Source organism: Nicotiana tabacum, chromosome 19 (assembly GCF_000715075.1).
Source record: "Nicotiana tabacum cultivar K326 chromosome 19, ASM71507v2, whole genome shotgun sequence".
NCBI classification, from domain to species: Eukaryota; Viridiplantae; Streptophyta; class Magnoliopsida; order Solanales; family Solanaceae; genus Nicotiana; species Nicotiana tabacum.
Genome location: NC_134098.1, coordinates 5,831,466 through 5,903,554, shown reverse-complemented (window position 1 = coordinate 5,903,554; position 72,089 = coordinate 5,831,466). Strand labels below are relative to the sequence as shown.

The 72,089-nt window shown below is 38.4% G+C and overlaps 1 protein-coding gene across 1 annotated transcript; it reads right to left on the bottom strand.

Annotated features, from left to right (window-relative positions):
- Nucleotides 1–28,288: 28,288 nt before the first annotated feature.
- Nucleotides 28,289–28,897, bottom strand: LOC142173357 (uncharacterized). Its single transcript, XM_075238938.1, has 2 exons — nt 28,697–28,897; nt 28,289–28,531 (listed from the first exon to the last, which is right to left on the bottom strand). The coding sequence occupies exons 1-2, from the start codon at nt 28,895–28,897 to the stop codon at nt 28,289–28,291; spliced, it is 444 nt and encodes a 147-aa protein (XP_075095039.1).
- Between the last annotated feature and the right edge of the window lie 43,192 nt (nt 28,898–72,089).

The window sequence follows — 72,089 nt, the reverse complement described above, 5'->3', positions numbered from 1 at the left end:
CCATTTTTAGACTAGCCCAAGTATACACAATGCGATTCAACCAACTCAAACAATCTTTTCACAACCACCCTACCTCAAGAGATGACTCGTTAACACTAAGCATCCTCAACTCACACACTCACCCAACAAAAGAAGTGTACAACATCACCAATCCATCATGAGACCAAGTGCCCTCACCACAAGCAAAAGAGTGAATATAGAAGTAGCCCATACATTCAAATATGACATTGAACATAAATTAAGGACATCACACTATTGAACAAAAATCGCTCTCTCACAAAGAATTCATGTGCATACCGTGGTCATACCATAAGCTTGCCCGTAGTGTACATCTCTACTAATCTAAGCTAGCCAAATCTAGAATCAATTAGGACTTTAAGGTTGTAATATAGGCTAAGGGATATGTAGGATATATTTAGTAATAGTGACTAACCCTCCTAAACACTTTAATACACTACACTCACAAATCGAGCACATATTATTCTCAACTAATTCACTCGCCATAAACCTTATCTAACATAGCCCTCTTTTCAATTAAGCATTTATATATCTCCACTAGCATGAATGAGAAGGATTAGGAGGTGTGTATTTTTCTACATTATTTGAACTATATTTTTTTTTCTTTCTTGATTTTTTTTTTCTTTTTCTCTCTTTTTTCTACACACACTCCATACATTAAGGTTCATCGGCCAGTGAACTTTTCTCACAACTTTAGTGCACCTTAAGGGCCCTTCCATGGTTCTACTCAAAAGCTACTCCCCAATCTCTTACCTTACTTCTTTTAACGACTAAGTGCCTTAGGAAGTAAAGGTTCAACAAGCTCATATTAAGAACAAAATAGGGGTACGACTTGTAGTATGGGTGCCAAAGAAAAGGTCTATAGGCTCAAAGGGGCTAGCAATGGAATTTTTTTTATTTGTGAGTGACAAGCACTTCTATGGTCAAGCAAGAAACGCCTACGCCATCTCCTAGATTAGCACAACTTATAATTTCGCTTCAATTAACACACGGGGCAAGTTCTAGACTACACACGATAGCACAAAAAATCACAAATACACACACGTTACACATGACTCAATCAAGACGGTTTTGTTCAACTCTCAAGTCAAGCAAGCACACATAATTGAAGAATATTTAAGCAATAATGCACTAGGTGGCATGCAAGTCAACCAACTGAGAAAAAGGCGTCACAGAATAGGCAATTTAATTTACTTGGGCATTACAATTCAAATCAAATACTCAGGAAGACAGAACGCATGCCATAGTTTAATGTGCCAACACCAAATATGTCAACAGGTACCTCAGAGCACCTCTGTTTTATCCCTATCCTACTCCTAAAAAATATTAAAAAAACTAAAACACCCGGTTCGAGCTGCACCCTTAGAAAAGAACTGGCGTCCAAAGAAAAATCAAGTGATACTACCTAACTATCCTAACAAGAGCAAAAGAAAATATTTTTGGTATTTTTAATCGGACTTTAATCCCTCAAGAAAATTGTTCAACATATCCATCGTCGAGAAAAGTCCGAGCTTTTTCTGATTTTGTTTACTAGCAAATTGGACTATGTGAGTTCTAAACTAAGCTAAAAAAAAATAACAATAATTAAAAAATTTATACAATTACAAGTCAGGAAATATTTTCCCCACCCCACACTTAAACAATGCATAACAAATTCAAAATAAAGTACGGTGAAAAGAAAGAAATCCCTGCTAGTAGGAGTCCGCCTCCTCAGAATGCGCACCAGGCGCAGCTCTGGGCTAATCATCATCATCTGCCCCTAGGGGCACTAAAGCCATGGGCCCCGTGACTTCATCACCTATCTCATCCTCATCGTCGGATCCTTTGTGAGTGTTCTCATCCTTAGACGGGTAAATGGGACTTCCCGATGCAATTTCCAACATCTCCTTGGAAGAACTGGAGAGATCATTGCGCAGATGCATACGCTCATCATCAGACACCCCTAGCCTGCTCATTATCACATTGAGGGAACTATAAAGATACCTGTTGAAGTTTTTGTCCCTCCCATTCCCTACATCCTGGCTTAGATTTGATATGGACTCCATCAAGAATGTAATATCTAGTAATGCCTTTGGTGCCTCCACTACCTCATCATAGCCAGGGTACTCCGGTACCCCACGGGATAGCATGTACTGCGTTAGGAGGTTTCCAAAGAAGAACCTTTTGATCTTTTCCCAAAGCGGGTGCAGGCCATCTTTCCGAGCATGATCTCACCCATATTTATAGGTCTTCCAGTAATCAAAAAGAATCACACATACTCGATCTCTAGTACATTCGTTATTGTGTTCAACTGGCATGAGTCGGGCCTGCACGGAAGTTTACCACACTTTGGAGGTTTTGTTGAAATCAGAGAGAACCATCTCAAGATGGATATCGCCTTTAGTTCTGGTTGACTTGTCATTCGAATCGACGCCACAAAGAGTGTGATGTATCACCGTGTAGCCTGGGATTTTCACAAATTTTTGTAGCCTCCGCGGGTCAGAGTTCTCAACCCCCAAAAATTCACATAAGGCTCGCCTATTCAGTGGCACGTCCTTTCCACGGACATGTGACCTGAACAAGTCCACATTCCAATTAGCATACAGTTATCGCACCGTGATCAAATTTGCATGGCCGGGGTTGGGGTATTCTAGGAATTTTTCCATGTTCAGTGCTCGCAATCGGCCAAGCACGTCCAGGAAGTTCTTTTCTAAAGCTTTCACATTAATGTCCATCTCGAAGACATACCGCCCATATGGAACGAAGTCCATATGCCATGCGATAGAAGCATCACTGACTAGTTTCAAACAATGTCTCGGTTGCAATGGTGCCTGCTGTGATCCATCGGCAACTTGTTTCCCTTTAGCTTGCCTAGATGATCATTTCCCTTGCTTTCTCTTTTTAGGCGCGGGAGCAGTGGTTGAGGACTTCCCTACTCCCTTGCCTTTGGCGGCACTGTCACGAGCCATAGCAACCTACACATGACAAACACAAAGGTTATAATGAATCAAGAAATTCGCCCAAGGTCATCATGAGAGGCAAAGATGATCCCATACTTAAAACGGGAGGTTATGTATAATCTACTCACAAGAGTGATTCAAAGTGCACCAAGACTTCCCCATGCCACACAATTCAAGTAGTCGAACATGGCCATAATTTAGCCGTAGTGCAAGCAAGCAATGCTAGAATTCAAATAACTACAACTAGTCTAGTACACTAAGTACCCCCAAACACCCCACACTTCGCCCAACATCATATACAACTACACGTGGCTACTCAGAATTCACCGTTGATCAATTCACTCTTTTAGGCATTTTAGCAAACACCTTGTGGGCATCAATTTTGCCTCTATTTTTTCAACAATGGTGTAACAAGGTGGCCCTCGCAAATTTAAATAAAGTAGAGGAAATTATAGTTTACTACTTCAAATACAACTTCATAACCAATATTTGCAACCAAATCCGTGCACATTAGGACCACCATAGCAACATGACATGTCAAAGAGACCTAGGGGATTTAGGGGTCGTTTGAGAAGGAGGACTAGAAATACACTAAGAAATTATAAATTACAAGAACAAAGATAACAATAAGGACATACCTTTGAGTTTTGAGATGAAAGTGAGCAGAAAAAATGGGAGAACTTGATAGAGAAGGAGAGATAGAAGCGGGGAGAAAGAGAGTCGAGGGGTGTGCTTGAGAGTTACGGGAAGAGGGAGAGAGTGGGGTTTTGGGTTAGAGGTATTTTAATTTAGATGGGGGAATGGGTTCAGTTATTGGGGGTATGGGTTAATATGTGTATGTATATGGGTAGTTGGGTAGGGTTATATGAGTTAGGGGGTTTTTTTAACTAAAGAATAATAAAAAAAACAAACAAAAAATATATATAATTTACCTGACCCCCAGCCCAGCGCGCCCCGCTAGGCCTGGAGCCGGGGGCTGTGAGCATACTGGAAACTGCGCCCCAGGCCGCGTCGAGCGCTGGCCTGGGCGCTGGTTCGCCGAGATTTGTTTTTGGTTTTTTGATAAATTCATTCATACCCAAGCACTTAATACATACGTTATACATACCTCACACCATTTCCGCCTATGATTTCTATAACTATGAAGAAAGCAAAAAAGCTAGTCTACGCTAACTATAAAAAAACAAGAAGCTAAGCTACGAAAGCATTAAAAATTCGGTTGCCTCCCAACAAGCGCCTGATTTAACGTTGCGGCACGACTCAACACGTTTTTCAAGCATCGTCCAAGTCCACCGAGGTCTTGTGACGTGCAATGTCACCATGCCAATAATATTTTACTCTCTGTCATTCTCGTATCACGTAATTCCACCCCTTAATGAGGCCTCACACTTACCACCACGAAAGGACCTGGCTCAAACTTGCAATGTTGGATGTGCTTATCATGCAACCTCTTGGTGTTTTCTTTATACAATTTGACATTTTCGTATGCGTGCACTCGAAACTCATCAAGCTCGTTGATTTGTAACAGCCCCTTTCTCGCCGGCTAAGTCCATATCAATATTTAGCTTTTTAATCGCCCAATAGGCTTTGTGTTCAAGCTCGACGGGAAAGTGGCATGCCTTCCCATAAACTAACTTATACGGAGACATATCTATGGGGGTCTTGTATGCAGTTCGATATTCCCATAATGCGTCGTCAAGCTTTTCGACCCAGTCCATCCTATTTCCACTTATCGTTTTCTCCAGAATTTGCTTCACCTCTCTGTTTGACACTTCCACTTGACCACTCATTTGGGGATGATAGGAGGTGGCAACCTTGCGCTTAACTCCATAGAACGGTATTCAATAGTAGGAAGAGCAATGGTCTCTACCCACTTAGACATATAGTCGACTGCCAGCAAGACGTATCTGTGCCCATTAGAGTATGGGAACGGTCCCATGAAATCAAACCCCCAAACATCAAAGATCTCCACTGCTAGAATATTTTGCAAAGGCATCTCGTACTTCTTCGTGATTGTTCCAGTTCTTTCGCACCTGTCACATTTTTTAACAAAGGCGTGTGCATCCTTAAATAATTTTGGCCAGTAGAAACCTGATTGCTGCACTTTTTGGGCGGTTCTATCCCCACCGTGATGACCTCCATATGGAGATGCGTGACATTTATGCAAGATTGCATTCATCTCATCCACATGAACACATTTTTGTACTAACTGATCGGCGCACTGCTTATACAGGAATGGCTCATCCCACAAGTAAAGCCTCACATCATGTATAATTCTTCTTCTATTATCAGGTGTCAATTTTGGTGGCATCACCTCACTTGCGATAAAATTCACGTAGTCTGCATACCACGGGGCTTCACTCCAGGTGATTGCCAATAACTGCTCATCCAGAAATGTTTCCTTAATCGAACCTCTCTCAATCAAATGGTTCCGATTTTCTAATCTGAACAAGTGATCAACCACTTGATTCTCTATTCCTTTTCGATCTCGGATCTCCAAGTCAAATTCTTGCAAGATGAGGACCCATCGAATTAGCCTCGGCTTGGCATCTCTCTTTTCAAACAAGTACCTTATAACTGAGTGATTTGTGTAGACAATGACTTTGGTTCCCACTAGATAGGATCTGAACTTGTCAAACGCCTATACCACTGCAAGAAACATTTTTTTAGTAACCGTGTAGTTCATCTGGGATGGATTCAGAGTTTTGCTCGCGTAATAAATGGAGTGAAAATTTTTATCCCTCTTTTGTCCCAAAACAGCTTCGATTGCTATGTTACTTGCATCGCACATCAACTCAAAGGGCTGTGCCCAATCCGGGGCAATGATAATTGGCGCAGTCACCAATCTTCCCTTCAGCTCCTCAAATGCTTTCAGGCAAGTATAATCAAACTTGAAAGGGATATATTTCTCAAGAAGCATGCATAGAGGAGAAGAAATGTTTGAGAAATCTTTAATGAAATGACAATAAAAACATGCATGGCCCAAGAAACTGCGAATTTCCTTGACGGATGTCGGTGCGGGCAATTTTTCAATCGCCTCCGCCATTGCTTTGTCCACCTATAAACCATTTTTGGACATCGTGTGCCCCAAGACTATACCTTCTCATACCATGAAATAACACTTCTCCCAGTTAAACACTAATTTTGTCTCTTCACACCTGGCAAGCACTATATCAAGGTTCATTAAACAATTATCAAAAGAATACCAAACACAGAAAAGTCATCCATGAACACTTCTACAAATCTTTCAACCATGTCAGTAAAAATAGCCATCATACACCTTTGAAATATCGCAGGTGCATTACAGAGACCAAAGGGTATTCTCTTAAACGCATACGTGTCATAGGGACACGTAAATGTAGTCTTCTCTTGGTCTTATGGTGCTATATCAATCTGATTATACACCGAATAGCCATATAGGAAATAATAGTATTCATGTCCAGCTAATCTATCAATCATTTGGTCAATAAAGGGGAGGGGAAAGTGGTACTCGCGGGTGGCATTGTTTAATTTTCTATAATCTATGCAAATTCTCCATCCAGTCACAGTTCTTGTGGGAATCAAGTCATTATTTTTATTAACCACTACAGTCATCCCCTCTTCTTAGGCACACATTGGACGGGGCTTACCCATTTGCTATTAGAGATTGGAAATACAATACCTGCATCAATCCACTTAATCACTTCTTTTCTTACCACCTCTTTCATGATTAGATTTAAGCGGTGTTGGTGCTCTACACTTGGCTTATGCCCTTCCTCCATGAGGATTTTATACATGAAGAAGGCCGGACTAATGCCTCTAATGCCAGACATCGTCCACCCAATTGCTCGCTTGTGCTCATGCAACACTCTTAATAGCTTATTTAGGGGGCAAGGGTTTGAGTTCAAATTTTGGAGCTTCTTCAATTGACGGCTTTGGAGGAGGAGCACTTGGCCTATTTATGGGCTCAAAGTGATTTAATCCCTACATGTAGGTACATGATGCATCTAGTATATGCATCAACTCCTAAACCTCGTCATCAATCTCTAAGATATCGAACAATATGAGTGCTTTCTCTAGAGAATCGTCTAGACATACACTCGTGTCGATAAGTTGCTCATCCACCAAAATAACAGATATCATAGATAGCTCCTCATAATGGCGGGGAAGTTGGATCGCCTTGTAGACATTAAAAATTGCTTCCTCGTTGTCCACACTCATAATCATTTTTCCCTCTCTCACTTTAATAATTGCATCACCTGTAGCCAAGAGAGGTCATCCCAATACGATTGGAACTTGTTCATTAGCCTCATAATCTAGGATAATGAAGTCCGTTGGGAAGATATGTCACGACCCAAAATCCCACTACAGGCGTCGTGATGGCACCTAGTCTCTAAGACTAGGTAAGCCGATTTCAATTACATTTTGAAGCCATTTTTTATTGAATTAAATAAATAATTAAAACTGACAGCGGAACAAATATGAATATCCAACTTCCCAAGACTGGTAGTACTGAGTCACGAACTCTAACTGAATACATGGAATGATCGCGAGGACCGAATATACAATACTGTTTGATTACAAATTAACAGTATAATGAAATGAAAAGACTCCAAGGGACTGCGACGACCAAGCAGCTCTACCTTGAATCCTTACGATCCCGCTTTAACTCTGCTCAAGTCCGATATCTCCAATACCTGGCTCTGCACAAAAATATGCAGAAGTGTAGTATGAGTACACCACAGTCGGTACCCAGTAAGTATCAAGACTAACCTCAATGGAGTAGAGACGGGGTACAGTCAAGACACTCACTAGTCTAATAACTTATGCAATATAATATACAAAATACTAGGAAACAGATAGTAATAAGAGTAGGATAAAACAACCAGTGGTATGCACAGCAAGACAACAAGAATACCATAAATATCACTCAACAATTAATAAATACATGTGCGCCCAATTAATTCAAGTTTTTCAAATAAATATCCTACACATATAATTCTTCCAAATAACTCTCTTTCAAATGTAGTTTTCTCACATAATTATTTTTCAAATATAATTCTTTCATATAATTCTTTTTGAATAAAAATCCCCCCAAATAAATATTTTGAATATAATTTTTCCAATTAAAAAGTCACTATGTGACACCTCATTTCATAATCATAAAAATACGGGTCTCAACCCATTTTTATATTTTTCGTAAACACGGGTCTCAGCCCACTTTTATATTTCCACGGCACCTCGTGCCCATAATTAAATTATCATATTTCTCCGGCACCTCGTGCCCTCATTTCATATCACAATTGCATAGAAAATTCACGTGTCAAATATCCTCATTATTTACTCACGACATCTCGTGCCCATATTTTATTTTTTATAATCCGCCTGGCAATGGCCACATGCTCTCAATTTCAACATAAATCAGATTGTTATCAATTTACCAACAACAAGACAAACTGCACAAGGTATAAAAATAAAAACAAGAAAATCACAACATCACATGAAAATTATCAACCCTACAACCCCACATTATCACATATCGTCCCTGACAATAGCCACCTTATCGCTCATATTGCCACCTTTATCACTCCTATAGCCACCCTTATCGCTCCGCCCAGACAATATCAATAGCCACCATTATCGCTCATATTGCCACCCTTATCGCTCCTATAGCCACCTTTATCGCTCTGCCCAGACAATATTCTAACAAACACAACGACAGTAAAATACCACCCTTATACCCACATAATATCAACAGTGAAATGCCACCATTATATCCTCGAAATAACAACGGTGAAATGCCACCCTTATATCCTCAAAATAACAACTCACACAACACAACAATTTATATGAGAATTTATCACGACAACATAACAAAATTAATTCATATCACAATTTGCCCAATTGCCACAACCAAATTTCAAAGATACAACCAAATCAATAAATTTCACAACAAATAGCCGAAGGCTCCACACAACGTGTATAACACCACAAAAAAAATCAACATAGATTGAAATTATTCAGCATAAATCAAAGTCTTCATTAATCTAAATTTAGATAATTATATTAACGTTTCTTCTTAAATTTGCTTAATTAATTATTTGCATAGGAAAAATTCAAAATTAAATTAAATTCCCAGAATTATCAAACCAACAAACTCACGGAATTACATAAATATTCAAATAACAATCACATCAAATTGTTATATAAAAACAAGTTCAACCAACAAGGATTTAGGCATGGCAAATAGATGATTAAATAAATGCCAATAATTATCCAATTTACTACACAATATGCCTAAGACTTAAACCCAATATATTTTACACATACAAGCCCGAGTACGTACTCGTCACCTCGCGTACACGGCTTTTTACATTTGACAAACAGCACATAACACTCGATGCCTAAGGGGTAATTCCCCCATTCGAGGTTAGGCAAGACACTTACCTTTTTGAAGTTAGGCCAAAAAATAGCCTTCGTGCTTGAATAGACCTCCGGACAGCTCAAATCTATCCAAATTAATTGTACAACTTTATTAAAATTCATCGAAAATAATTCCGGATAATAATACGTCGACTTAAAATTTTATTCCAAAAAGTCAACAAAAGTCAACGCAGGGTCCGCCTCTCGGAATCCGACATAATTTTCATGAAATTCGAGCATCCATTCTGATACGAGTTCAACCATACCAATTTTATCGAATTCCAATAACAAATCAACCTCCAAATCTTAAATTTAAACCAAGAGGGTTTTCTAAATTTTTCAACCCAATTCACTAATTTAGTGATAAAAACAACAATAGATTCATGTAATTTAACCAAAATCAAGTTAGGAATTCTTTCCTCAATGTTTCCCTTGAAAACCTCTCGAACAATCGCCTCACCTGAGCTTCCTTGGTCCAAAAATGAAAGAATGACATGAATTTGGACTTTATTCTGCTTCACAGGGGTTTGTTCTTCGCGTTCGCGACACCCCCCTCGCGTTCGCGATGAACAAATTCTTCAAAAGTCATTTTCAAACTCTTCTCACACAGCCTCTAGTATAATGGTCATAACCTTTTTTTACAAAATTCAAAATGATAAATGGTTTGACTTTATGAAAACTAGACTCCAAGGACTATAACTTTTATTTGTTTCTCATCTCCCAATTCCTTATAGATTACGATATATAAGCTTCCAAAGTCAGCCCTGTGCAACAGAGATTTCCAAACTCTTTCCGGACAGCTTATAGTGTATCCACCATAACATTTCGTACACAACTCCAAATGACAAATGGTTTACCTTTCTAAAAACTAGACACAAAGGGCTACAACTTTTATTTTTGGATCATCTTCAAATTCCCTATATATTGCGAGATATGAGCCTCTAAATTCAGACGACGAACAGCAAAATTTCCTTTTTCGCGAACGCGAGAACCTCTTCGCGAACGCGAAGAATAAAGTCCCAACAGCAAAATCCTTCTTTGCGAATGCGAGAGGCTCCTCGCAAACGCAAAGAACAACACCAAAACCATCAACCAGCAACATCAAAACACCCAAACTTGGTCCAGAACCACCTCGAATCAAACCCGAGGCCCCCGGGACCCCGTCCAATCGTACTAACCAGTCCCAATACATAACACGAACCTGTTCGAGGCCTCAAATCACATCAAACAACATCAAAGCCACGAATCATATCCCAATTCAAGCCTAATGAACTTTGAAATTTTAAATTTTATATCTTGTGCCTAAACACATCAAATCAATCTGGAATGACTTCAAATTTTGCACACAAGTCATAATTGACATAACGAAGCTATTCCAATTTCTAGAATTGGATTCGGGCTCCGATATCAAAAAGTCAACCCCCCGGTCAAACTTCCTAAAAATTCATCTTTCGCCATTTCAAGCCAAATTCCTCTACAGACCTCCAAATAATTTTTCGGGCATGCTCCTAACTCCATAATCACCATACGGAGCTATTGACATCATCAAAATTCCATTCTGGAGTCATCTTCACACAGTTCCGACTACGGTAAAAATCCTAAGACTTAAGCTTCCGTTTTGGGGACCAAGTGTCCCAAATCACTCTAAATCATCCGGTAACTAAATTCAACCACGCACGCAAGTCAATACACATAATAAGAAGCTGCTCAAGGTCTTATGCCTCCAGACAGGGCTTAAATTCTTAAAATGATAAGTCGGGTCGTTACAAGATAAATTTCCCAATTTGCAGCAACACATCTTTAATCACTCATTCAGGGTAGGCTATGGATCTATCAGCTAGTTGCAACATCACAGTGGTTAGTCTTAGAGCTCCCAGACCCAATTGCTTGAAAAAAGACAAGGGCATCAGATTTATGCTAGCCCCCAAATCACAAAGAGCATAGCCTACATCAATATTACCAATCCGCATAGGGATGGTGAAGTTGCCAGGGTCCTTAATCTTTTAAGGATTCTTATTTTGGACCCTCGAAGTGCACTCCTCAGTAAGTGCAACTGCCTCAAATTCAGTCAATCTCCTCTTGTGAGCCACTATATCTTTTATGTGCTTAGCCTATTTTGGAATTTCACGAAGTACATCCACCAATGGAAGATTTACCAATGGAAGATTTAACTGAAACTGGCTCAACATAGAAAGAAATTTATTGAACATATGATCATCATTCTTCTTATGTAATCTTTGGGGGAAAGGTGGTGGTGGCCTTGCAGCATTCACTGGCTCTGAACTTGTATCATCTTTCTTTGACTCGTGTGTTTCCTTAGGAATCAACTCCCCCTCAAGTATAGGCTTATCCCTTCTCTTATTTGGAACTTCTTCTAATTCCCTCCCATTTCTGAGTGTGACTGCATTAACTTGAGGGTTCTTCTCTGTATCACTAGAAAGAGCGCCTGCAGGCCTAGTATTTTGATTTGACGCTACCTGTCCAATTTGTCTCTCATGATTTCTGAAATCATTCCTAAGTTGTTGATTGTCAAGCAACAACTTCTTCAACAAGTCATCCGTACTCTTTTCTACTTGTTGGGGTGGCTTCTGAGGTTGATTAAAATTTCCTTGGGGCCTATAATGATTCTGAGTCATCTGATTTCCACCCCAGGATAAGTTAGGATAATTCTTCTAATTTGGGTTGTAAATGTTCCCATATTGTGCATGCTGATTTATTGGACCTCTGCTCTGTTGCCCCAGATAGTAAATAGATTCAAGATTCGTGGGGCACATATCACTCGTGTGACTGTCACCACATAATTCGCAGCAAGTAGACATTTGTTGTATATGTTACATCTGTTGTGTTTGGTGCATTGTCATTCTATTCATCGAATTTGCCAATTTTGCTATATCTGCTCTCATGGCTGAGAAGTCATCAAGCTCAATTACACCGGATGCTTTCTATTTAAGTGCTCTTCGTGATTCCCCATCTCCTTGCCAATTATTATCATTAGCAGTGAAATTATTTAGCAAGAGTTGGATTTCACTATACGACCTTGCCATGCAACCCCCCTCCCCCCCCCACAAGCTGAGTCAAGATTCTTCTTTGATGTCTCGTCTAACCTATCAACGAAAGTGTGACCCAATACCGCATTAGTCTGACAGTGATGTGGGCAGTCTCTGAGTTGATTCTTGTATCTTTCCCAAGCTTGACGAAGAGTCGTGCCATCCTGTTGTTGAAACCCAAAAATGTGGCTCCTAAACAACTTTGTCTTCTTAGTGGGAAAAAACTTGATTAAGAAATTTTTTGCTAGATCATCCCAAGTGTGGATCGAGTTTGTGGGATCCTTTTGCAACCATTCTTTATCTTCCCCCAATAGTGAAAAGGAAACAGTGTGAGCCTGATGTAGTCCTTGGAAACGTTTGGATAATTGTAAGTGTCCCTAATTTCTAGGAAGTTCTTAATGTGCTGCTCCGGGTCTCCATGAGATAGACCCACATATTTCCCTATGGACTGAATCAGTTGTACCATATACTGTTTGAATTTAAAGTGACCTGTGATATCAGGTTTCACAATAGCCTGAGTCATATTAGCAAGATTGGGCCTTGCGGCTTCTATCACTAGACGCTTTTCATTACCTGCCATCTCTAGTGGTTATGATTGAACTACGATGTCCAACTCTTTTTCTATTCTAGTTCTAGCTTCGACTTCCCTCTGCACCTTGTGAAGTGTTCATTCAATTTCAGGAACAAGAGGAAGGAGGTTGTTTGTATTTCTACTCCTCCGCATTCAAGATAAGACTTTGTGTTAACACAAACAAGGCAAAGTAAAAATTAAAACTTGAACAAATAACTAATAAAAGCTTAACTTAGATAAGCAGCTAACTTCTAAGTCCCCGGAAATGGCGCCAAAAACTTGTTGTGACCAAACACACTCACGCAAGTATACATGGTCGTCAAGTAATTTGAGTAGTGAGTAGAGTATCGTTCCCATGGAGACTTATGATTAACTTTTGACTGATTCAAACTTAAACAACTTATCGATTCAAGAGATTTCTCATAAAATGTGTAAGAAATTAATTTCCTACCTAAGAACCTATCAAGCAATGAAAGAACTAGAGATCAACCACAACACTTAAGTAATTTCGAATAAAAATCAGTAGAAGCGGATATTCCAGGGTCATACGCTAGCTAACGATCTTGTTGCGTTCTTGGCTTAAAATGACTATTTGATTTATCTGGATTGTTGATTGACAGGGTTGATATTACTCATAAGAATCTATCGAGTTCTTACTCGCCTATTCAAGCTAACTTAATTCCTATATGTCTATAGAATTAAGACTAACAAGAATGCATTTACACTTCCTGTATTTCAACCAAGCAAGACAATTAGGTATATTTCTATCCTAATTGTGAATCTGTTCCCAGATGCCCGGGTTCAAGAACTTGCTCTATTTAATCCTATATGCAATCTAGAATTCCCACTTTCGAGTTCAACTCTAGATTCGTAGATAGTATTTCACTGTTAGCTACTCAGCAAAATAATTAAGAACATAATTAAATAAACAACCCAATATGATAAAATCAAACTCATCAATTTAAACTTCAAATGTAAACATTCATGTAGCACCCATGACCCCAGAATAATAGGGTTCTTAGCCACTCATGTTCATACAAATATAAAAAATAATATTTTCAAACATAAAATCAATGAACACTAGAAGAAGAATGGAAGAATTGATCAAATCCATGCTCCCGAGTGTTTCGTACTTTTGTTCCTCTCTCAAAGTAGCATCCTCCTCCCCAAAATAGGTTTAGGTTGGCTTTTATATGAGTTGGGGCGTCTTGGGGTCGAAATAATCGAGTCCCGGTCATAATAGGATACTTTCACGTCACTAGCGCCCAGGGTAGCGTGGGGCGCTAGACCTGGTGCTGGGTTTGTTGGGCATTGTGTTTTGTGCGCCACAGGTAGCACCCCACGCTGCCTGTGGCGCTCAAATGTGCACTTTTGCCTTTGCTTTCCATTTTCGCTCCAATTCGCATACTTTCGTCTCCAAATTGCATTCGAATGATTCCTACACATAGAAATACCATAAATTAGCACAAATCATTATATTATATACCGAAATTTACGAGACATGAGCATAATACGAGGCAATGTACATAAAAATATGCATACTTTAAGCCGAATATCAAGGACTGTGCTGGGAATTTTGAGTTCGCAGAGGACTGGAAGTAATGAAAAATTGACTGGTAAGCAAAGAAATATGTCTTGGATAATAAAATCATGAGCTTCCCGTCATATGACTGGCATAAGTGCGTGTCTGAGAGATCTATCTGACATTTTACCATGCCTAGTTGAATTGCCAAATGGTGAAAAGGTTGTCTCCCTAAAAGAAGGAATGGTCCATCTTGGAGGAGGATTGAAGTTGCACCATGTCCTTTTTGTGCCTAAATTAAAATACAATTTAGCTTCTGTACTGCAACTTCTTAGGGACTCAAATCTGATATTGCTGATCACTAATAACATTTGTACTATACGGGACCTAAATTCGAGGAGGTTGGTTGAAGCGGATGAATAATGACTGGGGCTGTATTTTCTCAAGGGTGTGGCTTCGGCAAACGCTTGTAAGGTTTCCTTTCAACTCGTCTCAAGGATTATGTGACAAATAACGTGAGAATCAGCCCCTCGAAGTGTTCATCTCTACAATCGACTTCCTCATGTATTGTTTATCACATGGACAACTTTGTCAATTATGAATAGTTTTTTTCACAACATTGATCCTTTTTGGCAAGCATAACTGCAGTGTTTTGTACCCGCTTCTTATAGTAAATTTGTTCGAGACAAAAGATGGTGAGAGGCTATGAGAAAAGAAATTCAACCCTTGGAAGAAAATGGGACTTGGAGAGTAGAACACTTGCCGCTTGAGAAGAAGGCGATTGGAAGCAAGTAGGTGTACAAAATGAAGTGAATGATACAAGGCTTGGTTGGTAATTCTTGGCAACAATCAAGTAGAGGAAATATTTGCTCCTACGGCAAAAATGGTTATTGTTCAAACTTTTCTTGCGACGGCTGCTGTAAAAAAGTGGTAATTACATCAAATGAATGTGCAAAATGTCTTCTTACATGGAGATTTGAAGGAGAAAGTTTACATGAGAATGCATGAGAGGTTTTGTGTCTCAAAGTCCTGGGAAAGTTTTTAGACTTTGCAAGTCTTTATATAGCTTGCGCTAAGCACCACGTTGTTGGTTTGCTAAGTTGGTAACTGCATTAACAGAATACGGCTTTCAACAATCTTGCTCAGACTATTCATTATTTGCTCTCCACAGAGTGAATGTCACTGTTCCTTGAGCCGAGTGTCTATCAGAAATAACGTCTCTACTTTCACAAGGTAGGGGTAAAGTCTGTGTACACACTACCCTCACAGGCCTCACTTATGGGGTTATACTAAGTTTGTTGTTGCTGTTATTGCTTTCCACAGAGGAAATGTACAGACAGATATTCTTATTTATGTGGATAACCTCATTATTTCGGGAAATAATGTTGTAGCTGTGCAAAAATTCAAGGAATATTTGAGCAAATGTTTTCATATGATGGATTTAGGAAGCTTGAAATACTTTTTGGGGATAGAGTTAGCGAGAAACACCGAGGAAATATTTTTATGTCATCGAAAGTATGCTTTGAATTTTATCTCTGAAGCCAGTCTGCTAGGAGCTAAGCCACCAAAAACTCCACTTGAGCAGAACCATAAGCTTGCTCTTGTAGAAGGGGAAGAGGCCAATGATCCAATTCAATGTCGTCGGTTGGCGGGAAGACTTATCTATCTAACCATTACTCATCTTGCATTGAGTTACTATGTGCATATACTTGCTCAGTTTATGAAACATCCAAAGAAGGCACATTGGGAAGCCGCGTTGCGAGTAGTGCGATATTTGAAGGGAAATCCTAGTCAAGGCATCCTTTTGCGAGCAAATTCAGATCTCCGTCTATATGCTTATTGTGACTCGGATTGGGCAAGTTTTACCTTGACGCGACGCTCCTTGACAGGTTATTTTATTTGTTTGGTTAATTCTCCTATCTCCTGGAAAACCAAAAAACAACACACAGATTTCTTGTTCCTATACTGAAGCCGAATATCGATCCATGACTACCGCAGCCTGTGAGCTTAAATGGTTGAAGGGTTTGCTATTGTTTCTTGGAATAAAACATTTTGATTCGATGCATTTGTACTGTGATAGTCAATCCACTTTTCACATAGAAGCAAATCCGGTATATCATGAGCATACTAAGCATATTGAGTTGATTGTCATTTTATTCGTGAGAAAATACAAAATGGGACCGTTGAAACAGATCATGTAAAGTCTTCTCTACAATTTGCTAATATATTCACCAAAGCCTTGGGCAATGACCAATTTCAGTTTCTTCTAGGCATGCTGGGCATTCTTAATCCTAATGCTCCACCTTGAGAGGGGGTATTGGACGACATTAGGCTGCATAGATTGTGCGGCAATTTACGGAACTTATTTTGGAATTTTTAGTTGTCAATAGATGTATATTAGGTAGTTTACTTTGTATAGGAGATCTTGTATTGTACAGGTATAGAAGTTTATTTCTAATAGGTGTCTTTTGGAGCTGTATATATTCGATGATAATGAGAAGAAGGTGAACATTTCCTACCCCAGTAACTCTGTTCTCCTCAATATTTAAGAGGCTTTGTTATAATGGTGTTAGCTTGTTTGTTTGAACTTTGAACTTGTATACGGTTAAAACCGATCCTCGATCATGAAGATCGATCGAGGATGGCATCTCAGTCAAGGAGTATCTTCATGGAGAATCCGAACGAATTCCGAGACGGGGGCGTCGAGCTTGGGGCGTCCGAATCGACCGAGGTAACATCGACCGATACAGGTCCCGAACATCGATGCCCGAAAGTGATCACCAAGCTCGAAACCAAGGCCGAGGTTCCGATCCGACACCGAGCTCGAGTCAGTATCGAGCTCACAGACAAAAAGCTGTTACAACCGCACCAAAGGAGAGAATCTTGGCGGGAATTAAGGAGGAGACACACCATCATGGGTCCTCCACTAGTAATATTATTCCATTATGTTGCTATAGATAAAGTAGTGATCCTTGGCTATAAAAGGCAAGATAGATTGTAATAGAAGACATCTTCCTTGGGATTAAGAATTCATTGTGTTTATCTTTCTAAAGCTCACTAAGTATCTTTGTTCATCATTTCCTATTTTTACATCATAAATACGTGTATTGTTATCTTCAGATCAAAGGAATCTACTTACCCTTAGAACCATACATAAATTCAACGTTATCCGATTTTTCGGGTAAACAGTTTGGCGCCCACCGTGGGACTAAAGATAACAAGTGATAATTTGATACAAATATACAGTACACTCCAGCTTGCAACTTCATACCAGCAATGGCTCTGCCAATCGACCTCGAAGCCGGTCTTCAGGATGAAACCAACAACTTGGTGCCTGTGGCCGAAAGGCAACCCAACAACGGCAACGAGGCTTGAATCGAGGAACCCGAAATTCAAGCCGAAGTACTAGTAGATATCAATTCACGAATGGCTCTAGAAGCGAATCAACGTTCCGAGCAGGAAAGAAGCGTTCAGGGTGGCGCTCGACCCATAGCCCGAGACACCCACAGCACGGGGGAAATCGGGGTCAGCTTGCGTATGATTTTCGAAATGCTACAAGCCCAACAAGTAGCGATAGCTCAGTTGCAGAGCCAAACTTATATGCAAAGTAATCCAAACTCCAATCCACTTCTTCGAGAAGTAACCCCCAGAACGGAGCCCGACACAGTGAAATCGAACGAGTGAGAATCAGGAACCGCTCCTGAAATTGCTAAACTGCTCGAGGAACTCACAAAACGAGTCGAAGCCAATGACAAAAAATTCGAAACATATGATGCTAGGATCGATCAGATCCCGGGGGCTCCGCCCATGATGAAAGGGATGGATTCGAAGAAGTTCATACAAAAGCCTTTTCCATCGAGCGCGGCCCCGAAACCGATCCCAAAAATGTTCCGTATGCCCATAATTCCCAAATATAACGGTACGACCGATCCTAACGAATATCTCACCCCCTATACATGTGCCATCAAAGGCAACGATTTGGAAGAAGATGAGATCGAGTCTGTATTATTGAAAAAGTTCGGAGAGACCCTCGCAAAAGGAGCAATGATCTGGTATCACAACTTGCCACCAAATTCTATCGATTCTTTTGCCATGTTAGCAGATTCGTTCGTAAAAGCACATGCTGGTGCCATAAAGGTCGCAACGAGGAAATCGGATCTATTCAAAGTAAAACAAAGGGGTGACGAAATACTGAGGGAATTCGTATCCCGGTTTCAAATGGAACGCATGGATTTGCCACCAGTCACAGACGACAGGGCCGTACAAGCTTTCACCCAAGGGTTGAACGGACTGAGTTCGACAGCATCATGTCGGCTGAAACAAAGCTTGATCGAATACCCTGCAATAACTTGGGCGGATATACACAATCGGTATCAATCGAAAATAGGGTCGAAGATGATCAATTGGGATTTCCGTATGAACCCACGCGTCAGAACCGTGCAACCACTAAAATTCTGAAGGAAACCAACAGAGAACAAAGGTCAAACAGAGACCGATACCAGCTGTACGTCACAGATCGGGTGAACCACGGTTCGGCACATGAGACAGTTAGGAATAACCGCAGGTATGATCGAGGGCAAAATTCTCGGGGACTTATGAGCAAGAGAGGCTTTGATAAATATGCCGATCCTATAGAAGTTCCTCGATTATCGGAATATAACTTCAACATCAATGCATCCGCCATCGTATCGGCTATCAGACGCATCAAAGATACCAGATGGCCTCAACCCATGCAGACCGATCCGGCCCAAAGGAATCCCAATCAAATATGCGAGTATCATGGCACCCATGGTCACAAAATGAAAGAATGCAGACAATTAAGAGAGGAAGTAGCCCGCTTGTTCAACAAAGGGCACCTTAGGGAATTTTTGAGTGATAGGGCGAAGAACCATTTTAAAAACAAGGACTTCGGCAAGCAAAATGAAGAAGAAGAACCACAGCACATCATTCACATGATCATCGGCGGCGTCGATACCCCTCAGGGACCTATGCTCAAATGAACTAAAATGTCGATTGTGATGGAAAAGCGATCTCGAATTCAAGATTACACTCCCTCAGGGACTTTATCGTTCAATGATGAAGATGCAGAGGGAATCATCCAACCCCATAACGATGCACTGGTAATATCCGTACTCATGAATAAAATTAAAATTAAGCGTGTGTTAATTGATCCAGGTAGCTCGGCCAATATCATCAGATCGAAGGTCGTAAAACAGCTCGGCCTACAAAACCGGATCGTACCCGCAACTTTAGTTTTAAACGGATCGAAGGCGATATGAGATATAACGCCCTTTTCGGAAGGCCGTGGATCCACAACATGAGAGTTGTACCTTCGACCCTACACCAGGTCCTCAAATTCCCAACACCGATAGGTGTCAAAATAGTGTACGGAGAACAACCAGCCACAAAGGAAATGTTCTCCGTCGAGGAGGCAAAACCAACATCTTCGTCTTCGCCGGTGAATGGATCGGGTTTAAAAGGAGGCACAGTCGAAGACCGGAACGCCAAATAGCAAACAACGACATCGGCCTCGACCCAGCCAGATAAGCAGGGCATCGAAGAAGATAATGATCAGTGGATCCCTCGATCCTTTGTGACCCCCGATGACTCCGATGCCACCAAATCAACTATTGAGGAATTGGAGCAAATCATTTTGATCGAACACTGGCCTGAACGAAAGATATAACAGGAATCCCGCCGGACATAATGACACATCGACTAAGTGTGTCCCCTAGATTCAGACCGGTGAAGCAAAAAAGAAGACCCCAATCGGAGGTGAAGCACGCATTCATAAAAGATGAGGTAACTAAACTGCTCAAAATAGGATCCATTAGAGAGGTAAAATACCCCGAATGGTTGTCCAATGTGGTCGTAGTGCCTAAAAAAGGAAACAAACTTAGAATGTGTATAGACTACAAGGACTTCAACAAAGCATGCCCCAAAGATTCTTATCCACTGCCCAACATCGATCACTTGATCGATGCCATGGCCGGCCACGAGATCCTCACTTTTCTCGATGCCTATTTCGGGTATAATCAAATCCAGATGAACCCGGAAGACCAGGAAAAGACTTCGTTTGTGACCAGATATGGAACATATTGTTATAACGTAATGCCCTTTGGGCTAAAAAATGCAGGAGCTACTTATCAACGCCTAGTAAATAGAATGTTCGAAGAATAAATAGTTAAATCAATGGAAGTCTATATTGATGACATGCTAATCAAGTCCCTGCGCGCAGAGGACCATTTGACCCATTTGCAGGAAACATTCGATATTCTGAGGAAATATAACATGAGGCTCAACCCCGAAAAATATGCTTTCGGAGTCGGCTCGGGTAAGTTCCTTGGCTTCATGGTGTCAAATCGGGGAATCGAGATTAACCCAGACAAAATCAAGGCCATTGAAGACATCACCATCGTGAACAGCGTGAAAGCTGTACAAAGGTTAACAGGAAGAATAGCAGCCTTAGGCCGATTCATTTCGAGATCATCAGATCGAAGCCACAAATTTTTCTCTCTCCTCAAAAAGAATAACGACTTCGCTTGGACACCGGAATGCCAACTAGCGTTACCAGAACTGAAACGATATCTATCGAACCCACCACTGCTGCACACTCCAAAAATTGACGAAAAGCTTTACCTGTACTTGGCAGTATCAAAAGTCGCCATAAGCAGTGTCCTGGTTCGAGAAGAGGAAAGTACGCAATTTCCTGTTTACTACGTAAGTCGGACCTTAGGGGAAGCGGAAACTAGATATCCGCACTTGGAAAAATTGGCACTTGCGCTGATTAGCGCCTCTAGGAAGTTATGTCCGTACTTCCAATGCCACCTCATAAGCATATTAACCACCTGCCCACTTCGTAATATTTTACATAGGCCTGAACTATCGGGCCGGTTGGCCAAATGGGCCATCGAACTCAGCGGGTATGATATCGAATATCGACCTCGAACGGCCATCAAGTCTCAAATTTTAGCAGACTTCGTGGCCGATTTCACGCCGACCCTCGTACCCGAAGTCGAAAAAGAACTACTGTTAAAATCAAATTTATCGACGAGGGCATGGATCCTCTTTACGGACGGAGCTTCGAACGTAAAGGGGTCCGGGCTAGGCATAGTTTTAAAATCTCCCACAGGTAACATTATTAGGCAAGCTATTAAAACTATCAGGTTAACTAACAACGAGGCCGAGTATGAAGCCATAATTGCAGGTCTCGAGCTAGCTAGAAATTTGGGAGCGGAGGTCGTTGAGGCCAATTGCGACTCTTTACTAGTGGTGAGTCAAGTAAACAAAACCTTCGAAGTCCGAAAAGGCAGAATGCAAAGGAATTTAGACAAACTGCTTATCACTTTGAACCATTTCAAACAATGGAGTCTACGACATGTTCCACGAGAACAGAATAACGAGGCCGATGCGCTTGCTAATTTGGGATCATCGGTCGAGGTAAATGATTTGAACTCGAAAACTGTCGTTCAACTTTCAAGATCTGTAATCGAAGAAGGGCACGCCGAAATAAATTCTACTAGCTTAACCTGGGATTGGAGAAACAAGTATATTGAATACTTAAAAAACGGAAAGCTCCCTTCAGACCACAAAGAGTCCAGGACCCTTCGAACTAAAGCTGCTAGATTTACTTTGACTGCGGACGGAACGTTATATCGAAGAACATTCGATGGACCGATGGCGGTATGCATAGGTCCGGGAGATGCCAATTACATCCTCCGGGAAGTACACGAGGGCACTTGTGGCAATCACTCCGATGCCGACATGTTAGTTCGAAAAGTGATCAGAGCAGGGTATTATTGGATCGATATGGGCAAAGACGCAAAAGAATTTGTTCGAAAATGCGATAAATGTCAAAGGTTTGCTCCAATGATCCATCAGCCCGGAGAACAACTTCACTCGATCCTATCCCCATGGCCATTCATGAAATGGGGAATAGACATCGTCACCCCCTACCATCGACCCCAGGTAAAGCCAGATTTATTTTGTTTATGACTGACTATTTTTTTAAATGGGTTGAAGCGCAGGCGTTCGAGAAAGTAAGAGAAAAAGAGGTTATCGACTTTTTGTGGGATCATATCATATGCCGATTCGGGATACCATCCGAAATAGTATGTGATAATGGGAAGCAATTCATTGGCAACAAAATCACAAAATTCTTCGAAGACCACAAAATAAGAAGGATACTAGCAACCCCGTACCACCCAAGCGGAAACGGACAAGCCGAATCAACAAACAAAACTATTATTCAAAACCTGAAGAAGAGATTGAATGACGCTAAGGGAAAATGGAGAGAAATCCTGCCCGAAGTCCTTTGGGCATACCGAACAACATCGAAATCCAGTATAGGGGCGACCCCATTCTCCTTAGTATATGGCTCCGAGGCATTGATACCAGTCAAAGTTGGAGAGCCTAGTCCCAGATTTCGATTCACGACGGAAGAATCAAATAACGAGGCTATGAACACCAGCCTTGAATTATCGGACGAAGGACGAGAATCTGCCTTCATCCGGTTGGCCGCACAAAAGCAACGAATCGAAAGGTATTACAATCGAAGAACTAAACTTCGCCACTTCAAGCCAGGGGACTTGGGGTTAAGGAAAGTCACCATCAATACTCTGAATCCAAACGAAGGAAAACTAGGACCAAATTGGGAAGGACCGTACCAGTGCTCGAGAACTTTGGGAAAGGATCGTACAGGTTCGGCATCATAAACGGCAAACAGCTATCAAGCAGTTGGAATGTATCACATCTAAAACGGTACTACTGCTAAAGTCTGACCTTTCCCATATTTATTCAACTGCCCCGCACAGAAGTTCGAACAAAGAACAGAAGTATTCTTTTACTCAAAAGCACGTGTTGCACTCTTTTATCCTTAGACCGGTTTTTTCCCAAATGGGTTTTTGCGGCAAGGTTTTTAATGAGGCAACCATCGATCGTGCTGTGCTTTTAAAACAGTATCCGAGGCTTTCGACCCTTAGCCCGAATAGCCTCGAATACCGGGGGGCACCAGGCCCTCAAATACATCGAGTTCAGATGCAACAAAGTCTTCTCACAACAATAGAGGAAATATTGTAAGAGCCAAAATGGTCAAAATGAACCATGCTAATATAGATTGCCCCAAAACATACAATGACTTGAGATTTATTATGCAACCAGCCTGCGGGCATATCGAGTTCGAAATACTCAGTCGACCGTTGAGCCTACGGGCTACTTCAACGTCGAGTTCGAAATAAACACTCAAATATTAAGCCTACGGGCTTCCATATTATCTCGAGTTCGAAATAATCACTCGAATATTAAGCCCACGGGCTACTTCTATATCAAATTCAAAATAAACACTCAAATGTTAAAGCCTATGGGCTGCCGAGTTCGAATGAGGGCCCAATCGAGTTTGAAACATTGGAAAAGCTACGTTTACTCAGAGTTTACATTAACCACCACATTATCATCAACTCAACAAGCAAAACGTCACTCCAAATCTGATCGATCAAAATCGACCTTGTTATATATATACAAAATTGCCTACGTAATTAATTTACAGATATGGAGAGTTAGACTCTAAGCTTCTGGGTCGGGGTCTTCCCCACCCACTGACCCGTTTTTGCTACCATCATCATTATCATCGTCATCATCATCAGAAGCCAAGGCTTCAGCTTCCGCTTCAAGCTATTTTGCCTTTCTTACCTCTTCGGTAAGGTCGAAACCTCGAGCATGTATCTCCTCGAGGGTCTCCCTCCGAGATCTACACTTAACAAGTTCGGCAACCCAATGAGCTCGAGCATCGGCAATTTTCGCCGCTTCTCGGGCCTCCACCTGAGAGGCCTCAGCATCAGCTCGATATACAGCAATAGACTTATTCGCCAAAACTTTCGACGACTCAACCTACGCCTTAGCCTCAGCAAGTCGTATCTCAAGCTCATCGATTTTCTTAGCCTGAACCGACACCTTTTGCTTGACGTTTCGAAGCTGAACGTCGGCTGATAATAACTTTGTTAAGATGGTTTCTTTCTCCGCTGCCAGACGGTCAATAGTCTCCTTCCACTGGTTGCATTCAGCCCGGATTTGATTGACCTCCTCTCGAAGTAGCCCGATCTTCTTGATCTTTTGCTGCAACTGAGACAATGAAGGGTTAACTTCCATAGTCGAGTCGAATCCATACTTTAACAGAACGAGGCTCACCTACTGATCAAGCTCGACCCTTTCTTCATGAACCTTAGCCAAATCTGCTTAAAGATCCTTTATAACCTCCTCCTTTTTGCTACAAAGAAGCCGAAGGACATCTCTTTCACCTAGGACCTTCCAGAGTTCGGCCTCACACTGGCTAAGATCAACTCGAAACCTACCGATGGCTTGTATAGTTAGAAACTGTCATCAACACCAATAAAACAAAGAAGGATCACCGATATCGGAACCATCAAGTATGGAAAAGAACAAAGAAGCCAAGTATGGAAGAATCATTACCCGAGTAATAAAATGCTGAGCTTCCTCTAAAAAAAGAGAAGCATCACCGATATCGAAACTGTCATCAACACCAGTAAAACAATCCTTAAAAGGATCCGCTGCACCTGAGCTAGCACCAATATCGGGAGTCTTCAGCTCTCGAGCCTCCTTCAACGCCTCCTCAGAAAAAGACGGAAGAGAAGGTGAATGACCCATTGCCATTGCCCCGAGCAAATCAATCGGAGTACTCCGATCGAGACTTAGGTCTTCGGAACCAACCCCGATGGGCACGGCCACCATCGGCTCAGCAGCTCTAGCAACCTCGACTGCCTCCGTAGGTCGAACTACAAAAGCCCAGGAGCTATCTTCTTTTTCTTCTTCCTCCCTCAGTCATTGGACCGAGTCGATCGAAAGGGCAATGATTTTTCTCCTCACCTTTCGAGTTTTGGGCTTAGGGTCCTCCGACCGAGAGGAAGCCCTTCGTTTCTTTTCATTTCCCTGTTCCAGGATCGGGGACTTGTTTCCTTCATCACCGCTCGAAGGCCTCAAAACGGCATCCCTAGTTACACCTATATACAAAGAAAAAATCGATAACAAAATGAACGCAGAATATACCTCGAGGGAAACAGGAACCAAACCTCACCATGATTCTTGGCCCCCCATCTACCTTTAGCCAAATCACGCCAAGCGCGCTCGGCATAGGATGAAGTCAAGGCTAACTTTCGAACCCAATCCTCGAGATCAGGCACAGCTTGTGGCATCCAAGGTGCAGCTGGAAATCAGAAAATAATATTAACAAAAATGAAAAAAGACACGAAAAGCAAACAAGAATCACTTACAGTCGAAATTCCATTTTTCAGGAAACGACATTTTTTCCTCCGGGATAAGATCACGAGTCCTCACTCGAATATATCGACCCATCCAACCTCGATCCTTATCTTCATCGATGCTCGACATCAAAGCCTTCGATGCTCGACAATGTAGCCTAATTAGTCCACGATAAATCTGAGGCCGATACAGTCGTATAAGGTGGTTCAGAGAAAAATCCAACCCTCCGGCTTTGGTAGAGAAGAAACGCAATAAGATGACTATACGCCATAAGGAAGGATGAATTTGGCCGAGGGTGACCTGATATCTCCTGCAGAAATCAAAAATCACGGGATCGACAGCTCCCAACGTAAAGGGATAGGTGTAAACACTTAAAACTCCCTCCGCGTAGGTAGTGACGCTCTCATCGGAGGATGGGATTTGTAACACAACCTCAGAACCCCAGCCGCAGTCTTTTCTGATGGCCTCGAGGTGAACCTCCGCTATAGAGCACATATATATCGATACGTGCTCACACCGACCCGAAACGGACGAAGGGTTCTCCACCCTAAAATCAGTTTTTAAAATACACGGGCCGGGAATATAATCTTGAACGGGCGGCTCCGTCGGCTCCTTATCGTCACACGGCCGTGAGGAGGAAGCTTTCTCCTTGTGAGGTATGATTTTTGAAGTTTTCGCCATCAATATGAGAAGAAAAGTCACAAAGGAAGGTGAAAGAGGGGACAGCACCAAAACTCTGGTATAAGAGGCACTAAAGCAACGAAGTAGAGAAAATAATCAAAGGGAATTTGGGAAAAGAGGAAGCACAAAAGTGGAAAACATTATATGGGAAAACTATTTATAAGGCATGGCGATTTGTTTCTAGCGGTGGCCGACCACCGACTGACACACATTAAATGCCTCGATAAAACCAAATCGATGGGACAGCTATCACGCACGTCATAGTTAAAGTCGATAGAAACGTCATCGTCTATTCGGTCGAACCTTAGGGAAATCACATCGTTTCTCGTCATCTTCTTTCCAAGAAACGAGGGGGCTATCTTTATATGGTTAAAACGGATCCTCGATCATGAAGATCGATCGAGGATGTCATCTCAGTCAAGGGGTATCTTCATGGAGAACCCGAACGAATTCCGAGACGGGGGCATCGAGCTTGGGGCGTCCGAATCGACCGAGGTAACATCGACCTATACAGGTCCCAAACATCGATGCCCGAAAGTGATCACCAAGCTCGAAACCAAGGTCGAGGTTCTGATCTAACATCGAGCTCGAGTCGGTATCGAGCTCACAGACAAAAAGCTGTTACAACCGCACCAAAGGAGAGAATCTTGGCGGGAATTAAGGAGGAGACACACCATCATGGGTCCTCCACTAGTAATTTTATTCCATTATGTTGCTATAGATAAAGTAGTGATCCTTGGCTATAAAAGGCAAGATAGATTGTAATAGAATACATCTTCCCTGGGATTAAGAATTCATTGTGTTTATCTTTCTAAAGCTCACTAAGTATCTTTGTTCATCATTTCCTATTTTTACATCATAAATACGTGTATTGTTATCTTCAGATCAAAGGAATCTACTTACCCTTAGAACCATACATAAATTCAACGTTATCCGATTTTTCAGGTAAACAGAACTCTTGCCTGAAGCTGATAAAATGTGATGCAGCTCACAAATTTCAAATACTAAAATGGAAAGAAATTGAGTGTTCCTGAAGAGTAAAACCAAGAATTACTCTTGAACAGTTCACTCGTAGCTCTATAAGCAATAGATGAGAATTCAGAAGAGAAGAGAGAGAGTTTTATTGATTCTTTAACGGAGAATATAATTCTTACAAAATAAGATTAGATCGGCTAATAAAAGAAGATGAGCTTGAGTGAAAAAGTTAGTTATAACTATTTTCCTGACTCACGTGCCCAACACCTGCATCAACTAACTCCCAACGATCTTCTAACTAACTAACCAACTCAATAACTAATTCTTCACTAATTCAACTAACTAATCGACTAAGTATAAAACCAAATCTGGAAAGAAAGCTAAAAGAGGTAAAAGGATCATATCAACTACCCCACCCTTAAAAACAATCCTTGTCCTCAAGGATTGAATTGGGTAAACTGGTTGGTAGAGTCAAGTAAATCAATCCAAGAGATATCTTCAGGAGTTGCATTCAACCATTTGACTGAGACTTGAGTTGTAGCCCTGTCTTTCTTCTTCACCAATCTTCTATCAAGGATTGACTCAGGTTTCAAAAGGAGATAACCTGAATCTGAGTGGATAATTGGGAGTATCACAGAAGTAACATGAGATACCAACTCCTTCTTGAGTTGGGAAATGTGGAAGGTGTGATGTATTTTAGTGCCTGCATGTAAATCCAATGTGTAGGCCACTGGCTCAACCCTGGCAGTGATCTGGAAGGGCCTAAAAAAATTAGCAGATAGCTTCTTATGGGAGTGATCTCTCAGTGATAATTTTCTGTAAGGTTACAGCTTGACATAAATATAATCACCAACTGAAAAAGTCATTTAGTCATGTGCTTATCAGCTTGAACTTTCATCCTATTTTGAGCATGTCCCATGTGGAATTTCAAACTCCTGATAGTAGCTTCCCTTGCTTGGAGGCTCCTGTCCACCATATCCAGCTGAGAATCAAAAGGCAAGTAAGGTAACAAGGGAGGTGGTTTCCGTCCATAGACCACTTCATAGGGTGTCATGTGAATGGAAGAATGGTAAGATGTCTTGTACCACCATTCAGCAAGTGGTAGCTAGTGAGGCCAATCTTTAGGCTTATCAAATGTCATACACCTCAAATAATACTATAAACACCTTTTAACAACCTCGGTTTGGCCATATGTCTGTGGATGATAGGCAGTAGAAGTGAGGAGTGATACCTTCTGCAATCTGAATAGTTCCTTCTAGGATTTACTAACGAAGATTGGATCTTTGTCAGGAACTATAGATTTAGGCATTCTATGTAGTTTAAAGATGCCAACCATGAATAATTGAGCAACATCTAATGCGGTGTATGGGTGTTTAAGGTCCAAGAAGTGAGCTGCTTTGCTCAGTCTATCCACAACTACATATATAGCTTCATTGCCAGCAACTTTTAGTAACCCCTCAATGAAGTCCATTGATATCTCCTGCCAAACCTTGTCAGGGATTGGGAGGGGTTGCAGCAGCCTCAGATGTCACGACCCAAAATTCGCATGTCGTAATGGCGCCTATCTCAATACTAGGGAAGCCGACAATCTTAATAAACAATAATTTCTCTTAATGTTAGAAAATATAATATTTACATTTAATATAAAAATCTCACAAATACTGATATAAAACACTCCCAAAACTCGGTGTCACTAAGTACATGAGCATCTAAATTAATACAAAGTTTGAATGATAAAAAAAATTGTCCGAAAGTATAGGACAGTACAATAACTAAAAGAAAGAGAGTCAAGGTCGGCGGACACCAGACAGCTACCTTGATTGTCTCCAATTTATAGCACTCTGAAATCTAGCAGTCGCCGTATCCGGAAGCACTTGAATCTGCACACGAGATGCAAAGTGTAGTATGAGTACAACCAACTCAACAAGTAACAAGACTAACCTTTGGGCTGAAAGTAGTGACGAGCTCAGCAGGTACAGGCCAGTATAGAAATAACAGTACAGAAATGTAGGCATGCTTTCAAGTTCAACAGTTAAACTCAGTACTATATATGGCCAATCCAGCCCAGGAAAATTCCATCCCATATATATATATACATCAACTGACAGTCAGTCACTCAGTACCGTATAAGGCCAATCGAGCCCTGGGGTAATTTATCTCCAAATGCAAATGATTCGGACAAGATCCATGTCTAGAAAATTCATCACAAATTTAAATAAGTAGGGCAAGTCCATGCCCTGCGAAGTCCATCCCAAATATAAATTATCTACGCGCATTGTGGAGTGTGCAGACTCCAGAGGGGATCCTTCAGTCCAAGCGTGATATATAGCCGATATGGCCTGCTGCAGACAGGCAGCCGCGATCCATATAATGATAAAGCCTATAAGGCCTGTTGCAGGCGGGCAACCCCAATCCATAGAATAATAATTTATATAAAGCCGATATGGCCTGCTGCAGGAGGACAGCCCCGATCCCATAATTATCCTCACATTTATGAACATGACTGAGTATGAAATATATATTTCTGAAGCAATTAAATTCAACAGCAACATGGCCCTGTGGGTCTCAAAATATCGGCACATATCTCAGCTCAATTTCCTAACACGTGGAGAATATGCGAATAATAACATGATTCTTTAATTTTACAACTTCACAAAATTTATTCAAATCATAACTTCTATGGTGCACGTCTACACGCTCATCACCTACCGTGTGCGTTACCTCCAACAATTTATATAACACCAAATTCGGGGATTTCTACCCTCAGAACCAAGTTTAGAAGTGTTACTTACCTTAAACCGTATAATTTTTTATTCCACTATCCTTTGCCTTGCGAATCGGCTTCCGAACGCCTCGAATCTAGTCACAATTAATTCGATTCAGTCAATACAAATTATTGGAATTAATTCCATATGAAAATACTAATTTTCCAACAAAATCTGAAATTTAACTCAAAAATCGCCCGTAAGGCCCACGTCTCGGAACACGACAAAAGTTACAAAATATGAACGCCCATTCAACCATGAGTCCAACAATACAAATTTTATCAAATTCCGACATCAACTCGACCCTCAAATCTTCAAATTAAACCAAGAGGGTTTTCTAAATTTTCGAACTTAATTTGCCAATTAACTGTTAAATATAACCATGGATTCGGGTAATTTAACCAATATTGAGTTAAGAATATTTACCCTGTTGTTTTCCTTGAAAATCTCCCAAAAACTGCCTCTTCCCGAGCTCTTATTTGTCAAAAATGGAAAATGGGACTAAGTCCCATTTTGAGAACTTAAACTCTCTGCCCAGTCATTTTCTCTATGCGATCGTGGAAAATCTTAAGCTATCGCGAAGCACAGATTTCCCCTGACCAATTTTCCCTTACACGATCGCGGACCTGACCACGCGATCGCGAAGCTCAGTTTCACAAACCTACGTGATCGCGGACTCGTCCACACGATCGCGAAGCACAAACGCGTGACCTCCACTTCTGATCCATTTCCTCTACGCGAACGCGACCTTAGCCACACGTTCGCGAATCACAAAATCCAAGAGCTACGCAATCGCATCCCTCTTCACGTGATCGCATAGAACAAAACTTAACAGCCCCCAATTAACCCTACGCGATCGCGGATATCCCCACGCGATCGCATAGAATAAAATATCCACTGTCCAACTAAGCCTACGCGATCGCGGACACATTCATGTGATCGCGTATAAGGAAACCATATACGGACATCAGAAAATTCCAGCAGCTGTTTAAGTCCAAATTCTGATCCATTAACCATCTGAAACTCACCCGAGGCCCCCGGGACCTCAACCAAATACACCAACAAGTCCTAAAATATCATACGAACTTAGTCAAAACCTCAAATAACTTCAAACAACGCTAAAACCATGAATCATACCCCAATTCAAGCTTAATGAAACTAAGAACTTTCAACTTCTACATTCAACGCCGAAACCTATCAAATCAAGTCTGATTGACCTCAAATTTTACACACAAGTCATAAATAATATAACGGACCTATTCAAATTTTTAGAATCGAATTCTGGCCCCGATATTAAAAAGTCAACTCCCTGGTCAAACTTCCAAACTTAAATTTCTATTTTAGCCATTTCAAGCCTAATTTAACTATAGACTTTCAATTAATTTTTCGGGCAAGCTCCTAAGTCCAAAATCACCATACAGAGTTATTGGCATCATCAAAAAATTATTTTGGGGTCGTTTACACATATGTCAACATCCAGCCAACCTTTTTAACTTAAGTTTTAAACTTTAGAATTAAGTGTTCCCATTCATTCCAAGACCGCACCGAACCCGAACCAATTACCCCGGCAAGTCATATAACAACTGTAAAGCACAAATTGAGCAGTAAATAAGGGAACATGGTTATAATACTCAAAACCACCGGCGGGGTCATTACATTCTTCCCCTCTTAAATAAACGTTCATCCTCAAACGGGTTTAGAATCATACCTGGAGCCTCAAATAGGTGTGGATATTTGCTCTGCATCTCCCGTTCAGTCTCCCAAGTAGCTTCTCCGACTGGCTGGCCTCTCCACTGTACTTTCATTAAAGTTATGTTCTTTGATCTCAACTTTCGAACCTGCCGGTCTAAAATGGCCACAGGCTCCACATCATAAGTCAAGTTACCATCCAATTACACTGTACTGAAATAAAAAACATGAGACGGATCTCCGGCATACTTTCAGAGCATTGATATATGAAACACTGGATGAACACCCAATTGATTAGGCAGCAATGCAAGTTCATAAGCCATCTCTCCAATCTTCTTAAGTATTTCAAAAGGTCCAATATACTTAGGACTCAACTTGCCCTTCTTCCCAAATCTCATAACACCCTTCATAGGCGAAACTCTGAGTAGTACCTTCTGTCCTACCATGTAAGCAACATCGCGAACCTTCTCGTCGGCATAACTTTTCTATCTAGACTACGCCATGCGAAGTCGTTCCTGAATCAATTTAACTTTTTCCAAAGTATCCTAAACTAAATCAGTACCCAATAGCCTAGCCTCACCCGGCTTAAACCAACACACCAGAGACCGACATCGTCTCCCATATAAGGCCTTATACAGAGCCATCTGAATGCTCGATTGGTAGTTGTTACTGTAAGCAAACTCTGCAAGTGGCAGAAACTGATCCCAAGAACCCCCAAAATCTATAACAGAAGCGTGTAGCATATCTTCCAATATTTGAATAATGCGCTCGAACTGTCCATACGTCTGAGGGTGAAATCATGTACTCAATTGTACCTGTGTGCCTAACTCTCGATGTTCTACCCTCCAAAACTGTGATGTAGACTGCGTGCCCCAATCTGAAATGATAGACACTGGCACACCGTGAAGGAGAAAAATGTCTCGGATATAAATATCGGCCAACCGCTCCGAAGAATAAGTAGTACCAACTGGAATAAAATGAGCGGACTTGGTCAACCGATCTACAATCACCCAAACACCATCAAACTTCCTCAAAGTCCGTGGGAGTTCAACTACGAAGTCCATGGTAATACGCTCCTACTTCCATTTCGGAATTTCAAGTCTCTGAAGCAATCCGCCTGATCTCTGATGTTCGTACTTCACCTGCTGACAATTTAAACACCGAGCTACAAACCCAACTATATCTTTCTTCATTTTTCTCCACCAGTAGTGTTTTCTCAAGTCCTGATACATCTTTACGGTACCCAGATGAATGGAATACCGCGAGATATGGGCTTCTTCAAGAATCAATTCACGCAGCCCATCTACATTTGGGACACAAATCCGACCTGCATACTCAACATCCCATCATATCCAATAGTAACATCCTTGGCATCACTGTGCTGAACTGTGTCCTTCGAGACAAGCAAATGGGGATCATCATACTGGCACTCTATAATGCGGTCATATAAGGAAGATCGTGAAATCCCACAGGCTAGAACCCGACTGGGCTCCGAAAAATCTAGCCTCACGAACTGATTAGCCAAGGTTTGAACATCAACTGCAAAAGGCCTTTCACCAACAGGAATGAATGCAAGGCTACCCATACTCACCGCATTCCTACTCAAAGCATCGGCCACCACATTGGCCTTCCCGGGATGATACAGAATAGTGATATCATAGTCCTTTAGCAGCTCCAACCATCTCCGCTGCTTCAAATTTAGATCCTTCTGCTTGAATAAGTGCTGAAGACTCCGATGATCTGTAAATACCTCACAAGACACACCATAGAGATAGTGTCTCCAAATCTTCAATGCATACATGATGGCTGCCAATTCTAAAACATGGACATGGTAGTTCTTTTCATGTGGCTTCAACTAGCGCAAAGCATAAGCAATCACTCAACCCTCCTGCTTTAAGACACACTCAATACCTATCCGAAAAGCATCACAATACATTATATAAGAACCAGTAGTTAAAGGTAGGACTAGAACTGGAGTTGTGGTCAAGGAAGTCTTGAGCTTCTGAAAGCTCTCTTCACACTCATCCGTCCACCTGAATGGAGCACCTTTTTGGGTCAATTTAGTCAAAGGATATGCAATAGACGAGAAGCCCTCCACAAAGCGATGATAATAACGGGCCAAGCCAAGAAAATTCTGAATCTCAGTAGCTGAAGACAACCTGTGCCAATTCTGAAGTGCCTATATTTTCTTTGGATCCACCTTAATTCCTTCACTGGACAGTATGTGTCCCAAGAATTCCACCGAACTAAGCCAGAACTCACACTTAGAGAATTTAGAATAAAGTTTCTCTTCCAACAGCCTCTGTAGTACAATACTCAAATGTTGTGTATGTTCCTCCTTGCTACGTGAGTACACCAAGATATCATCAATAAATACTACGACAAATAAATCAAGATACGGTCGGAATACACTATTCATCAAGTGCATAAATGTTGCTGGTGAGTTGGTGAGCCCAAAAGACATCACAAGAAATTCATAGTGACCATAACGAGTCCTGAATGCCGTCTTTAGAATATCTGAATCCCGAATTTTCAACTGGTAATAGCCGGATCTCAAATCAGTTTTGGAGAACACCCTCGCTCCCTGAAGCTGGTCGAATAAATCATCAATACGTGGCAAAGGATACTTGTTCTTGATTGTAACTTTGTTCAACTGCCTGTAGTTGATGCACATCCATATAGTACCATCTTTCTTTTTCGCAAATAGAACTGGTGCATCTCAAGGTGACACACTAGGCCTAATAAACCCCTTATCAAGAAGTTCCTGAAGTTGCTCTTTTAATTCTTTTAATTCAGCTAGTGCCATATGATACAGAGGAATAGAAATGGGCTGAGTGCCCGACATCAAGTCAATACCGAAATCAATATCCCTGTCGGGTGGCATACCCGGCAGGTCTGCAGGGAATACATCCGAAAAATCTCGCATTAGCGGTACAAAATCAATAGTAGGAGTGTCTGCATCAACATCTCTCACAAAGGCCAAATATGACAAACACCCCTTCCCAACCATACGTTGAGCCTTCAAGTAAGAAATTACCCTGCTAGGAACATAATCTGGAGAACCTCTCCACTCGACCTTCGACAATCCCGGTATTGCCAACGTCACAGTTTTTGCGTGACAGTCCAGAATAGCATGACATGGAGATAACCAATCCATAACCAAGATTACATTGAAATCAACCATACTAAGCAATAAGAGATCAACTCTAGTCTTTAGTCCCCCAATATTTATCACACACGACCGATACACACGGTCCACAATAATAGTATCGCCCACCGGCGTAGATACATGAACAGGTGAAACTAAGGACTCATGGGGCATGTCCAGATAATGAGTAAAATACGATGAAACATACGAATATGTGGAACCAGGGTCAAATAATATAGAAGCTTCCCTGTGGCATGCTGAGACAATACCTGTGATCACTAATTTGAAGCAACAACATCTGGCCTGGCATGAAAAGCATAGAATCGGGCCTGACCGCCACCTGATCGGCCTCCCCCTCTTGGGCGACCCCTAACTAACTAAGCCCCACCCGAGCTGGCTGGGCGGGTGGTGGAGCAACTAGTGCAGAAGTCATAGCTTGACTCCTCTGCTGAACTGGACCTCGCAAAAAATGGGGACAATATTTCCTCACATGACCCAGCTCTCCACACTCATAGCAATCCCTCTCAAACAATTGTGGCAAGTTCTGAGGCGGACCTCGAGAACCAGAATAACTACCAGTAGAACCCTGAACTAATGGTGCACAAGATGAACTCTGAGCTGGAAGTGCACCAAAAGAAGACTGACTTTGTCGATCACTGTATGTACCATGGCTAGCTGATGCGCCACGATGGGCTGAATGGGCCATCAGAGCGGGCCTATAAGGACGACCCCTGTTGTGATAGGGTTGTCACCCAGAAGGAACACCGCTGGAATTACCCGGACCACAAGACCTCTTGGCCTCTCTCTCCTCATGCTCTTGAGTACGGACCATCTCTAGCCGTCGAGCACTGTCAACCACCTCATCGAATCTAGCACCTGTTACATTCCCCAGAGTCATAACAAAACGGAACTGTTGGTTGAGGCCATTAATGAACCTTCTGATCCTCTCTCTCTCAATCGGACCAACCAAACTGCATGACGGGCTAACTCTAAAAACTGCATCTCATACTGAGTCACGGACAAGTCCTCCTGACGTAAATATTCAAACTGCCTGCGCAGTTCCTCTCTGCGGGTCTGTGGCACAAACTTCTATAGAAATAATACGGAGAACTCATGCCATGAAAGTGGTGCTGCACCAACTGGTCTGCTCCTCTCATAAGTATCCCACCATCGGAAGGCAGTCCCAGAAACTGAAAAGTAGTGAACGAGACCCCACTGGTCTCCAGAATACCCGCTGTCCGAAGCATCCACTAGCATTTATCCAGAAAACCCTGAGCATCCTCTGACTCAGCACCACTAAATGATGGAGGTCGAAGCCTCCCAAATCTCTCAAGTCTCCTCTGCTCATCATCAGCCATAACGGGGACTACCGGGGCCTGAGCAGCTGCAACCGGCTGGACTGGTGGTGCCCTCGGTATCGGAAGTCCCTGCACTACCTGCTCTGGAGTACGGGCTACAGGGGTATACCTCCCCTGGCCTGAGAAGTGGCAGGTGCGGCCTGAGCCTAAACCACCAAAGTCTCCTGAAGGCCTGGAATAACAATGGGCACAGCTGGTGCCTGAGCTGGTCCTGTCGGCCTAGCTATGTCTGGAATGTGCTTCTAAGCTGGATTAACTGGTGGTGCCGCTCCAACTACTGTACGAGCTACACCTCAACCCCGGCCTCTACCCCGACCCCAGCCTCTCGCGGCCCTAACTGGTGGCACTGGTGGTTGACCGTCTGATCCGGTAGTACGTGTCCTCACCATCTGCGAGAGAATAGAATAACATAAATTTAGTTTCCGAAATCAACAATTTCGCATGACAGAATACAAGAAAGTGAAATTTTTCCTAAGGGTTCGGTAGCCTCTCGAAGATAAGTACAGACGTATCCGTACCGATCCGTAAGACTCTACTAAACCTACTCATGAATCGTGAGACCTATGTAACCTAGGCTCTGATACCAACTTATCACAACCCAAAATCTCACCTATCGTGATGGCTTCTATCTCAATACTAGTCAAGCCGATAATCTCAATAAACCACAATTTCTCTTAATGTTTGAAAACATAATATTTACATTCAATATAAAAATCTCACAAATACTGATATAAAACACTCCTAAAACTCGGTGTTAATGAGTACATGAGCATCTAAATGAATTCAAAGTCTGACTGATAAAGAAATATTGTTCGAAAGTATAGGACAGTGTAATAACTGAAAGAAAGAGAGTCAAGGTAGCCGTACGCCAGGCAGCTACCTTGATAGTCTCCAATTGATAGCACTCTGAAATCTAGAAGTCACCGTATCCGGAAGCACCTGGATCTGCACACGAGGTGTAGAGTACAGTATGAGTACAACCAATTCAATAAGTAATAAGACTAACCTTTGGACTGAAAGTAGTGACGAGCTCAGCAGGTACAGTCCAATATAGAAATAACAGTACAAAAATGTGGGCATGCTTTCAAGTTCAACAGTTAAACTCAGTACTGTATATGGTCTATCCAGCCCAGAGAAATTTCATCCCGTATATATATACATTAACTGATAGTCAGTCACTTAGTATCGTATAAGGCCAATCCAGTCCTGGGTAATTTATCCCCAAATGCAAATGATTCGGACAAGATCCATGTCCAGGGAAATTCATCACAAATTTAAATAAGGCAAGTTCATGCCCTGGGAAGTCCATCCCGAATATAAATCATCTACGCTCACTGTGGGGGGTGTAGATTCCGGAGAGGCTCCTTCAGTCCAAGCGTGATATAAAGCCGATATGGTCTGCTGCAGGCAGGCAGCCCCGATACATGTAATGATAAAGCCTATAAGGCCTGCTACTGGCGGGCAGCCCCGATCTATAGAATAATAATATATATAAAGCCGATATGGCCTGCTGCAGGAGGGCAGCCCCGATCCCATAATTATCCTAACATTTATGAACATAACTAAATATAAATTATATATTTTTGAAGCAATTACATTCAAGAGCAATACGACCCTGTGGGTCCCAAAATATCGGCACATAGCCAAATCATGATCTTTAATACGAGTCTAAGCTCAATTTCCTAACATGTGGAGAATATGCGAATAATAACATGATTCTTTAATTTTACAACTTCACAGAATTTATTCAAATCACAACTTCTATGGTGCACATCCACACACTCGTCACCTATCGTGTGCGTCAGATCCAACAATTTATATAACACCAAATTCAGGGACTCATACCCTCAGAACCAAGTTAAGAAGTGTTACTTACATCAAACAGTGTAATTCTTTATTCTGCTATACCTTTGCCTCGCGAATCGGCCTCTGAACACCTCGAATCTAGTCACAATTAATTCGATTCAGTCAATACAAATTATTGGAATTAATTCCATATGAAAATATTAATTTTCCAAAAAAATCCGAAAATTAACTCAAAAATTGCCTATGGGGCCCACATCTCGGAACCTGACAAAAGTTACAAAATATGAACGCTCATTCAACCACGAATCCAACCATACAGATTTTACCAAATTCCGACATCAACTCAACCCTCAAATCTTCAAATTAAACTAAGAGAGTTTTCTAAATTTTCCAACTTAATTCACCAATTAACTGTTAAAAACAACTATGGATTCGGGTAATTTAACCAATATTGAGTTAAGAACACTTACCCCGTTATTTTTCTTGAAATTCTCCCGAAAATCGCCTCTTCTCGAGCTCTAATTTGTCAAAAATAAAAAATGGTTCGTCCCATTTTCAGAACTTAAACTCTCTGCCCAGTCATTTGCTCTACGTGATCGCAGAAAATCTCACGCGATCGCGAAGCACACATTTCCCCTGACCAATTTTCCCTTACGCGATCGCGGGCCTGACCACGCAATTACGAAGCTCAGTTTCACAAACCAACGTGATCGCGGACTCGTCCACGCGATCGCGAAGTACAAACGCGTGACCTCCACTTCTGCTCCATTTCCTCTACGCGAACACGAACTTAGTCATGCATTCGCGAATCACAAAATCCTAGAGCTACGCGATCGCATCCCTCTTCACGCGATCGCATAGAACAAAACTCAGCAGCCCCCAATTAACCCTACGCAATCGACGATATCCTCACACGATCGCATCGAACAAAACCTCCACTGTCCAACTAAGCCTACACGATCGCGGACACATTCATGCGAACGCGTATAAGGAAACCAGATAAAGACATCAGAAAATTCCAGCAACTGTTTAAGTCCAAATTTTGATCTTTTAACCATCCGAAACTCACCCGAGACCCCCGGGACCTCAACCAAATACACCAACAAGTCCTAAAACATCATACGAACTTAGTCGAAACCTCAAATCACTTAAAACAATGCTAAAACCACGAATCATACCCCAATTCAAGCTTAATGAAACTAAGAACTTTCAACATCTACATTCAACGACGAAACCTATCAAATCAAGTCCGATTGACCTCAAATTTTGTACACAAGTCATAAATAACATAAATACCTATTCAATTTTTAGAATCGAATTCAGGCCCCGATATCAAAAAGTCAACTCCCCGATCAAACTTTCAAACTTAAATTTCTATTTTAGCCATTTCAATCCTAATTTAACTATAGACTTTCAATTAATTTTTCGGACACGCTCCTGAGTCCAAAATCACCATACGGAACTATTGGGTCATCAAAATATTATTTCGGGGTCGTTTATATATAGGTCGACATCCAGCTAACCTTTTTAACTTAAGTTTTAAACTTTGAAACTAAGTGTTCCCATTCATTCCAAGACTTTACCGAACCCGAACCAATTACCCTGGTGAGTCATATAATAATTGTAAAGCACAAATTGAGTAGTAAATAGGAGAACAGAACTGTAATACTCAAAATGACCGGCCGGGTCCATGAATAATTAAGCAACATCTAATGCAATGTAGGGGTGTTTAAGGTCCAAGAAGTGAGATGCTTTGCTCAGTCTGTCCACAACTACATAGATAGCTTCCTTGCCAACAGCTTTTAGTAACCCCTCAATGAAGTCCATTGATATCCCCTGCCAAACCTTGTCAGGGATTGGGAGGGATTGCAGCAGCCTCAGATAAGCTACATTTTCACCCTTACATCTTTGGCATGTGTCACACTCCCTGACAAAAGAATAAACATCATGTTTCATAATTTTCCAATAGAATTCTTGCTTCAACCTATGCAATATAGCACTGATTTCTGAGTGGCCCCCTATTGAACTCTCATGGAAATAAGCAATCAGCTTCTTCCTTAGAGAATTATCAAACCCAACCATCAATTTTCCTTTTCTGCTCAAGATGCAGACTGATAGAGATAGTAAGGTTTAGAACTCACAGATGACTAAATCTTTTGAATAAGCTTCAGTAGCGGAGGATCAGTTGTCCAAGATTGTGTGACCTCCTCGAGTAAAGTAGATTGAACTCCTGAGATGTTGAACATATGTATCATATCCTCTTTCTTTGACCAGCCATTTTTGTTGACTAGGTGTGGTGATCCTATGCTCAAGTAAGTACTTGAGGCTATGGTGATCAATTTTTATGTTGAAATGCCTTACCAATAAGTATGGTCTCCATTTCTGTACAACACTGACCAAAGCTAGTAGTTCCCTCTCATAAACTGATAGTGCCTTGGTTTTAGCTGATAGTCCCTTACTGAAAAAAAAAAAAAGAAGCTATAGGTCTATTATCTTGGGTTAGTACAGCTCCAATCCCATCCCCAGATGCATCAGTCTCTATAGGGAATTATTTTGAGAAGTGAGTAAGGGCCAGCATAAGGGCAGAAGCTAATGATACCTTCAGTTTTTCAAAAGCTGCATAAGCCTCTTGAGTCCATTGCAAATTCACTTTTTTTTACCGGATCATGAAAGGGGTCTAGCAATAGTCCTATTCAAGGGTATAAACCTCCTATAGTATCTAGTTAGGCCAAGGAACCCTTTAATTCCTTTATCAGTTGTAGGTTGGGGCCAATCTAGGACAACTTATGCCTTAAGCCTATCCATATATACACCTTCTTAAGAGATAACATGCCCGAAGTAGACTATCTTTGTTGCTCCAAAGTCACATTTACTCTTCTTTATATACAATACATTGGCCTTTAATATCTCAAAGGTGATCTCGAAGTGCTTCATATGCTCAGACCAAGAAGAACTATACATGAGTATATCATCAAAGAAAATCAGAATGAATTTTCTAAGATGGGTAATAAAGATTTGATTCATCAGACTTTGAAAGGTGGAGGGGCATTGGTCAGGCTAAATGGAATGACCAAGAACTCATAGTGGCCATGATGTATTCTAAATGAAGTTTTAGGAATATCAGCTTCAAACATTTTAATTTGATGATAGCCACATCTGAGGTCTAGCTTAGAAAAATACCTTGCACCATGCAGTTCATCTAGTAGTTCCTCAATTACTAGAATAGGAAACTTATCTTTTACTTTGTAATTGTTCAGCTCCCTATAATCCATACATAGACTCCAAGTACTATTTTTTTCTTCACCATAACAATGGGTGAAGAGTATGGACTGTTACTGCTTCTGATAACTCATGTGGCCAGCATCTCATCTACCTTCTTCTCTATTTCATCCTTTTGAATTGCAGGATATCTGTAAGGTCTGATGTTCACTAGTGAAGTTCCTTCTTTCAATGTAATCTTGTGATCATAGCTCCTAGAGGATGACAACTCAGTAGGTGTCTCAAACATGTTATTGTACCTGTCAAGCATTATCCGTATTTCCTGAGCCTCTCCAACTATTTTGGTTTCTCCTCCCAAAGCACATAAACTAGCCCTCCACTGATTGCTCCTCTTGCACAAGTAAACCCATTAAAATCATGCAAAGTTCAGCAAGCTTGTCCAACAACTTGTCCTTCCTACATGAAGCAATTAGTTTTACAACAGGAGGTTGAATTACTTTGAGAGACACCTTCTGGCCTTTGAAATTGAATTCCATCTTGATCTTCTTGAAGTTCCACATAATGTCTCCTAAGGTGATAAACCATTGAATACCAAGAACTATACCACACCCTCCAATAGGTAATATCAACATGTCATAGCTGAAACTCGCACCTTGCATCTTCCACTCTAGATTCTTGCAAATATAATTGCTCTGCACCTTGCTGCCATCAGCTACAAAAACATTGATGGGAGAAATAGTAGTCATCATACACTCTAGCTTCTTGGCAATGTTCACTCCACCTAGGCCACTTTCTTGTTATCTGATGCTTCATGAAAGATTGATGTCATTGTAGGCCTTACCTTCAAGCTTGCAAGAAGCTAATTTCACCTTAGAGCTTTCAGGTGTTTCATCAACATCGAAGAATTGTTCACATTTGTACAACAAATCCTTCAGTCTTTCCCCATTAACCTTTGGGAATTCCACCTAGTAAACCTCTATAGTTGGTAACTGGTAATCCTCATTTCGAGCTTGAACGACTACAGAGGCACTATCTGCAACTGCTGCTTCACCATATAATTGTGTATCCCCACCTGCAACCACATTACCCAATATCATCCTCTTTATTTCTTCCATAGCTTGCGCGACCTTCGCATCCATCACCTGCCTCAAATTTGAAACAAAGGTGACTGTTTGCAACAAATTATTTGTGATACAAAATAAATTGCAACCACAATATAAATATGAAAAAACATAATTTTATTGATAAAATGATGCGGGTAAAATTATGTTTATTCTCTTGATTCTTCTCTCTAGATCGTTCTCCGTAATTCGAGGGCTTAACCAGCATATTTCTCGAACGTAAGACGAAGAGAACTTCCTTAGGATGTATTTGATCTCCATGAAAAGGAAGAATATCCGTTGATCACTTTGGCGACTTTGAGAAAGACAATATTTGATATCTTTGATCTCTTTGTGAATATTTCATGTATTTTTATGGAATTTCGAGATGCTTTCAAAGGGAATATGTGGTCCCTTTTTATAGGTGTAGCTAGGGTTTTAGGTAGAGTACCCTCCAAGCTAGGGTTTCAGGTAGAGTAGCCTCCAAGTTAGGGTTTCAGATAGAATAGCCTCCAAGAAAACCTCGATGGACTCTACTTGTAGTATCTTAAATTTAGAATTTTACCCAAATTTCATATGAATTTGATCCGATAAATTTTGATGTTTACAGTGAAAACAGTGTCCATGGATCCCTTGAGACTATCGACTTCCTTTCGCAATTCCTGCATACGTGTGTTGTGATCCCTATTTTTTGTCCGAGAATGGAGGGCTCTGATACCAATGATGCTGCTCACAAATTTCAAAGACTAAAATGGAAAGAAATTGAGTGTTACTAAAGAGTAAAATCAGGAATTACTCTTGAACATTCCACTCATAGCTCTATGAGCAATAGATGAGAATTTAGAAGAGAAGAGAGAGTTTTATTGATTCTTCAACGGGAATAGAATGCTTACAAAATGAGATTAGATCGGCTAATAAAGGAAGAGAAGCTTGAGCGGGAAAGTTAGTTATAATTACTTTCCTAACTCACGTGCCCAGCACCTGCCTTAACTAATTCCCAACGACCTTCTAACTAACTGACCATCTCAACAACTAATTCAACTAGCTAATCGACTAAGTATACAACCAAAGTCGGAAAGAAAGCTAAAAGAGCTAAAAGGATCATATCAAAATGCCAACAATGATGGTCCCACCATGGTCCATGTAGGGCTGATATGAGATGGGCCTACAGATGTTAGTATCTTGTAGCTTTGAACTCTTCGTCTTCCCCCATATATTCTAAGTGTAATAAATAGACTCTTGCAGAAATGTAGGGTAAGACTGCATACGATATACCTTTGTGATCCGACCCTTCCTCGAACCCTGCGCATAGCGGGAGCTGGGCGACCTAAAAAAAATCTTTGGGTATATAAAGTGTTGCACTATTTAATATTCTTACAGTATAATTGTAAATTGAATTTCAATTATTCTTTTTTATTTAGTCAAAGTACTTTATACTTATGTACTTAACGTCATAATGATTTTTGTGCTATTTTTCCCTTTAGCAAAAAAAATAGCAAGAATAATTCTCATTTTAATTGAACCTAAGACTCATTTTCTTTAGTAAAAAAAGAACTGATCAAGACTAAAAGAATTCTCATTTTGTCTACGAATAATTTTACTTAGCCCTTCAGGAGAATCAACAAAAGATACAAAATAACTTTTAGGTGACGTTTCTAAACTTTCTGAATCATAGAAGTCTCAACTTGTAGAATTTTAGCATAACAATATGTTAATAATATCTTTTGTGCAAAATACTGTATACGCCATTGTTCAGGCCAGAGTTTTGAATCATAATGTGGGCCAAGAAAACGATGCACCAATTCCAGGCCGACAAAAACAGGTTCCTTGAAATGAAAAATGATATTGAATAGTTGCTCTCAACGTAATAGGCAAAAATATATATATTTTTTGTATGTATATGTATTTATGTATGTTATATACAAGAAAATATATAAATTTTATAGGCTTTTTTAACTACCGAATATAAATATTTTCAGCCGCAAGCAAAAAATGATCTTTGCCGTTGTTAAAATAGGTCAAATTACAATATACAACGACCAAAAGATAATAATAGTTCAACCCCCTATATACGTAATGGTGAGTAACAACTCACCCTCACGAATTATATTCAAATGGGATTGCCGTTTGTAAATCTGCCTTCTTTATTCCAACAAGATTAGTTCACATCTTTTGTATGAACAAAGTTGTCCATAACAGAAAACTCAGAAACTTTGCTCTACTCTACATCCCTCCTATATAATGTCACGTCAAGTTTATGTTTTCGTATCATTTTCTTGAAAAGATATTATATCCAACGGATTTTGGTCCCGCTAATTCCACTATGGCTTTTCTTGCAACAACTTCACCAATTCATGTTTTAGCTTTGCTTATGCTTATTTTTGCATCTACCAAAATCCATGCTCAAGGTGAAACAACTATAGGGCCATGTGTGGTTGCTTGTGGCAAAAAAGTAGTCGCTTGTGTTGTTAAATGCACCTCAACGTCAGATAAATGCTCTCAGAATTGCGCGGTTGAAAGTATCCAATGTATGACTTCTTGTATCAAAGAGCGCCCGGCACCACCAACGGCTATGATATTGGACACGGACGACGGTCGGGACGGAGCTAGCGTGGAACGTACTAGCAACGTTGGTCTGAAACCTATGTATTAGTTGAAAAATCCACTGAATGTGGACATATAATAAATTTCAGAACCCATAAGCTTCAATATATAATTCATGAACTTCATATTCTAAATCCGCCTCTAAACAAACGTATATGTATACATATCATTTAGGGAGTGAGTGTGTGCTAACCACTCACGGTCTTTGATTCGAAATATTTAAATAATCAAGTATAAACCTATTAAGTGCATTTTTTTCATTTACAACCAATTATTCGCTCTAACTATATGTGGTTCATTTAGATTTTATACAAAGTTTTAAAATCATTCTAGACTTTATACAAAATCTTAAAATCATTATAGGCTTTATATGGAGTCTTAAAATCATTGTGAACAACAATATATCTTATTCATTTATACTTTAAACGAAGTCTCAGAATCATTCAAGACTATAAGTCTTGAGATCATTCTGACGTTGTTCACCTAAAGATTTATGCGAAGGTATACATAGACTATATATGATTATATATGGTTACACATATACTATTCATGGTCCACTACAACAAATTCGATTATCAATGACAAATTATTTTGTCACCTAAAATTCATATTTCGTCACAAAAAACTTTTTTTGACGAAAATATTTTTGTCAATCATTCGTCCTTAAATGCACGTCACTAAAGGTATACAAAGACAACTTAGTGATTCGTCACTAAATAAAATTATATTAACTACGAAATTGATTTTTGTCCCCAAATGTATAGTATTTGTGACAAACTTATTTGTCAAAAAAAGTATTAAAAAGTGTAGTTGATAGTATGTTTTCGTCACTAAAGAAGTCATCAATACCGACGAAACTACCTTGTCACTAACTATTTAGTTTAATTAGTGACAACATTAATTGTCTCTAAAGTTATATGTATTTCGTAGTAGAACAAATTTAACTCCGTCACTAAAAACTACCTATTATATACAAAAAGATATTTCGACCCTAAATATAAAAATTAGTGACAAATTTGCTTTAATAAAATTGGCTTACAATTTTGTAGCTAAAACTATCATCTCATCGCTAAAAATATTGCTATTACTGACAAAATAAAATTGTCACTATAAATTATCATGATAAATGACAAATAAAATTTTCATAAAATACAAAGTTACTTTGTAGTCAATAAAGCAGTTCTGAGAAATAGAAATATATAAGAACCTTTCATTGCTAAAAAGCCAAACAATATAAAGTATTCTAATATACATTATAATACATTTTCTATGTATATATACATGACCCAAAAAATAACATAAAAGATCTCCAAACTGTTCCTTTGCCTTCAAACTCCTCCTAGTATGTGGTTGACTTCATTTCCTGTTGTTGGAGAACTGTATCCTTCATATATTAAAAAAAATAGCAAAGGATCAAAAGAGAGAAAGAAATTAGAAAATTCTAATAATAATCCAATTATAATTTATCAAAACAATCAAATGCAGAAGTAAAAGATAGCACATACAATGGCAACCAGATGTTGGTAAGAAATTCAACAAGACCTTAAGAGTTGACAAATATAATTTCCTGTAACCATCAAAGATTAGCATTAGTATGAGATAATTCTAACAAGGCTACTTAATGAGTTTAATTAATGCTTATATAGTGGTGTTACTAATCTAAGCTTGCTGACAACAAGAACATCTAATTATTTTAAAGATAAGATGTTGCTCTTACATAGTTGAAATTGAGATATGCCAAAATTTCACAATGGTGATAATGCTTAAACATCAACAAAGAGAGGATTGGCGTATCAATAATCCAAAAACATCCTCTTTATCAATCACATAATACAGAGACACAAGTTCTCAATTGTGTAATAATCAAGCATTCATTATATTGAAACCATATAAAATTTGCTCTATTTTAAACTTATCATATTTTTCAAAATAACTCATTACATTTCCAATAGTATCAGAATTTGTGACATGAAATACTAGATAGGAAATTTTCGGGAACTAATCAGACCATAAATTTAGTAACCATGACATATAACTTATATGATCTTTTACACAGACAAATTGAGAAATACCCTGGAGCAATGATTGAACTTCCTAGAGGAACCAAATTCAAGAAAAATATTCTCTATCTGAATACCTAAGCATTGTGAAGTGGGAACATACCTTGATTGAAGTTAGAGAAAAGAACTCCTCATTAGCGTAATGCTGCATCCAATTGAATTGTAGATGCTGCTTTGTTCAGCAATTTAAGGAACTACACGAAAGCATGATAACGATAACAACACTAAGGGAATATAAAATACAAAGGAAAAGAGTTAACAATCTAACAGTCACACTAGGGTGCAACAATAGATTTGCTGAAAAAGATGCATGTTAGAGTAAGGAAAAAAAAATTCAAGTGGTAGCACTAATACAGAATGTTGATACCCTTGCATGTCCCTCTACGGAGTAATGAAGAGTTCACCATTAACAAATTCAAATTCGAAGAAAATACACCGGCCATCCTTGTTCATAGTGGTTGGAAGTTCTCTCCAAACTACTAGGTCAAGGGTTCAAGGTTGGTTGACAATCTCAAAAAACTTATAAAAGAAACGATTATGCAGACAGAAGGCAATGATAGTAAAGAAAATTATCTCTTCGTTAGAAAAATGTATCAATAGCCAGTTAGGACATATCAAGTCCACTTATTCAAGTAAAAAATTTAAATGTAGAAAGGTCAGATTAGCACATTTGTCTAATAGTTAATTCTACCAGTTTAACTCCTCACTAAGAATAGACTAGAACTTATTCTGAGCCTCAGCATGTCCCATCATTTTAGCATGCATCCAACTTCCATTATATAAGGAAAAAAGGAGATAGGTGCACAGTCAAAAGGTGTTCCCCAACTATCTTTTTCTACCGAGTGAATACCAAAAAGAAATAGCCTCTAAAACTAATACAGTGAAGTCCAGGATCCCAAATGGGTGCATATAAAAATTTCAGTTGCAACACATGCGTTCTAGTTTTTAGAATAGCCATGGTACTTATTTGACGTGTTTGTTGAAAAAATTGAACTTTAGCCTCTCTACCACAACATGTTAGTTCAGCTTAACTATTCTTCACCCCACTCTGCCCACCCCCTAAAAAAGAACGAAATTGTATATGACATAATTGATATTAAGTTGCCAATCCAAAAGAGAAGCAAAAGTGTTCATGTTATATACAATTATTACTGTCTCAACCATATCCCAAGTCGTACAGGATTACTGAAAAAGATATTTATATGCAACGAGCTTATGGACAAATGCACAAAAACTCTAAAGATATAAGGTCATTCAATTAAAGTGACATTAAGAGTCTAACCTCAATATTAGGCCCTCATCCCTGCACATAAAATTTAACAAATTGCTAATATGTTCAATGAAAAAGAAAAAGTTTAACGAATAAGTAAAAATAAGGCTTTGACAATGCAAAGTAAATCACATAAACAAGGAATGAAAGGCTTTTCATTCTAGTGCTATAACAACAAAGTTCTGTTAAGCTGAGATTTGGTAAAACATACAACACCTATAAGTTAGATGCATACCTGTCCCTAGATAAATAATTACAATGAAAAGAAAACATAATATGGTCTAATAGACAAACTCCAAATCAAAAAGCATTTCAATAAACCTAAGAAGTTAGAAAACCAAACAATGGGACAATGCATATGGAAAGTGCAGATACATTTCCTCGAAATCCTCCACATAAATTGAGCCCCAGCCTACAATTATTTCAGTATCTTTTAAGCTGATACACAAATAGCAAATAATATATTCTGGTAATTGTATTTTCTATTTCAACTGAAAAATTCTCGGATTTAACAATAAGTCGTGAAGTTATTCCGCCAGTGACAAAGCATTCGAGTTGTGAAAGCATAAGAATCCATTTGTACCCAAAATTTAGCAAATCTAACAAATTTTTACATGAAAATCAAATTAAACCCTAACCTTGAGACAAGAGAAGAATAAGCTTACCATTTCAAGCCCTAATTTTGGGTTGAGGGAAGGCCGGAGGATCATTCAGATCTCAAACTTCGGAACTCTGGCTGAAGCGTCTGGTAAACTTTGGGAAGGGTTTACCTTATCAAAAAAAACATTTGGGAAGGGTTTGAAACAAAAAAGGGGGAAGTGTTCGACCAAAAACCAAAAGAAAGAGAGGGAAGTCCTCCCGCTTTACTTTTGCACAAAATTGGGGAATTTTAATCAGCAAATCATTTTTAAACCACAAAGGCACTTTATGGTTGAAACAAAAATAATATTATTGCCAGTAATATAATTTAGTAATATAACTCAAGGACACTTTATAGATTACCTGAATAGTATTAATTAAAATATTTAATTCAAGAGTTTAAATTATTAGTGAGATTCAATTAAGTACAAACTTTTTATTTTACTGTTGATTTACTTTTTTTACCTCTGGAAGTTCAATATATTGTTCTATATTTAATTTAAATGCATAAAAATTTATGTCTTAATTCATGTAAATTAATCACAATTAAATTAGTATATTGACTATTTTAAATTTGTGTGATTTTGAAAGTTTGATTACGTTAAAATAATATATCGAAAAATAAAATTTATCATAAATTTTTCTTTTTAATGATGTTAAATATTTCCTCCCGTTAAATTCTTCGATGATAAAGTTATAACTTTTGTACTTCGTAATTTTTATTATATGATTTCATTGTTCATTTATTTGTTTACTGTATAACTTATACTTAATATTATATATTTAATTTAACATCATCGACTTTACATAATTCTATATATTTTATGATCAATTCATATACTATGAATTTATTCATTTTTTTCAAATTTATTCTTAAGTTAAAATTAAATTATCATTTTCATAACACAATATCTAAGAATTCATATTCTAGTATGCTTTGCTTAATGAGTAGCATAAAAAAGTTCAAATTTAACTTTCTTCAAACTTACGTACTCTCGGATATAGTATAATGTGATTAAATGATAAATCCCGAAAATGTGTTCCCTAATATGTGAAAACAAATAGAGAAGAGAAGATTGGGCTCAATTCAGCCTTGATTAAATTGAAATAGAGTTCGATAGGGCTCAACTCAACTTGGTATTATAAAAGCTGACTCGCTCGATACTAAAATAGGCTATGTTGGGATCGGCTCGATGTTAAGGCCTCAAATAACCAAATTAAGAAGGAAATGAGTAAATAACTCTAAGAACCTAGATCTATAACATGACACAAGTCTGATACACTTCGTATATTTTTAAATTAAACTACTATTAGAGCTTGCGCTATCACGACCCGAAATTCCCACCTTCGGATCGTGATGGAGCCTAACATTTTACTTGCTAGGCAAGTCAACGTTAGAATGATATTAACCAATTTTTAAACAATCTTTAAATTTATTAATAACAAAGAAATAAACGCGGAAGTAAGGTCTGAAATATAGTGATTAATCCATAAAAAATAACGGTGTCTAAATATGTCACGACCATAAAACCTAACCTGTCATGATGACGCCTATCGTGGAACTAGGCAAGCCGACTCATTTCCAAACAAAACCGATATTTTTATTTCCCAGATAATTTCGATATTATTTAACATAAAACCTTCATTTAAGGAGTTCAAATCAAAGAAAAATAAAAGTACGAAAAAGAAAAGCCCGACATTGGGGCGTCACTAGTCACGAGTATCTAATACAATCTGTCTAACAATATCAAGGCTAACTCAGCCTGGAAAATAGCTAAATACCACTAGAGGAAGATAAGAGGGAGAAGAGCAGGGGCTGCGATCGCCAAACAGCTACCTTGCTATCTCCAAGAAAATCTGCAACCAGAACACTCAATAACCACTACCGTGTCTAGCTACACCTGAATCTGCACACAAGGTGCAGGGAGTAACGTGAGTACGCCAACTCAGTAAGTAACAATAATATTTGATAAAGAATAAGAGAGAAACAATTATTATAATAATTAATTTATGATTAAAAATAATTTATGATTTTTCAAGTAAGCATGCAAACAATTAATTTGATGATGTATAGACACTCGTTACCTCGCCTATACGTCGTTCACATGCAATTCATATAACAAATAATTTAAAGGTTCTATTCCCTCAAGTCAAGGTTAACCACGACACTTACCTCGCTTTGCAGATTTCAATCAATTATTAAATCACAACTTTTCCTTTTAAATTTCCCTCCGAAAGCTTCAAATCTATTCACAAATAATTCGATACATTCAATACGAATCATAGGAATTAATTCCATACGAATTTATAAATTTTCCGGATAAAAATCTGAAATTCATTAAAATATTCGGCAGTGGGACCCATGTCTCAAATCCCAAAAAAACTCGCGAAATTCGAACACCCGTTCCGATACAAGTTCAACCATACCAAATTTGTCCAATTCAGATATTAAATGGACCTTCAAATCTTAAATTTTTATTTTTGGAAGAATTTATAAAAATCTAATTTTTCTTCCATAAATTCACGGATTCATGATATAAATGAGAATGAAATCATGAAATATAATCAATATAGGATAAGGAACACTTACCCCAATATTTTCCCATGAAAATCGCCCAAAAATCGCCTTACCCGAGCTCAAAAATGGGAAGGAATTGAAAATGGGTCGAAACCCCATTTCCAGAACTTAAGATCTGTTTCTGGGATTTTTACCCTTCGCGTTCGCGAAGGTACTCTCGCGAACGCGAAGTACAATTTGTGTTGTCCAATTTTTACTCTTCGCGAATGCGATGCTTGCCTGGCTTGGCCTTCGCGAGTGCGAAGGCTAATTTTTCCTGGCCAGTCTCTTTCCCTTCGCGAACGTGAGGCTTCTATCGCAAAGGCGAAGCTTTGAACCTCAAGCCTTCGCGAACGCGGTCACTATGTCGCGAACGCGAAGCACAAAACGTGCTAGCCCCAATTTTCTCTTCGCGTTCGCGAGAGTACATTCGCGAACGCGAAGAAGAACATACCAGAAGCCTGAAATATGCAGAAAACCAGATTTCCTAAGTACGAAAACATCTAGTAGCCTATCCGAAACTCACCCGAGCCCTCGGGGCTCCAAACCAAATACGCACACAAGTCCTAAAACATCATACTAACTTGTTCGTGCAATCAAATCGTCAAAATAATGCCTAGATCTACGAATCAGACACCAACTCAAAGGAAGTTTTCAAGAAAACTTTAAAACTTATACTTTTTACAACCGGACGTCCGAATCACGTCAAATCAACTCCGATTCTCACCAAATTCGGCAGACATGTCATAAATATTATAATAGACCTATATCGGGCTCCGGAACAAAAATACGGACCCGAGGTCAATAAATCCAGCATAAGTAATTTCTTAGAAATCATTAAGCTTTCATGCTATTAATTTTTCATCAAAATTCCATATCTCGGGCTAGGGATCTCGGAATTCGATTCCGGGAATACGCCCAAGTCCCAAATCACGATACGGACCTACCGGAATTGTTAAAATACTGATCCGGGTCCGTTTGCTCAAAATATTGACCAAAGTCAACTTAGTTGAGTTTTAAAGCTCTATTTCCCATTTTAATTATTTTTCACATGAAAAGTTTTCCGAAAAATTTTACGGATTGAGCACACAAGTCGAGAAATGATAAATGGTGCTTTTCGAGGTTTTAGAACACAGAATTACTTATTAAATTTAAAGATGACATTTTGGGTCATCACAATATTTTTAATAAATTACCAGTTTAATACAATACAATTCATATAATTTTGTATTGTTCTTAAAATTTAACTTGACTTTAATTTGTATGACTTTCTTAAATTATATCGATATTTAAATTTATCAATAATATTTTTGAGTATTATGTATTTACTTAATTTTATCAAATAAATTTAAAGTATAAATAGAATCACATTATATCTATTCTCCTCTTTTATACATTAGTTTTTATTCTATAATATCTTAATTTGTTTTCATTTAGTGTTTATATATAATACGAATATTATTATATTATATTTTTAAATAATGGCGTTAAATTAGTTCAAAGGTTCAACAGAAAAATTCTTTTTTTAAATGTCATAAATCTACTAATTATTATAATTATAATTATTTTTGTTTTATTTTCAAAAAAAATTAAATTGAATTCTTCTTCCCGTTTGTATTTAATATGAAAGTTCAACGTTTTTATTAAAATTACTACATAATAAGTTAATTATATCTTTATATATTTTATTTATTTCTTAAAATTATTATTTATGTTTTTGTCTTTAGTTTTACCTATTATAATATTTTTAGTTACATGATCTTATCCATATAGCATGACCATATGAATTATTATTATTCAAAAACTTTCTCATCTCAAAACATAATTTATTCTTATCATTTTGTATATCTCTAAATTGAAGTTATTTATTTATATATTTTTTCTTTTTTTATAATAGTTTTCCTTCAAAATATTCAAATATTTAATTATTTTTAATTCAAATAAAAAAAGAGTAACTAATTATTAACTAACCTAACTAATTTTGTCCTAAAATTTGACACTTGTTGAATTTTTGTTGTTACACTTGGTATCATCACATTGATTTGCTTCTCATATTCTACATAGATAGATATTTACACTTGCTATGTGAAGAAAATTTTAAACAATAAAATCATGTTAATAATATGAATTACCTATATAATATACCTAACAATTGCTCATCTCTAGTAAAGTAATTTTGAAATAATTTGAAGCTATACAATAAAAAGGTAAAGTAAAAGAAAAATGAAAAAATTATGTATATTAATTAACGTAGGCTCGTTAGATATTTGGAAATATCAAATATAAAATTGAATTTGATACAATAATATCTACTGCAAAGTTTAAGTCGTCGCTATATAAATATTGTATATTTTATGACAAAACTTTGTTGTCACTAAGTTACGGTTTGATTAGAGACAATAAAATTATTGTCACTAATTATTTATACTTTTAGTGACAAAAAGTAAGGTCACAAAAAAGTATACAATTTTATGGCTAAAGTTTACACCATTTAGTTACAAATTTTGAACCGTCGCTATTTGGCAATACATTTTTTGTGACGAAACCTTTTCGTATCCAAAGTTCAGCTGATTATAAGACAAATAAATTTTCGTCACAAATTGTATGCAACATTGGTGACGAAACTAATTTGTCACGAATAATTTTACTTTTGTGGCTGATACTACACAAAAAATGGTGCCAACTTATTTTTTGGTGGCAAACTTTTGTGGACGCAATTTTCACCACGAAATTTTATATTTCGTCACAAAAAGTAAATGGCACATGTATTTAAAGATGAAATGTAATTTATGTCCCAAAAAGTAAACAATCGGTGACGAATTTTGTATCGTAGCTAATAATTTTGTAGCTAAATACCACTTTTGTTGTAGTGTGTGAGTGTTAATGCACGAAGGGTGATGCCGTGCCATATTATCAGTGTTAATGCACGAAGGGTGATGCCGTGCCACGTTATGAGAGTTAATGCACGAAGGGTGAAAGTAATCAGAAATCAACCAAAGTAAATTGAGATGAAGACAGAGAAAGTAATTCTCAACAAAAGATAATTTTCATTATGTGAATATAATAATTTCATGATCAGACTTGATATGGACCTATTGGCCAGAGAAAGAACAACAACAATAACAACAACAACCCAGTATAATTTTACTAGTGGGGTCTGGGAAGGGTAGTGTGTACGCAGACCTTACCCCTACCATGAGGTAGAGAGGTTGTTTTTAATAGACCCTCGGCATCCTTCCCTCCAAGAACTCCCCACCTTGCTCTTGGGGTGATTCGAACTCACAACCTTTTAGTTGGAAGTGGAGGTTGCTTACCATCAGAGCAACCCATCTGAGAAAAAAAAAATCGAAAAATCAATTAATTACTTTTTTCAATTAAACTTTCTTTCTCCCTTTGTTTTTTGGGATAAAGATCTATTAACGAGAAAAGCATAGCCATTTTTTTCCAACCACGTACTTGGCTGCTACTATTTCTCTCTTTTTTGTTGGCTCGTGGAGTCTCCTCTTCGGCCCAAAGTCCTTTTCTGTCCGTCATTTAACCCACAAAAACAGAAAAAGGGCAAAGACGAAATTTCCCTTATGTTCCAACGGAAAAGCATAAATATAATAAGGAAATAAAAAATTAAGTACATAATATTAACTTTTCGCTGAGATACAAGGCGATTCACGTTGATATATAGAGTTACCCGATATATATGTTTGTGGAACTCAGAAGGTAGCAAATGTAATAGTCAAGGTGCATGTATGATAAGTGGTGGAGCCAACTTATGCTAAGGGGCCTTCGCCGGAAAATTACACTGTTTAACTAGGTCAAAATTTAATTTTTATGTATGTTGATTCCCTTTCTTTTCTTTGTGTGTTTACTTTTTTATATTTTGACATCCCTTCATAAAATTCTTGGCTCCGTCATTGCACATGATGACTCAACCACCACCGTTGTCAAAAAATTGTATGCAGAAATACCCACTCAAGCTTAGGTAAATGAAAAAAATCACCCAAAATTTGATATATGAACTCTAATATCCTATAGTCTTCACTCACTTTATTAATCTCCCGAAATTTTTACCCACTTACTAACCGTTAGGCTAGTACACTACTAGAAACACATGGTTTTTCTACTGCAAAATCAGTGGGAAATTAGTGGAAAAATTGAGTTTTCACACTGCATTCCCACCAAAACGGATCACCCGGAAAAGGCTTGGTCGGAAAAAACTTCCCAGAGAAGAAACAGTTTTCCCATCGAAGATTTAATAGGAAAAATAATGAAGTTTCCCACCAACAATCCGTGGGAAGTATTATTAGTAATTTTTATTATTTTAATATATTAGCGAGGGAAGTGGTGGGAAAAATGCATGTAATAAAAATAAAAGTATGAACTTTCCCAACGATATCAGTGGGAATCGTGCAAGATCTGTAACTAAAAGGACGAACCTTCCCACATATTCAATGGGAAGTCTGGAAAATACTTTTGTGCATTGTGTTGCTTTTTATACTGCTACACCTACCAAACAAAAAATACAACCACCAAAAACAAGCCTAAATACAATTAAACATTCACATACAAAATTCAGCATTGATTTTGATCCATTTCATAAATATCCAACCAAAACAGAAAATATAATAAACCAATAATGCAACTAAACACTCAAATAAAAAATTCAGCATTCAATCTTATCCAATTGAATGAACTCCTCCGACGATTGTTTGAAATTTCGCAAGTCCATATAACTCTCGTGGGATGGTTGGATTGGCTTTTCTTGATCATCGGTAACGATTGTTTGAAAGTATTCTGCAAAAACGTTACAACTATTATATCAAAAGAAAAGCTTTCAGGCTTCATAAAGCTAAATCGAGTTCAAAATCTAATAATAATCCTCTAACCTTTGATTTTACATGAGTGATACGATATTACCTTTGATTTTACATAAGTGAAAGCTCCTTGGACAAGAATGGAGGATTTGCAAAGAGAGAATGAGAGTGAAAATGAAAAGAAAGAAGAAGGGATGTACTATAATAGGAAAGACATTCACACTGATTCACTCAGAATATTTGTGAGAATTGTCTTATTAAATTTATTTTTTTGTGAAAGGTTTTTAACCTCGCGGGTTTTTTGGACAAAAATTCAAATTTTAAAATTTTGAATTTCCACTATATCTATGGGAACATTAAAATATTTTTTTATCTTTAGATTCTTACCGTTTCACTGGGAAGAGTTTAATAATTTTATATAGTAATTTTTCTAATGTATTACCCACTGATTCGGTGGGAAGCAAATTGTACTCTTTTTTGCGCCAAATAATTTTCACCTATAGTCTGTGGGAGCATTTTAAAAATAAGGTAAAAGAAAATTCTTCCATTTCTCACAGCATCTGTGGGAACATTAAAGTAATTTTTTATCATTAGATTCTCACCATTTCATTGGAAAAAGTTTAATAATTTTATATAGTAATTTTTCTAATGTATTTCCCACTGATTCGGTGGGAAATAAATTGCACGCTTTTTTACGCCAAATAATTCCCACCTATAGTCTGTGGGAACCTTTTAAAAAAAAGGTAAAAGAAAACCCTTCTATTTTCCACTAAGTTTTTCTAAATTGCAGTGGGAACTGCCATTGATAATATATCTGTGAAAAATTTCCCTGGAAAATTTGTATTTTTCTAGTAGTGGTAAGTCCTTGATTTCGAATTCTATATATTAGTAGGCAGTCTGATATACTAAGCTCTCGTTATGCACGGGGTCCGAGAAAGAGCCAGAATATAAGGGTCTATTGTACACAACCTTATCCGTTATTTCTACAAGAGGTTGTTTCCGTGGTTCGAACCCGTAAATTCTATATATCAGTATTTGATACAAATGCAGTAAAGTCGATAGCAAAATCTTCAGTAATTTCTAATATAGGTATTATTAATTCTTGGAATCAATAAACTAAATCGTATTAATCAGAAGCGGATAGATTGAATTGAAAACCTTTTTAATCCCTTAAAAACTTCATTGATAGCCATTAAAAGGCCTCGAAGCTTTGAATTCGAAAATCGAATTTTGCGAAATTGTTATTTGTTTGGATTGGTATTGTTGCAAATGATTGGGAATATCATTTGGAGTTTATATCTTAATTTTGAGAGAATTTGGTGAAGATTCGAGATGGTTTTGATTGGAATTTCATATTGAAACTCGAAGAAGAAGACATAAACAATTGTATATATTTTGTGTGTTAGGTGAAATGGCATACAAAATATATACAGTAATACAACTAATATAATAATTGTATACTAATTGTATATAAATTATATGTAAATTATAGATTTTTTATCGGATTCTGTACAAAAAAAATTATATTCAAGTTGTATATAAATTGTAGATTTTGATCGAATTTGTATATATTTTATAAGAAATTTAATTACTTTTTGTAAATAGAAAATTTTAGATAAATCGAATGAATAAATTTAAAATTTCTTATATATACAAAAAAAAACCTAAAAATTGGGCTGGCATGAGATGTGCCGAAGACGTAACCCACGTTTGATCTTTGGGAAAATAATGTATTTAACTATGTAATATTCTTAAAATATAATTGTAAATTGAATTTCAGTTTTGCTTTTTCAGTTAGACAAATTACTTTGTACTTGTGTACTTGAGGTCACAGTGATTGTTCTGCTATTTTTTCCTTTAGGTGAGTAATTGAATTTCACATATTTGAACACAAACCTCATTTTCTTTTTGTAATTTTAGGTTTCCCTTCACAAGACGTACTAAATCATAGGAACAATACGATGATATTATTTGTGCAAAATATTATGTGTGAGCACCTAATTTTTGACTATACATTAATTATTTTTCACTCATCTCACCAAACTTAACTTCACACTTCTCCCCTCTTACTCTTTAACAATTCATACTCTCACTCTCTCTTACTAATATAAACACATACAACAAAAAGTAAAAAGGGAGGAGAAAAATAAAAAAGGGAGGAGGAAAGTCAAAAAAGGGAGGAGAAAAATCAAAAAGGGGAGAAGAAAAGTCAAAAAAGAGGGGAGAGAAAACAGAGGGGATCGGGGAAAAGTGAGTCTTTCTCCTCTTCTTTGACAAAGAGCACTGGCATTTTTTTCCTCGATTTTTCATCCGAAAATGCTGCCCTCAACCACCCCAAACCAACCCCTCTTTTTAATCCAGAAAACGCACCCTTTTACCCCCAAAAAAAAAACGAAGCTAAAAAACACAACTAAAATATCCCCAAAACTCAGCTGAAAAACACCATAAAAATCAGCAAGAAAACAACCTATTTTTTCAGCAAAAATCAGCTGCAGAAATGGCCAAGAAAAAGCTCAAAAAACGGGCAGCAATTTTCAGCCATTAAAAGAGCCAAAAAACGCAGTAGCTGTTGCTTATCTTTTTCTGGAAAACACGACCTCCCTCAGCACGAAAATCAGTTGAGAGCTCAGCTAAAAATCAGCTCTTTTCCACCCCAAAATTGACCCCAAAACAGCCAACAAAACACGCTCAAACCGGCCATTAAAATACCATTTTTAATCTAGTCGAGGTTCCGGTGCAGTCTCCTGTCGCAGGTCTTATTCGGGTTCTTTATCCGGATGTAGCTTCGGAGTTTCATGTATTTTTGATGATGATGGAGCTTCATGTTTGGATCTATTGAAGAGGCTTATTTGCTGAACATAAAGGTTCATCCTTACCATTTTTTATTGAAGATCTTTAGTCGTTCTATTAATTTGTTTATTGTTCATGAATCCTTGTCTATATGTTTTGCTTGTCTTCTGTTGATGCCATGAGTATAGGATCTCTTTGAATGTCTCATTGTGAATTAATTCTGTTTAGAATATTGGGGAAGGCAGTAGCTGCGTGGATATTGGCCATATAATTTTGGGGTGTGTCAAATAACAAATAATGGGCCATGTGTTTGTTTGGCAGCAATTAATAGATTGTGGGTTTAAGCTAGTAGTAACATTAATGGGCCATAGGAATTTTAATTAATTTTTATCCTTAGTTTGTTCTATTCCATGTTATTAACTAGTATTTAATATTATGCATATAGTAAATTATTTGCTTGTGCTTTTAGCCTATCCCTCATGTTAGTGTTTAAATGGGGCTACGAGAAACATGTTTGGCCAAATGAATTTATTTTGCTGGCCCATTTTCCATAATATATCAATATAAAATATAGTAATTTTTCTGAGAGTAATAACGTATTAATAATCCTTTATCATAATTGCGGATTCGCTTGCGTAACGCTGTTATGACAAAATTAATAAATTTCGTCTCGATCACGCATTCGCTTGCGTAGTGTGGTTACGACATCTTATTTTATTCAAAACTTCTTTTAATAATTCTAATAATCAAGCATTAAAAGCGGATATGTAAAACATTGAAATTCATTAAAACACAGTTTGTTCAAAAATAATATAAGCCTAATATAGTCAATAAAGCGACTGTGCTAGAACCACGGGACTCGGGGAATGCCTTACACCTTCTCCTCGGTCAACAGAATTCCTTACCCGGACTTTGCTTTTGCAGACAAATAATGATAGAGTCAAACCTTCCTTTGACTAGGGATTTAAATAAAAGGTGACTTGGAACACCAAAAATCAATTCCAAGTGGCGACTCTGAATGACAAAATAATCCCTATTTCAAAATTATCACTTTAATTGGAAAAATTCTTTAACCCACAATCCATATCATATATCATCTTTTGGGGTAAAAAAGGGGTGTGACAGCTTTGGCGACTCTGCTGGGGACTTCAAGAATTTGAGCTTGTACATTGACTTTATTTGACTTTATTAATTTTGTATATACTGTGATTTGTTTTTGTGCCTAATGTGCTACTTGTCTGCTTTTTACCGCTTTGATTTTGTTGAACTGTACATTATAAATTGTCTTCTCACGCACCCCCTCTGAGTCTTCTTGAAATTAAAATTGGGCATTTGCTTGACATAGCCCGCTTTCTTTGAGATAGCCGAGGTGCTTGCCACCCAGTGAAGGATGTTTAGTCACACATATTTTAGGCAAGGAGCACCACCAGCTAAGCCGGAAAGCAATGTTACCGATACGCTGACCCTCCTCGGCTCGAGTTATCCGCTCGAGTAAGCCAGTCTAGATACCTTTCTCCACCAGGATTTAAACCTAGAAGAACAAACCTCATGCTGGATATCCCTAGTAGGTTCACTTTATTTGCATCATGTGCATTTGACTTAGCGAAACTCGGCACAAGGGTCGGATCCGTATAAGACAGGTATCCTCTTTGAGACCATCATGTCCACTTATGTGCTACTTGCTACATCATTTGGAAGGCTTTCTTACATTATTGACCGGCTCTAGAAAATTAGTTGAGCGGAATTTTAAAAAAAATCATTCCTTTAATTCCCAAAATTCTGTCTTTTTAAATTTACAAAAAAATGAAAACCCAAAAAAATATTTTCTGCCTTTTTTAATTTACAAAAAAAAAATCTAAAATATTTTTTTTCTTTTTTAAAAAGTCTTTCTTTCAAATATTCCAAAAAACAAATAACAAAACAAAAAAAAGCGAAATCAAAAAAAATCTTTCTTTAGAAGTTTTCTTGCAACAAAAAAAAATCCAAAACATTTTCCTTGCTAGGATGTTTCGTGGGGTTATTTATATATGAGTAAAAAAAAGAGTTAGTTTATTTACTTTATTACTGATTCTCTCTGAACTACGCAAGATCTGATTCATGTTCCCACATGATACGTAGGCAACCCACATCAGGTTCGATCGAATAATTTTTTAAAAAAAAAGTAAAAAAAAAAATGAAAAAGAAAAAGAAAAAAAGAGTGTTTATTCTAACATGTTTGTTTAAGGTGGTCGGTTTGTTGGTTTGCAATAGCGAGTCCAGGATCCCTTAGAAATAAAAGCATTTTCTCAACCGAAGGAACAAGAACCACTATTGTTGATCCAATTAAGGTCACGAAAAGGCAAATAGACAAGTTGGTGATAAAAATGGAAGCAAATGTTGGCTGACTTCTACCAGTTTTGAGCAATAGGACATGCTCTACTTGGATGTTCTGTGATGGTAGGGAGACATGAGAATTTGTCCCAGTCCTTTGGCAAATTAGTTACTGTGAAAGTTCCTATGCTGTAAGTCCTAAAATTCGATAGCCAATATGGGGAGCAGTTTGACCAAAAGTCAAAATTTGAGTGTTGAATCCATAGCAAAAAAAATGGTTGAATGTCGTAGTAATGCTGATGTGCAAGTCTGTGGCTAAGCTGTCGATTGATAATTGAAAAGTCACTCCTCTTTAGCCAGGGAGGAGTCTTGGTAGCTTATTTTGTCGTCTTTTCTGTTATCTGGGTTATCCAGGGTTGTAACCCAGATTTCAATTTATTTGTCTTGTCATCTAACCTTTCCATCTTTTACTCAATGAAATATAGTTTGTCTTTTTGTGTCATTATGTACTTAATCCTTTTCCCGCTAGTTCTAGTGACATGACATGCATGCGGAGTTTTTGGTCAGGTCTTAGAAAACTGATTTAGTCTTGAACTGAATAAATGAGAACAAGACACTTTCGAGGATAAATAAATAATCGAAACACTTTGGAATTAAGCTCAAGCAAAATTCACGTGAAACTAGAATAGTCATACATGTGGAGGTTAACGATCTTTACCTTCAAATCATTGTGAAGATCGGGTTTGAGGAAGAATCAATTGAAGATTGGTGTAAAGTTTGACATCAATGGATGAAAAGTGTCTTTCGACCACGATATACCAAGAAGACAGACATGTTCATCAATGTTGTGATCGCGAAAGGATACTATGTTTGACGTTCTCGAGGCTGGGAGGCCCTTTTTCTGCTATCCAAATACTTTATACCCTTAGTTGCCCTTGTTGAGCTTGTGTTAATTTCTTTGACCACCGTCTTTTGGAATCAAGTTTCGAGTTAAAAGTCCAAAAAAAATTGAAATAAAAAAAAATAAAAAAAGATGAAAAGAAAATACCATGCCCCAAGAGTACAAACTGGTGCAACTGAAAAAAATTGAATAAGAAAAGAACAGTCAAAGATCCATGCCCCCAGGAAATAAAAGTTGGGGCAACTTGTTTTGAAAAAAATAAAGAGAAAAAAAAAGAAAAAATATATAGTTAGGCCAGAGTTTGAACTACAGTTGACCTGATTTCTTAAAAAAGGGATACGTAGGCAGCCTTACACGGTTCGGTCTAACCATATAAGAATTCCAAAAAAAAAATCCAGTATCTAAAACTGGAGCCTTAGTTTGTTTTAGTTTTTTGAAAGAGTCGATTCCAAGAGTTGTAAGTGTAAAACCCATCATATTGAGCCTACTTTGAGCCTTCATGCCATCCTTTCTTTCAACCATATTCAAAAGCCTTTCAAACAAGACCTCCTGATCAGTTTTGAGAATGCCAAGGGAAATCCGCAATGAGCAATGGTTGTCATATGGACGACGTGGTCATGGTTCTCACTCAAGGAATCAAGAAAAGAAAAAATAAAAAAAATAAGAGAGTCTTACTAGTGAAAACCCTCACAGGCATTGTAAGACGATAGTAAGTAGAGATAAATAAATGAGAGAGACTTGTTAGTAAAAATCTCTTGAGGCACCACTAGTCGAAAGTAAGTCATAAAACTGATACAAAAAATTAACACAAATAAGCCTGACTTTCAAGGCCCGAAGGAATAACGAGAGGAATAATTAGATCAGTTTGATAGATCAGGCCGTTGAGTCCAAAATGCATGTCATGATCATTAAGGCTAGTTATCGCAAAATAAAAATAAAAATAAAAAACTTTTCCTTCTGTTCTTCCCGACAGGGGCATTTCTTGTTAATATTATTTATTTGCAACATCTTCCTTCTTTCCTTCCTAATGAAGGCATATCTTGTAAATATTGTTTCTTCGCATCATTATATACTTTGCTTTGAGTCAGTCCTTGTCAAAACAAGTAAGAAAGGATTTCAAAATCTGCTACCAGCTTTTTAGTTTCACAAAACAAATTCTGGCCAGAACATTCAAGATAACATTATCGGAGAAGTAACATGCACACACACTTGTTACAGTTGACAAGTCTTGAGAATTCGTGCAGTACAAAGGTTTCCCGAAAGATATTTATGTGTGCCTACTTGTCAAAAACAAGCAAAGAAAAGACCGCAAGATTGATTACGGGTTCCCTGTAGTACTGAACAGAGACTATGAAGTGTGCACATCACGCAAAAGGCGCATACCCAGTTGCGATTCTCTCTAACAAATAAATTGCTCGAAAAGCAAGAAGCCATTCAAGATATCAGAAAAGGTGACCTAAGCAAAGCTCTCCAGTTGGAATAAGGCTAATTGAGCTACAAACACAATCAGGGTTGGTACAGAGAGCAAAAATCTCTTGAAAGCGACAACAGAGTCTACCAACAGTGTAGCCAACTACCAATACAGTCGGTCTTCCTAAAGCGAATACGCACAAAGCCAAGCTGCCAAAGACATCAAGGCCACAAACCGACCATCACTTTGAAAACTCACAATTTTTCTTTATTTGAAGCAGGAACAAAGCAGCGCATAATGGCGATTCTCAAAGGACGAACGTCACAAAAGGTAAGTTTCTCAAAATTTCTATTTTCTTTTATTTTCAGCATGAGTCACTACTATTCATACCTCCCATTTTCGTAGCTTAACTTAGGTAGAACCTTTTCACCTAGAGGGATCCAGCTCATAGTTCCGGGTAGAAGTACGTTTCGCCCAAGCTACTTTACGTGACTTAACTCAGGTAGAACCTTTTCGCCTAGAGGGATCCAGCACATAGTTTCGGGTAGAAGTACTCTTCGCTCAGGATATGTTTTATAGATTAACCCAGGTAGAACCTTTTCGCCTAGGGGGATCCAGCACATATTTTCGGGTAGAAGTACTATTCGCCCAGGTTTGTTTTACGTAGCTTAACCCAGGTAGAACCTTTTCGCCTAGGGGGATCCAGCTCATAGTTTCGAGGTGTAAGTACTCTTCGCTCATGATGTTTTACGTAGCTTAACCTAGGTAGAACCTTTTCGCCTAGGGGGATCCAACTCATAGTTCCGGGTAGAAGTACTCTTCGCTCAGGATGTTTTACGTAGCTTAACCCAGGTAGAACCTTTTTGCCTAGGGGGATCCAGCTCACAGTTCCGGGTAGAAGTACTCTTCGCTCAGGATGTTTTATGTAGCTTAACCCAGGTAGAACCTTTTTGCCTAGGGGGATCCAACTCATAGTTTCGGGTAGAAGTACTCTTCGCTCAGGATGTTTTACGTAGCTCAACCCAGGTAGAACCTTTTCGCCTATAGGGATCCAGCTCATAGTTCCGGGTAGAAGTACTCTTCGCTTAGGATGTTTTACGTAGCTTGACCCAGGTAGAACCTTTTCGCCTAGGGGGATCCAGCTCATAGTTCCGGATAGAAGTACTCTTCGCTCAGGATGTTTTACGTAGCTTAACCCAGGTAGAACCTTTTCGCCTAAGGGGATTTAGATCATATTTCAGGTAGAAGCACTCTTTGTTTAGGATGTTTTACGTAGCTTAATCCAGGTAGAACCGTTTCGCCTAGGGAGATCTAGCTCATAGTTCCAGGTAGAAGCACTCTTCGCTCAGGATGTTTTACGTAGCTTAACCCAGGTAGAACCATTTCGCCTAGGGGGATCCTACTCATATTTCCAGGTAGAAGTACTCTTCGCTCAGGTTGTTTTACGTAGCTTAACCGGGGTAGAACCTTTTCGCCTAGGGGGATCCAGCTCATATTTTCGGGTAGAAGTACTCTTCGGTCATGTTGTTTTACGTAGCTAAAACCAGGTAGAACCGTTTTTCCTTGGGGGATTCAACATTTTTCAGTAATATAGGGCGTCAACCCCTGGTTAGATTTCATATCAGTAATACATGGCACCAATCCTTGATTACATTTCATTTTCAGTAATACAAGGATCCAACCCTTGGTTACATTTTTCTTTCAATAATACAGGGCACCAACCCCTGGTTACATTTTTTGTTCAGTAATATAGGGCGCCAACCCCTAGATACATTTCTTTTCAGTAATACAGGGCACCAACACCTGGTTACACTTCCTTTCAGTAATATAGGGCATCAACCTCTGGTTACACTTTCTTTTAGTAATACAGGGCGCCAACCCCTGGTTACACTTCCTTTCAGTAATACACGGCGCTAACCCCCGGTTACAATCCTTCTCAGTAATACAAGGTATCAACCCCTGGTTACATTCCTTTCGGTAATACAGGGTACCAACCCCTGGTTACACTCCTTTCGGTAATACAGGGTACCAACCCCTGATTAGACTCATTTCGATAATACATGGTACCAACCCCTGGTTACACTCCTTTCGGTAATACAGGGCACCAACTTCTGCTTACATTTCCTTTTCAGTAATAGAGGGCACCAACCCCTGGTTACATTTTTTTCCCCAGTAATACAGGGTACCAACCCTTGGTTGCATTCCTTCCTAGTAATACAGGGCACCAACTCCTGGTTACATTTCCTTTTCTGTAATATAGGGTACCAACCCGTGGTTACATTTCCTTACCAGTATCAGGATACACCAATCCCTAGTTGTATTTTCTGACATAGGGTCACCACTCCCTAGTCTCCTTACCAGTATAGGGTACACCAATCCCTAGCTATATTTTTCAACATAGGGTCTCCACTCCCTAATTGAGAGCTTAAATGCAAGGTACATCACTCCCTGATCTCCTTTTCCAGTATAGGGTATACCAATCCCTAGTTGTGATTTCCAACATAGGGTACACCACTCCTTAGTTGATTTGAGCTTAAATACAGGGTACACCACTTCCTAACAACTTAATTAATATATGGTACACCATTCCTTAGTCGTATTTCTCCAACTTAAGGTACACCAATCCTTAGTTGAGATATCATTTTGACAAGAAGGGTACAACATTCCAAAAAAAAAAAAAAAAAATTAAAATCATCTTCATGTTTTCCCAGGGTGCACAATTCCCGACACTTTAGTGCTTTTAATAAATAAGTAGTTTAGAATTTTGTTAAAATAACTCACAAAAAATTTTTAGTGAAAATTGGGGCAGAAAAATTTTGTTCGTTTGTTTTTTCTGGTGTCTGAGCAGGTTTTACCTCGAGGCACAAGATTCGAGATGATCAAAAGAAGAATTCTCAATCCAGAATAAAGAAAAGAAAAGAAAAGGAAGTGAATCCAGAATGCAGAAGCGGATAAAAAGATGTGAACTGCTCAATACATGACCGAAGTCACGAGCATTGCATTTTCCGTATTCATCAGAAGAGGCCGTAGAAGAATGAACTGGAACTTGCAGCTAGAAATCATCAAGATTCAAATCAGAGTCTACGTGAAGAAGCAGTCAAGATTCAAGATCAAATTTTAGAAGACTTATAAATAGGAATCTTGTAATTCATAGTTGATAGGCTTGTTTAGTTTCTTTTGATTTTGATGTAATAACAAGATCACAGACCGGAGCCTCGACGGAACTTCACTCGACTTTCCAACTCAGCATTCCATCTTTTTCCTTGAACTACATGCGACTTGATTCCCTTATAACCCGGGATATGTAGGTTGTCCAAAATCAGGACTCGGTTGCACTCTTTTCTCTTATCTTTTACCTTTTGAATAATGGTATAGCCAAAAATTAGTCATATCGCTCATCGTTTCTTTGCCTGAAAACTCTTCATGTTTTCAAGCAAAGAGGGGTATGCTGTGAGCACCTAATTTTTCACTATGCGTGAATTATTTTTCACTCATCTCACCAATACCTAACTTCCCACTTCCCCCACTCTTACTCTTTAATAATTCACACTCACACTCTCTCTTACTAATATAAACACATACAACAAAAAATCAAAAAGGGGAGGAGATAAATCAAAAAGGGAGGAGGAAAGTCAAAAAAGAGGGGAGAGAAAATAGAGGAGATCGGGGAAAACTGAGCCTTTCTCCTCCTTCTTTGTGAAAGAGCAGTGGGATTTTTTTCCTCGCTTTTCCATCTAAAAACGCTGCCCTCAACCACCCCAAACCAGTCCCTCTTTTTAGTCCAGAAAGCGCACCCTTTTACCCAAAAAAAGAACGAAGCTAAAAAACACAGCTGAAATGTCCCCAAACTCAGCTGAAAAACGCCATAAAAATCAGCAAGAAAACAGCCCATTTTTTCAGCAAAAATCAGCTACGGAAATAGCCAAGAAAAAGCTCAAAAAGGGGGCAGCAATTTTCAGCCATTAAAAGAGCCAAAAAACGCAGCAGTTGTTGCTTATCTTTTTTTGGAAAAAACGACCTCCCTCAGCCTGAAAACTAGTTGAGAGCTCAGCTAAAATCAGCTCTTTTCCACCCCAAAACTGACCCCGAAACAGCCAACAACACACGCTCAAACCGGCCTTTAAAACACCATTTTTAATCGAGTCGAGGTTCCGGTGCGGTCTCCTGTCGCGCGTCTTGTTCAGGTTCTTTATCCGGATGTAGCTTCGGGGTTTCATGTATTTTTGATGATGATGGAGCTTCATGTTTGGATCTATTGAAGAGGCTTATTTGCTAAACATAAAGGTTCATCCTTACCATTTTTTATTGAAGATCTTTAGTCGTTCTACTAATTTGTTTATTGTTCATGAATCCTTGTCTATGTGTTTTGCTTGTCTTCTGTTGATGCCATGAGTATAGGATCTCTTTGAATGTCTCATTGTGAATTAATTCTGTTTAGAATATTGGGAAAGACAGTAGCTGTGTGGATATTGGCCATATGATTTTGTGGTGTATCAAATAACAAATAATGGGCCATGTGTTTGTTTGGCAGCAATTAATAGATTGTGGGTTTAAGCTAGTAGTAATATTAATCGGCCATAGGAATTATAATTAATTTTTATCCTTAGTTTGTTCTATTTTATGTTATTAACTAGTATTTAATATTATGCATATAGTAAATTATTTGCTTGTGCTTTTAGCCTATCCCTCATGTTAGTGTTTAAACGGGGCTACGAGAAACATGTTTGGCCAAATGAATTTATTTTGCTAGCCCATTTTTCATAATAAATCAATATAAAATATAGTAATTTTTCTAAGAGTAATAACGTATTAATAATCCTTTATCATAATTGCGGATTCGCTTGCGGAACGTTGTTATGACAAAATTAATAAATTTCGTCTCGATCATGCATTCGCTTGCGTAATGTGGTTACGACATCTTATTTTATTCCAAACTTCTTTTAATAATTCTAATAATCAAGTATTAAGAGCGGATATGTAAAATATGGAAATTCATTAAAATACAGTTTGTTCAAAAATAATATAAACCAAATATAGTCAATAAAGCGACTGTGCTAGAACTACAGGACTCGGGGAATGCCTTTCACCTTCTCCTCGATCAACAGAATTCCTTACCCGGACTTTATTTTTGCAGACCAATAATGATAGAGTCAAACCTTTCTTTGACTAGGGATTTAAATAAAAGGTGACTTGGAACACCAAAAATTAATTCCAAGTGGCGATTCTGAATGACAAAATAATCCCTATTTCAAAATTGTCACTTTAATTGAAAATTCTTTAATCCACAATCCATATCATATATCATCTTTTGGGGTAAAAAAGGGGTGTGACAGGCGATTGTTCGACCCTAAGGTTGGATTATAACGCAGCCGAAAAATTTGGGTGAAATTCAAAAATAGCCAGATTTACAAGTGGTAATTGAAAAATAGCCACAGTTTCAAAATTAATCGAAATTTAGCCACTTTTCATGTAAAGATAAATCTGAACGAAACACTGTTCGAAATCCGAAAAATATTCTAGTATAATATACTGGAGTTCGAATTTTTTACATGTGAACTTCCAGCATAATATACTGGTCCAGCATAATATGCTGGAAGTTCATACACAAGTGCTCCAATCTCCAGTATATTATGCTGGAACTTTCCGTGTTGCAGCAAAATAGTGGCTATTTTTCAATGACTTTGCAAACGCTGGCTATCTTTCAATTACCAGTCCGAAAACTGGTTAGTCCGTGCTAATTTTACGAAAAATTTATGTACCAACACCAAGCCGATCAAAATTAAAGTTTGTTGAAACTGGTCAAATTATACTAAACAAGGTCAATCAATTAAAGATAATTTCCAAAAATAATCTATATCTATATTATATTAAAAGGACGAATGTCATTTGTTAAATGTCTTTCGCATTTTTTACCCTTTAAACATAGAGTTCACATTGGACAATATAGTAATTTAAGTATTTCATTAATATTTAAAAATATTCATTTAATTACTTTAGCTTTTCCCCTGTTATTAACAATCTTGGAATGTTTACGAGATTATTTGGTTAAATTTTTATTGACGTTTCTTAAACAAGGAAAGTTAATAAAAAATTTCCCTAAACTTTCACTCTCATTAAATGACACTATCTCTATCGGACTTGGTTAGATTCCATTTACTCTTTGGAGTAGTAAATGACTTATTATGTTTGCCTTAATTATTTGGTAAAAGTTTTCTTCACGTTTCTTACGCAAGGAAAGTTATAGGGAATCGGACTTGGTTAAATTCCCTTTACTCTTTGGAGTAGTAAATGACTTCTTTTGTTATGACTTCTATTTTGGTAGAAGTCTTTATTATTTGTTTTTTTTTTTGTCTCTTTGTCCTACACACAAATTTACTTTATATAATTCCTTTCATGTGTCAAATTGTGTATCATAATACTTCTATAAAAGAAGCTACAATTATTATACCTTATATTTTCGTACGTGAAAATACGCCATAAGTAAATTGATGAAAGCTCGGAAATGAGATGTTACATCCTGCATTTTCGTACATTAAAGTTTCGTCGTAAGTTAATCGACGTAAGTTCGGGAATGAGATTACTTTGGGATTATAAGTATTACGTTATTTCAAACAAGTGATAAGTAAATTCGTTAAGGTGAGAGGGTAAGCAAATCGAAGAAAATGAGTTTCGTCGAAGTTTGGCAATTTGGGGATAAAATACGGTCCAAGCTATAATACCCTGTATTTATAGACTAGTGCCATACAAGGTACCACATGACCATAGTTATAAGGTGTATAAAGTGTGTTAAAAGTGAGTAATATTTTGAGTAACTTGAGATAATTTTTGATTATGTGGATAATTAGATAATTATTAATTTTAATAGAAGATTAACTAATTAATTAAGCATATTTGGATAAGGTTGATTAATCTTCTAATGTGGCAGCCAAGGGGTCTTGATTTTAATTGGTGGCAATTGGAGGATCTTTTGTGGCTAACTCATCACCTTAGTGGGGTCCATACCCACTAAGGTAAAAGACATCTTAAAGGTTCAAAGAGAGACACATTTCAATCTTCATAGCAAAGTGAAGTGCTCCACCAAAGTCCTACAAGTGATGGCAACGTGAAATTGCTTCAACGAAATTCATACAAGATCCAATTATGCGTGAGGTACAATTCTAAAAAAGCACAGTACAATCTTTCTCAAGAATATCATACGGAATTTTTCCTACTTCGATTCGCCGTTACGTGTTATCGCAATTGACGCATGTTAAAGGGAGTGTCAAGAGAATCGGCTCAGGTATATTAAGGATATCCCTTCTTTCTTTTGGCATGATCCAAATAATACAAATGAAACAAGCAGAATGCGCAACTTTCATAAATGACTCTATTCATAGAAATACTAGGGGTGTCTATATTCTTGATTGCTCATGTGTCTTATTATTCTATCATTTGTTCATGGGTCTCAGAAAATACGTAAGTTGATAAGTTTATTTTATGACATTAATCAAAGGCATAATGGTCCTATGACGTTCCGAAAGATTTTATTGACGTATTTCATATGCATTTCATTCATTTATACATGTACATTGACTCATGACCAGATGACGTTATATACGCATATATTATATGTATATGGGATATAAAAGGTTACGGCGTTATATATGCACCACCACCTGATCAGCTGGTATACTTTGATGATTTGCCCACAGTGGCCGAGATGATATGATGGGATGCCCTCAGAGGCTTGATGATGTTATGTACGCATATACTTATGCATGGTATGACATTTATACGCATATGCATGGCATTGTAAATATTAATGATTCACAGAGTTATTCAGACTTACATGTTGAGTCTTTTACTCCATGTTTCTCTCATGTCCATTGTTTACTGATTTTCATTCCTTACATATTCGGTACATTATTTGTACTGACGTCCCTTTTGCCTGGGGATGCTGCGTTTCATGCTCGCAGGACCCGATAGCCAGGTCAAGAGTCTTCCAAGTAGGCTATCAGCTCGGTGGAAGGTGTTGGTGCGCTTCAATTGCTCCGAAGTTTTTATTTGGTCAGTATGATTAAGATATATATTGATTGGTATGGCGGGGCTCTGTCCTGAACTTTGTGACAATTATGTATTCTTAGAGACTTATAGACAGATGGCATGTATATACAAGATTGTATGGCCTTGTCGGCCTATGTTCAGTGTACGAGTTCTCATCGTGGCCTTATAGGCCCGTATGTCAAATG

Coding starts and splice junctions, on each gene's coding strand:
- LOC142173357 (XM_075238938.1), bottom strand. CDS start 28,897: ATGGACTTCATTGAGGGGTTACTAAAAGTTGCTGGCAATGAAGCTATA. Junction 28,532..28,696: donor CTGACAAAGATCCAATCTTC/GTTAGTAAATCC, acceptor TGGCCTCACTAG/CTACCACTTGCTGAATGGTG.